Source organism: Equus caballus, chromosome 23, assembly GCF_041296265.1.
Source record: "Equus caballus isolate H_3958 breed thoroughbred chromosome 23, TB-T2T, whole genome shotgun sequence".
Taxonomy (NCBI): Eukaryota; Metazoa; Chordata; class Mammalia; order Perissodactyla; family Equidae; genus Equus; species Equus caballus.
The window spans coordinates 16457498-16529586 of NC_091706.1; the positions used below are offsets into that span (position 1 = coordinate 16457498).

General features: G+C 44.3%; 2 long non-coding RNA genes across 2 annotated transcripts; one reads left to right on the forward strand and one right to left on the reverse strand.

Moving 5' to 3' along the window:
* Nucleotides 1-10911: 10911 nt before the first annotated feature.
* LOC138920346 (uncharacterized) lies at nucleotides 10912-17885 on the reverse strand. The gene is made up of 3 exons (XR_011431379.1): nucleotides 17647-17885; nucleotides 16311-16922; nucleotides 10912-14356 (listed from the first exon to the last, which is right to left on the reverse strand). It is a non-coding gene; the product is annotated as an uncharacterized lncRNA (long non-coding RNA).
* On the forward strand, nucleotides 16414-39759 carry LOC138920345 (uncharacterized). Its single transcript, XR_011431378.1, has 4 exons — nucleotides 16414-16551; nucleotides 22265-22397; nucleotides 25273-25426; nucleotides 38638-39759. It is a non-coding gene; the product is annotated as an uncharacterized lncRNA (long non-coding RNA).
* The last annotated feature ends 32330 nt before the right edge of the window (nucleotides 39760-72089 follow it).

The following is a 72089-nucleotide window of genomic DNA, read 5'->3' on the forward strand; positions in this document are numbered from 1 at the left end:
TCATTCTCCATATTTTTATTGTGGCCATTTGTGACCTCTTCATGTTCTTTATCCATTTCTTTAATTTTAGTTGCTTATTTTATTGATTAAAAACATGTCTTTCAATATATCAACTTTTTTTCTATTTTCTATTTTGTAAACTCCTTTTAGCTTGTCATTTACCTTTCACTTTCTTACTTTTTCTAGTTTTCTTTTTTGCCATGCAGAAATTCTAAATTTTTATGAAGTCAGTCTATTGAGATTCTCCTAGATGGCTTTTAACTTTTATTCCATGCTTCTGAGGCCTTCTTCTCTACACAATAATGTGAGTATTTTGTTATTCTATTTATTTTTGTTGTTTAAAATAAAGGAAATCCAATTGGAGATTCAACTGGAGTGTCGTTCTGTTAGAAGTCGATGTGGAGCCCATCGTCGTCTTTGCCACGTGGGACTTCTGTTCCGGGTGACAGGACGGCTCTGCACTCTGTGCGCCTTCCAGGCCCCTCAGTAAAGGTTTGTAAGTCTTTTCATATAAATCCTGTACATTTTCTGTAGATTTTACTTCCAGTTATTTTGTGTCCGTTGCTATGTGAAAGAACAAGTTTTCCCAGATATTTTCTAACAAATGAATGCTGATAGTAGAGAGAATTGTTTGTAGGGTAAACGATGTGAAAAGTATGCTGGCTTCTTGGCAGCTGATGTGAACTTTCCTTTATATGGAGAGCTTGGTTTTACTGCAAAAAGACTGTAATAAGCCTGAGGGTAGAAGTGATCATGTGGCTCGTTCTTAGGTTTCATGAAAATAAAAAGAAGCTTCTCTGATATTAATAAAAAAATGCAATAAAGGAGAGAGGAAGGCTGCATGAGCGGAAAAGAAGAGAGAGCACAGGAGGAGCAGGGGAGCTCCTGGACACGGGCGCTGGAGATTCCGTGCCCCCACGGACCCCAGATCAGGTTTTGGTTCAGCTGGAAGAAGCCAGAGTTGGGCCTCTTAGTCCTGGAGCTCAGAGCTGGGGTCCTGGCTGCCTGTGGTGGCGCTGTTGGCAAGGGACATTCAGAGAGGAATTGCCTGATGGAAATGACATGTGCCATGTGATGTCAACTCTTTAAATTTGCTACATAGTTAGCAAATTGTTTTTTCTAATGTATAAAATTCGTTTTCTTAGAACAGTTTTATATTCACAGCAAAGGTGAGTGGAAAGTACAGAGAGTTCCCATATACCCCCTGTCCCGCACACGTGCAACCTTCCACGCTACCCACATCCTAGCAAATTCTAATTTCTTTAACCATACTTGATGTGACAGGATTATTTGTTGTGAGGTGGGATTTGTAGCAGGTCTGAATTTTGCATCAAGCTTGGCGTGAAGCAAAAGCAGAATCTACATATGAGCACAACTGGATATCAAGTTTTTATTTCTACTGATGTTAGATTATATACGCATTTGAAGTACATGAATTTAAATGTCTGCTCTGACAGGGAAAAAAATGGAGGAAGAAAGAGATTATGATGCAAATCTTAGACAATTCCATCCCTTATTCCACCCAATGAAGTTATGTCTGAGAGTAAGCACGAGAAAGGGGAGGTGAACTGGCTGTTTCCTCTAATGATATGGCCATTTTTTCATGCTGCCTGTAAGTGTTAAAAGTTAATATTTTGGGGGGCGGGCCTGGTGGTGCAGTGGTTAAGTTCGAATTTCCACTCACTGGCCCAGGGCTCTGGTTTGGATCCCAGGTGTGGACTTACACACCGCTGCTGAAGCCATGCTGTGGTAGGCGTCCCACATATAAAGTAGAGGAAGATGGGCAGGGATGTTAGCTCAGGGCCACGCTTCCTCAGTGAAAAGAGGAGGATTGGTGGCAGCTGTTAGCTCAGGGCTAGTCTTCCTCAAAAAATAAAAGTTAATATTTTTCATATAACATGGATCATTAATGCCAGCCTTCTACTTAATCAGTTGCTCAACTTAAAGACACTGTGCCAGTATTGTAGGATGAATTGTCTTTGCTGGGTGCACTGGCAAGTGGTATGTTATCTGTCTCCATTATGGCGAGAGTTTTCAAGGACAATTTTACAACACAAGACTTTTAGTCTTGTGTTATCTCGGTAAAACATCATTTGCAAATCATATCATCTCCAAATAGTAAGTTTTCTTCTTCCTAATTTCTGTCTCCTTTATAAGATTCATACTTTCTCTTTCTAAACACAGAGACTAGAAATCCCAGAACCGGGGTGAACAATGGATGTGAAAGTGAGCATTCTATTCTTGTTTCTAATTCCGTTAATGTGGACATTTCTCACCATGTTAATCTATTTTTCTAGTCTTGATTCATAAAGGTGCTTTTCTGAAAAAGAAATGGATTCTGAATATTATCAAGTATCTTTTCAATACGGACTGAGACAATCATATACTTTATGTTTTGACTCATTTTATAACCTATATGATTTTTCTCAGTATTTAATTATGCTTGCATTCCTGGAGTAAAGTCAGCTTGGCAATGGTGTATTATTATGCACTTTAAGATTTGAATTACTTATATTTTATTTATGATTTTCATGTCTATATTCATAAGTGAGGTTGGTCTGTGTTTTTTCGCTATCCTTGACAGATCTGAATTATTAACTGAGTGTCTTTTATCTCATCTTTTCTGTCTTGTTTCATTGAGTCTGTGATTTTGACATCTAAAAAGAGATCATTTCATAATGTTTATGAATGTTGAATCACTGTGTGGTACGCCTGAAACTAGCACAATATTGTATGTCAACTACACTTCAATTAAGAAAAATAAACAGAAAGTTTCTCTTAATTCTATTATATATATTTTGAAAGTATACTTTTCATAAATTTGAACATAAACACACCCTAAAATTCAGCAATTCTGCTGTTAAGGAGAAACTCCATTTCAATTGTAAGCCTATTGCCCTTCAGGCTGTTGTAGGCCCATCAGAGCGCACAAGTGTGCTAGGAGCCACGTGCAAGGATGTCCATGGTAGCGTTGTTTATGACAGCACGGTATCGAAAACCACTTAAGTGCTATCACCAGCAAAAAGAATAAATATATATGCAATATTATACATCATCATAAATTACTCTTGAAAACAAAATATCGTGGAAAAAACACATAAAGAAGAATACATAAAGTATAACAATTATAAAAGCTCAAAACAGGCAAAACTAAAGACCAGATTGTTTGGGGATATATTCATGTGTATGGAGAAAGAAATGGCAAGGAAAAGGAAAGGAGCGCTTACTACAAACTTCCGGATACTAGAGACGAGGGGTGGGCGCTGTCACTGGGAGGAGCGCTCTGGGCCACTTTGAAGTTACAGTAACTTTTCTCTCTTAAGTCAGGTGTTTGTTTCATTGCGAGTGGTTTTGAGCCATCCCTTCATCATGTCTCTACCCTTTTGTATAGCTTACTGGAGCAGTTTCCTGGGGCTGCCACAACAAATTGTCACAAAGTGAGTGTCTTCAAACAACAGAAATTTCTTCCCAGAGTTCCGGCAGCTAAGTCAAGGTGTCACAGGGCTCCGTTCCTTCCAAAGGCTCTGGGGGGATCCTCCTCGCCTCTGCCCAGCTGCTGTGGCTCCGGCGGTCTTCAGCTGGTAGCTGCCGACTCCAGTATCTGCCTCCGTGTTCACATGGCATCTCTGGTGTTTCTTCCTCAAGGACGCCAGTCTTTGGATTTAGGGCCCACTCTAATCCAGGATGACCTCATCTTAATTTGACTGATTAAATCGGCAAAGACCGTATTTCTACAAAGGTCACATTCTGAGGTTCCAGGTTGATGTGAGTTTTGGGGGACGTTATTCAACCCAGTAAACTCATGTATTTCATTTTTTTGAAGTAAGTAATTTTTCTTTTAAAAAGGGGAGTAGTTTAGGGCTACAAGATTTGAGAATAACTTTTCTGCTTAATTGCAGTGTTTCTCATTCTTTTAAAGAAATAAATCTAAAGGATTTTAGCTCTTAAAAAAAGGATATTCTTCTTCTGCAGCCTGAGTGTGCTGTTTCCCTTTTCTCTGGTCGTACATTGTTTCCTAGGCTCCATGTTACTTTTTTCGGTTCACTTGACATTGAAGTAGTGGAGAGCTAGTCAGGCCTGGCTCACCCAGCTAGGAGTGTGGGTGGGGCCCCCGCGCCGTCCTGAAAGCTGCCAGGGGCCTCCTCTTAGCTTAACAGAAGAGGAAGAGGACCTGCCTGCCGCCCTTGGCCAGCTGGTTGATGGGATGTCCCCATGGGAACTGTGCAGAAACCTTGTCTCACTGTAAGGACTGTTGAATAATAATAACATAACATAATATAATAATAATAACTGTTACAACTGAACTGGATACGATTGTAGTTCTTGGCCACTTGAAACAATCTATCATTCTACCTGAGTCAGAAACAGTAAATAAAAACTTGCCGTCCCTGCAGGATGCTTCTCCCATGGCCGTCCCTGAGGTCCCTCTCTCTGCCGAACCTCAAGTGTTAGAAGTGAGCGCTTACTGCCTCGTCCTCTTCGGCCCCGGCCGTCTGGGATCGGGAGTCACAGTGCCAGAACAGTGCGGGAAGTGAGCTGACAAGGCGGCTTGGGGAAGTGATGCCAGGGTCCAGTACGGAATTAGATAGTCGGGTATTTTCGCTTATTAAATTTTACAAAATATTAAAAGAAAAGTTATATAAATGTTTGTCTCGATCATTTGAAAATTTCGTGGCCTCAGTTTGCAAAAGTCTTCATGTTTAAAGCCAGAATATGATGACAATTCTAAAACTGCTGAAAAGATGTTTTCTCTATTTCCAAGGATGCAAAAGTGTCCTTTTGCATTTTTCGGTCTTTATTTACTTTCTATATGTATTCAAACATAGACTTTTGTAAGGTATTGGATGTAAAATTTGAAAAATCTATGTTATTGTGTACCAGTAGTTCTTCATTTCCATTGCTATGTATTATTCTATGAATATATAACAATTTATCCATTCTACTTTTAAAATGTTTTTCTTGTGGTAAATTATACATAACATAACATTTCCCATTTTAACCATTTTTAAGTGCACATTTACATTGTTGTGCAACCGTCACCACCATCTACCTTCAGAAACTTTTGGCCATCCCAACTCAAACGCGGCACCCCGTAGGCAAGAACTCACCCTCCCCAGTCCCTGGCACCCACCATTCTACTTTCTGCCTCTCTGAGTTTGACTCCTGTAGGTACCTCATATAAGTGGAATCATATAATATCTGTCCTTTTGTGTCTGGCTTAGCGTAATGTATTCAAGGTTCGTCTATTGCAGCATATATCAGAATTTCCTTCCTTTTTAAGGCTATATGTATACACTATGTTTTTTTATCCATTCGTCTGTCAATGGGCACTTGGGTTACTTCCATCCTGTGAATAATGCTCGTGGGAACATGGGTGTACAGATATCCATCCAAATCTCTGCTTTCCATTCTTTTGAGTATACACTCAGAAGGGAATTGTTGGACTATATGATAATTCTATCCCTAATTTTTTGAGGAATTGCCATACCATTTGCCACAGTGGCTGCATCATTTTGCATTTCTACCCCTCCATCCTATTCTTGGTGGACATCCGGGTTGTTTTCAGTTTTGGGTGTTATGTATAATACCAAAACAATTCTTATACATGTCTGTTGGTGCACTTATATACACATTTCATTGAGTATATGCCAGGAATGGAACTGCTGGGCCAGACTGTATGCATATGCTCTCTTCTAACAGAGAATGCTGGAGTTTTCCAAAGTACCAGTACCAATGGACACTACAGCCATGCATCACTTAATGGTGGGATACGTTCTGAGAAACGCATTGTCGGGCGATTTCATCACTGCACGAACATCACAGAGTGCACCCTCACGAACCTAGCTGGTGCAGCCTACTACACACCTGGCTAGATGGGGTAGCTTGTTGCTCCTTGGCTGTGCACTTGTACAGCATGTTACTGTACCGAACACAGTAGGCAACTGTAACACAATGATGAGTATTTGTGTATCTAAACATAAGACAGGTACAGTAAAAATACAGTATAAAAGATAAAAAATAGTACACCTATATAGGACCCTTTCCATGAATGGAGCTTGCAGGACTGGCAGTTGCTCTGGGTGAGTCAGTGAGTGAGTGGGGAGTGAATGTGGAGGCCTGGGACATCGCTGTGCACTGCTGTAGACTTCACAAACACTGCACACTTAGGCTACACTTGGTTCATGAAAAAATATTTTTCTTTCTTCAGTAATAAATTTACCTTAGCTTACTGTAACTTTCTTACTTTATAAAATTTTTAATTTTTTAACTTTTTGACTCTTTTGTACTAGCACTTAGCTTAAAGCACAATTGTACAGCTGTACAAAAATGTTTTCCTTCTTTATATCCTTATTCCATAAGTGTTTTTCTATTTTTTTAAATTTCTAATTTTTTTACTTTTTATCTTTTTTTGTTAAAAACTAAGACACAAACATACACATTAGCCTAAGCCTACACAGGGTCACGGTCATCACGTCACTGTCTTCTGCCTCCACATCTTGTCCCACTGGAAGGTCTTCAGAGGCAATACCCGCATGGAGCTGTCGTCTCCTATGACTGGCAGCCAGCAGGTTTGTTTGCACCAGCATCACCACAAACACTTGAGTAATGCCTTTTGCTGTGACATTAGGATGGCTATGATGTCACTAGGTGGTAGGAATTTTTCAGCTCCATTATAATCTCATGGGTCCACTGTCGTAAATGCAGTCCCTCGTTGACTGAAACGTCGTTATGCGGTGCGTGACCGAACAGTCAGCATTGTGAGAGTTCCAGTCGTTCCCCATCTTGCCAACCTAGCATCGTCAGTTGTTAACATTTTAGCCATTCTGATGAGTGCGCAGTATGTCTCATTGTGACTGATGATTTTGAGTATATTTCACATGCTTACTGATCATTTGGATAGCCTCTTTTATGAAGTGTCAGGTTTAAGTCTTTTGCTTTTAAAAAAATTGGATTGTCTGTCTTTTATTGATTTGGAAGAAGTTTTTATGTATTCTGGATATAACCTCTTTTGTTGGATATATGCTTCACACACAAGTACCTTTCCCACTGCGTGGCTTGCCTTTTCACTGAGGTCCTATAACTTATAACAAATCATATTTGTTCCTATGTATTATATAGTTTGATCATAATTTAGAGTTTTTTCACTTACATTTTTAATTGGTTACTGTTAATCTGGATAAGAGATGTGAATTTTTATATATTTATTTTGTATTTAGCCCCATTACCAAATTAATTCTGTGTTCTATTAAATCTTAAGTTTTCTAGGAATTCAATAATGTCATCTATAAGGAAAGATAGATACTTATCTTCTTTTTCATATTCTGTTTATTTTGCCTTAGTGCTTTAGTAAAAGTTTCTAAACATTATTGAAAAGTAGTGGTCATACTAGACATTCCTATCTTGGTCCTGATTTTAGTGGAAATGACTTCAGTAATTCACTGTTTTAGTACACTATTTGCTGTTGTCTTTCTCATGCTTAGATAATGTCCCTCTATTCTACATTATATATAGTTATCGTCCCAGAATGATGCAGAAAGTAAAGTGCTAATTCCAAGTTGGAGAAGGGTCCAGTATTGAACTAGAGCCAAATATTTGATGCCTCTGATTCCATGAAGGTAAACTTCCTTTAAGACAGTAGTTTTTAATTTTTTTTAAAAAATTTGATCTTTCTTTTATCACATGTCAGTCTATCTTTTTTAAAACATATATTTGCAAAATAATATTTATCTTTTTATGTGTGATACATTCTGATGTTTTCTGTTTAATTTTTCATTTAAAATGTATTGGTCAAGACCTGCTTGATTGATTTTGTGATCCATTAATGGTTTGCAGGCCAGAGTTGGAAACCTTCCTTTCTAAGTTGATAGGTGTCTCTTTTCTAGCCCTTCGGCTGGGACAAGGTTCTATTGGTAAGAATTCATGAAACGTAGGGAATAGCGGCGGGCACATCTGCTAGTAGGTCAAAATACTACCTTGATGCAGCGTTTAAAAATTAGAATAGTTAAGAAGCTTTTGAAAATGAGTTCTATGAAATCATTAGGCTTAATCACTCTCGATGGCACAGTGATGGCTTTATTAAGAGAGTTGAGACATTTTTATGGAACTGATGACTATTTACAAATCATGATTTTTCTTTAGGCAATGGGAAAGATATTTTTGAAGTAATAAAAAATGGTAAATAATAGCTTTATTAGTCGACTCTTGACATGATAATACTGCATAATAGACACCCCAGAATCTCAATGGCACATAACAACGAAAATTAATTTCCTCACTCCCAGATCAGCAAAGTGGTTGGAACTGTTCTGCTTTAGGCTAAGAGTTGGATTCAAGTCTGTCTGTTCCGTGTGTTCATTGTCATAGACAGCAGCTGTCAAGGGCCTGCCTTCCTCATGGAAGATGGCGGAAGTGCAAGAGGGGAAGGCAAACTCCTGAGAGGTCACTGAAGGCTCTGCTCTGAGCTCCCACACTGCGGCTTCTGTCCACATCCCATTGGCCAGAGCACGTCACGTGGCTGAGCCCAGTATCAGTGGGAGGGGGAGATAAACTGTGGAGGATGATGCCACGGATGAGGGAGGAAGAAAGAACTCTGAGCCAATAACACACACTACTACAGTAGCCAACAGTTCCAGAAACCTATCTCTATTTTATTCACTTATTTCTGTAGTCATAATATTCACTGCTCAGAATACAAAATAAATTGACCCTTTCTTCCATTATGAGAAAATTTAAGTCTTTGATAAAAATATTTGCTTTTTTAGAAAGGGGTTATGTTGGCATTATACAAGCAATTGTTTTCCAGTATATTTAGTTGAAAATTTTGTAAAAAGCATTAAATATTTATGCAAGGTACTTAGAGAAATGTGTCCTTTGGATAACTTCGTATATAGGATATCTGCAGCCTCAGTTCAGGCCACATTTCTTGTAGTAAATATCCAACCATGATGAAATCAAAAAATTTAATTGCTCTCACTTTGGAAAAAAAGACCTCCTTTCTAATTCCCTTTATGATGAAGTTCTTACTTTTGACTATACCATTTATCTCCCTATGGGGCCAACACAGTTCTTTAATTAATAGAAGCTCTAAAATTGTTGAAATTAATTCACCCTCAGGCTTTGATTCCTGTTCAGAATGCAGTTGTAGAAAGAGTTTCCAGTGTAATGAACAATGTGTAAGTCAATAAATGAAGCTGAGTGGCAGAGGAAGTCAGTATGCGGTTGATTCTGTTCCTTCTTCAATGCTCTCTATCAGGGGATGGCAAGCGATGGCATGTGGGCCAAGTGTGGCCCACTCTCCAATTTTGTAAATAAAGTTTTATTGAAACACAGCCATGGGCGTTCACTTATATATTGTCTATGACTGTTTCTGTGCTATGATAGCAGGGTTGAGTACTTGCAACAAAAAGACCATATGGCCTACAAAGGCTAAGATATTTACTCTCTGGTCCTTTACAGAAAAATGTGCTAACTCTTACTCTATATAGTAATTATAGTTAAAAGAACAGTTTTAAAAAAATGCAAATATGATAAAATGTAAATACTTTTGATTTCTTAAAAAATGAGATGCATGTTTTTCACCCTTGCCTCCACTGTGGGGGTCTGATGTTTGTAAGGAATATCTGGCAACCCTAGTTTAGGATATTTGAATAGAAGTCAGCTGTGGCTAGGTCATGCTGTAGTAACAAACACCCCCCAGCTCTCAATGCCTGAACACAATGGGTTGTTTCTCACTCCTGCTGAATGCCCATCACGGCATTCCAGGATCCCTCTAGGATCCTTCCAGGATCCAGGCTGTTGGAGCAGCCACTATCTGGAGAGCTTCCAGTCATTGTAGCAGAGGCAAAAGAAGTGTGGCTAACTGGGCCCTGGGTGTTAGGGCTTCCATCCAGAAGTGACAGCATCACTTTTCTCAGGCCAAAGCAAGTCATATGGCTATATCTAATCTTAAGAGATTGGGGAAGTGCGATTCTATCATGTACTCAGGAGGAGAGAGAAATACCTGGCAGGCAATGACTACTATGGTATGGAACAAACAACAGTCATCTCAGAAAGTGGTTTCATTACAGTAGGAGGGCGGCTACCAGAGTTACGGGCGGGAAAGGCCTAATGTCTCTGATGCAGAGGTTTGCAGTGAAATTGTTGCTGGTCGTTAACCTCTAATGTAACCACGTATAGTTGTACAAAGCCCACAGGGACATGTTTTAACATGTTTCAGTAGGGTCTCAAATCTGACATGAAACTTTGCTGACATTGGAATGAGTTATTTTTTAGGAACCAAAAGCGATGAGGAGGCCACCTGAGACCGAAATCCATTGTTAAGGAGGGAAATAATGTCGGACCCTGCAGGCAGAACGGAAGACGAGAAATCTGGAAAATGGATAGCCTGACCCCCTCCCTATTCTCCCCTCCTCCCCATATAACCATATAACTGCTTCAAGATTTTGTGCTTGCTTAAGATGGTCTTTGGGACATGAGTCCACCATCTTCTGGTTTTGCGAGCTAATGGAATAAACCCCTTTCTCAACTACCACTCATCTTGCAATTGATTGGCATCAGGTTGTGGGGAACAGAAGGAACCCTTGCTGGGTTACTAAATGAGGGGTCCATAAATCCCTTTCTACTTCCTTTCTCTGCTCTTCTGTTCCAGGACTTCATCTATGCTTTGGTTGGTATAAATTTAGCCTGGAGAACGTCGGATTACTAATTTCCTTTGTTTCCAGTATTATTGCAAATTTGCCTCTTTTTGCTATTGGAAGTGCTGCTTCTGTGACATTTAGATCCAGAGGCATTAGCTGGCCTCCAACTTAACTTGAAAGTTCTGCTACTCTTTTTAAACTCTACATTGTGCCAAACTAAAAACATTTTAAAGTATATGAAAAAGCAAACCAACAAAATCCACCACTTAGTAGCTAATTTTCAAACTGGTACTGGAAATACAGCTCTTTATTTTTTTAATGCCAAACTATTGTTCAGGGACAGAAATAGAGCATCAAAATTGCCAGAAATTTAACACAAGTCAATTTGGTGTTTCAATTACTTGAAATTCCTGTGTTAAGGAAGGTACTTCGTTTTATTTCTCTTCCCTAAACTTCTAAATGGTTCCAGAGAGAGAACAGTCCTTTGGGACGTAATGGACACATGCAAGATAATTGCAGAGGAAGAGACCAGCCCGGTGTGTTGGTCTAGAGGAGAAGACCAAAAGGAGCTGAGGTTATCTTGACCATTTTCTAGCAAGAGTCCATGGAAGGAGCCTGTGGGAACTGAAATGCCTATATTTTTTGTGCCCCATTATAGTTTATTGGGATTTATTGAGTCTGAGTTCTAGGAAATTTATGAGTTCTAGGAAATTCCATGTGGCATTTATTTTCAGATTCTCTTTTTCTTGATGATGGAACTGACATTTGAGGCCCAAGGGGCTAAACTGTACCAGGTCCAGATGAGTCAGAACCTATTAGATAAAACCAAGATTCTAACATGAGGAATCAGGAGTCAACAACACTATGAGCAGGGGCCAGGGGCTTTCGATGACTTCATTCACTGTGAACAAACAGCCTGGTACACAGCAGGCACTCCATAAATGTTTTCTGAATAAGCAAGTCTCAAAGTCCAGCGGCAAGATCGAAGTTGGAATTGATGAACCAGGAGACCAATAACAGGTGGAGATGAGATTCTGAGGAGAAAGTAGGTGAAGGACGAAGAGGTGAAGTTCAGAGTGTTTACCGTAGGTGAACGGGGGTGTCTGCAGCCAGCCTGTGTGCTGTGTGTCCTTGGCTCAAAGATAAGTCAGGTTGATTTCAAAGGCCAGAGACCAGGCAGATAAAACAGATTTTTAAAAATTGAAGTGCAGGGCCGGCCCTGTGGCCGAGTGGTTAAGTTCACACGCTCCACTTCGGCGGCCCAGGGTTTTGCCGGTTCGGATCCTGGGTGCAGACATGGCACTGCTCATCAGGCCACGTTGAGGCCGTGTCCCACATGCCACAACTAGAGGGACCCACAACTAAAATAGACAACTATATACTGGGGAGGTTTGGGGAGAAAAAGGCAGAAAAGAAAAAAAGATTGGCAACAGTTGTTAGCTCAGGTGCCAATCTTAAAAAAAAAAAAAAGTTGAAGTGAAATGGATTTTTATTTTGAGAACTTATGTTAGGAGTAGGAAGCACTGACCCAAAGTGAAAAAGGGATTTTTAGTATCATGCGTTCATTTTTTTTAAACAAAAAAATGCTCGTGTAATTCATAAATGGAGAGAGCTGGACCCTTGCAGAAGCTCAATGAGGCAGCTTCTCCAGAACGAGAACAAAGAAGATGGAGTTGGGGTCTGCCCCGGCCCCGTTTCTGATGGGCAAGCTGCAGTTTTTCTCTCTTGAGCAATTGGAAAGCCCATGAAAGCTTTCGTCTCTTTGCATAGGTCTACTCGTGTGCATTTGTTCATTTCAACAGCCGTTTCTTTAATGCCTGTGTTTACGATGCCAGAGAATTCAACACACTTCATTTTAGCTGCAGCTAAAAACCTACAATTTCAAAATACTTTCCTATACCCACATTGAGCCCTCCAGTTAGGTATGATTCTATTTTGGCCGTCAGCAGGGATGAGAAAGGTTACACGACTTCAGGTTTCAGAGCAAGTGGTGGAGCTGTGGCTTGAAACCTGAACTTCTCTCAGTGTTATTTCCTCCGTGCTAAGTGCCATGACCCTCTCAGTGAAGGAGAAGGAGGCCTTAGCGTGGCTCCCGAAGCCCACCAGCGCGGCCTGGGGAGGTGGCCTGCGCGGCTCCGAGTCCCTGAGTGCCGAGTGAGCGCCTGCGCAGTGGCCTCTCTCTCTCCGGCCACTCTGTGGTCAGTGAGGTGGCTGCGAAGAATGGCAGCAAGGTTCTTCTACAGGGAGCCACTTACGGGAAAGCGGGACATTCTAGCCACAGCTATGAAAATGGCTTCATAATGAATGCTTGTGACTGAATTGATATGTTTAGGCTTTTTGTTTTTATTGCTCTTGAGAAGAGCTGAAGAAAAACGATGGGAGATCAGATCCTAAGTGTACAGAAGAGGCTGAGAAAGCTCTGGAACGATCCTGGCCAGCGTGCCTTCGGCTGGCCATTTAATGCAATACATCGGGACAGTAGCCACTGGCTCAATCTTTCCTGGCAGGGAATACATTTTTTAAAATTTTCATGAGTGATTAATTTGACCTACTTTCCATGATTCTTAGTTGGTGAGTGGTGTGGAAATGCAGAGGGTTTCTTACTCATCCTGAGATGTGTTCGTGCCCAGGGACTACTTCTGCGAGGATGTGACTGTATTTGGGCTCACTTTTCTAGTGGCCTCTTTCCTGTGTCTGTTTTAGACTTTATGGCGAGGGACAAAATAATCTAGCCTGATACCTTCCTGGGTGTTTGATGTCCTGCTGATGTGGAGGTGCGCCCTTACCCGGGCGAGGCCTGAAGGGCTCGCATGTCTGCCCTTGGAGCTGTGGCAGAGAGCCTATTTCTTCAGGGGACATGAGCAGGTCAAGGGTGCCTTGGGGCTCTGGAAGCCAGGTGGGCAGAGCCACATGAGTGGGCACTCAGTGATAATGGCTCTGTGGCTGTTTCCCAGAGAATTTTGACCTGTTGTGAAAACCAATCATTGGAACTTCGAGAATGACTGTTGCCATGGATACCTATTGGTTTACCCTGTCTGGCCTGTTTGCAGGAGCTGCCCTTCTCCTGCCCTCCCACATGGTGGTTCTGCTGGCCCTGCCCACCTGGACACATCTGATTATCCTAGGGTCAGCGCCTAAGCTGGGCCAATGAATCTCTTTCTGGGTGTTTCCTGACTTTGAAGCAGAGAGAACATCTGCTTGCTCTCTCTCTTAAGTGGCTGAAGCTGTCAGATGGGAAGCTCAGAAGCTGTTGGCAGCTCCATTGTCCCCTCCGTGGAAAAAGCAGGCCATCAGCAAGAAAGATACACAGGCAGAGAGAGAATGAGAGCCTGCACAGCTTTGCAGGGCGTGATTCTAGTCCCCTGGAGGCCCGGACACATTCTCCTGTCTTAGACATCTATGAGATAACCCACCATCTTTCTCCTAAGTCCCTGTTTTGGCTTAGGCCAGGTTGGGTCGGTTTTCTGACTGTTGTCAGCCATGGGCTCTGAGGGTGTGGTGTCTTCTTAGGAGAAATTAAGAGGAGAACCATAGAAGAAGCTGAGCTCCAGAGGGGAGGACTGAAGCTCCAACCACTGCTTCACTCGCATGGCGCGGCTGTGCATCCACGAGCACAGATGGCGTTTGCTGGGTAACTTAGCACAAGGGCCTCAGGTCAGCTTAGGATGTACGGAAACTTCCTGGCTCCCTGTAGTTGAGGATGACCTCAAGTGTGTCACCTGGAAAAAAGGATGTGGAAACAGAGTCAAGGTGTGAAAGACATGGGTGGAAACTGCTGGTTGTCTCCTACTGTGCACCATCCCTGCTTCTAGAACCCCTGACCTTCATCCGGGAACCTGGTTGCCCAGCATAAAGACTTCATTTTCCACCATCCCTTGTTGGTCGTATGACTAAGTTCTGGCTGATGGGATGTGACCAGAACTGTTGTATGGAAGATTCTAGAACCTTCTCTAAAAGGCAGGCAGCTTGCACTTTCTATCTCCCTGTTCCTTGTCCCTTCTCCATCTAGCTTTCTAGAATGTGGCTGTGACAGCCAGTGCTCTAGCAGCCCTGGGGGACTGTGAGGGTGAGGCCAGGCCATGGAGATGGCAGAGCGGTGAGCTGGGGCGCTGAGAACTCGGTGAGCAGCCCTGAGGGGTCTACCCCTGGAGTTTTAGTTGAGAGATAGATACATTGTCATTTCATCTTAGCTACTGTTCATTTGGGATTCTGTTACTTGGAACCAACCATATGTAATCCTAACTGATGGCTGGGCAACGAGCACAGCGGTCTCCTCCTGCTTTGAGAAGTGACAGGCCATCCACGGGAGTTGTACATAGTAGAGGAACAATGTAATAGTGATATTTCCCCCAAAATAGGTCTCTGTTTTTTAAAGAGTATTAATTGGGGACAACAGGCTGACCAGGGTCATGGATAGAACAAAGCGTTCTCTATTCTCCCTCATTTCCTGCTTTTAGCGGGCAATTGGATGAACGCTTTAGAGTTTGAATAGCTTTAGAAAACAGCTCCCGGTGATTTTATTGACTCAGAGCCCTTAACATACACAGCCATTCTCGATGCTGCTGGGCTTCAGCTTTTAATGAGCACGACCCAATTTTAAGAGGAACGGCCTTTTAGAAAAGAAGCTTTCCAAACTGCCCGGCTTCCTTTTAAAGGAATCAGGCAGAGTGCTCACTCCATTAGGGCAACATACCACCACAATCAAATATGGTGAAAACACTTTTAAGCTATAAAATGATACATAAATGGAAGGTATTTTTATTATTATTGTTATAACAGGGCATTCCTGTTCTCATAGGTACTGTGGAATTGCTGACAAAATCAATTCAGTTGGAAAATAGGGGGTTCGACTTTTAAATGAAGGGTGATTTTCTCCCAAAGCAAGTTTGATTCAGTTCTTTAGAAAGTCCAGTGTGTGCAACAAACATAAAGTTTGCCAAACTTTCCCTTCGTCTTCATTACTTCGTTTAGTCCCATAGTGATCTTTAACTGCAGAAGAAGGGAGATTCAGAAAGCTGAAGAAATTTGCTCAAGCCCAAGTCCCGTGGTTGGGACGGCTATGATTCCACCTGGCCTGGAAATCTAGGAACGAGGGTGGGTGGGAAGAGGAAAGGAGGAGACCCTGCAGATTCCCCTGGAGTGCGGGCCACGAGCAGCCTGCCCTCAGACGGTGTGTTAGTCCATCTCAAGAACCATTGGGGCCTGAAGCCACGCCCCCACCTCGTCTGCCGCCACAGCCTCCCCTCCCCGCGCCAGTCCTGTGAGACCCCTGGCCCTCCGGGCACGTCTGCAGAGCTTGCAGGAACAGCCTCTCCAGGCAGCTGAAGTGCAGCCGCCTCTTAGCAGATGGTGGCTAATAACAGCCTTTGTTCTCCAGGTTCTTCTATTTTCCGCCTCGGAATACAATTTATAAAGAAAACACACACACACACACCCCAACATCCCCCCCCCCCCCCAGCCCTTATCAGATCTCTTATAATTATAGAATAAGGTGCCTGCGAACTCCCAGGGAGCTGGTTTCCATGGCAATGACAAGCCATTATATTCTAAAGGCCAAGCTAGAACTCCGCCCCCTCATCCTCGCCGGGCTGTGCGTCTTGTTATTGCAGTGTTCCAAAATAAACTTGCTGCCTAATCGTAAATCCGTATAATTAGGGATGAGCTCAGCCTTACCCGCTACCTTTGTGCAGCCCACTCATCATGCCAGCAGTTTCTGGAACAGAGATGCTGACGGACTGTTTGATGTCAGAACAGACCTTCCTCCACCAGGAACTGGGTGCAGCATAAATCCATGTATGGCTGGGGACCCTCCAACCGGAAAGGCCTCTGAGATCTGTAACTGCCCCAGGTGCTTCCGCAGAGAAGACGGGCCACGAAGGCGATGCCCAGGCCCCAGGATGGGCGGCTCTCGAAGGTGATGCCCGGGCCCCCAGATGGGCAGCTCTCCAGCTCTCCATTAAGTGAGGGCAGAGAAGGCTCTTGGGAGGTGGCATAGAGCTCTAACTCTCATACTTTGTGGCCATCAGCTGTGAGCACGGCAGAACACGTGACAGGAAAGTTTTCCCCTTTCTCCCTCCCACGTCTTGCCCTGCTCCTCAGCTCCATAGATCGGAGGTTGCTTTTAGCACAACTTGTGTCTTGGGCTTGTGTGTTTTGTTTTCCTCCGTGAGGGATCCCTGCCTAGATTTCAGCAGGTGGGGACCCCAGCAGGCACTGTTCTCCGTGCTGGGGGAACAGTGACAAACGAGACAAGTTCGCAGGAAACTCCCCGGGGCGCAGACGATACTGTAGAGAAACGGTACAGGATCGTTTCAGACGAGGGAAATAAAAAAAACATGGCTGATATGTTAGCAAGTGTCTGGAGTTTTGGGGGCTCACTTGAAATACTTCAGCAGAAACTCGGGAGACTAGAGGACCCCCGGCAGTTTACCTGTTCAGGGGGCCTCCTCTACTGCATTTAGCCTGAATGCCCTCCGTGTCCGACCTGAGCTGCCACAGGACTTTGGCCCACCGCCTCCGGGGGTTTGTCTGCTGGCTGTCTCCCCGTGGCCTCTCCAGATCCCCTCTCTGCCCTTCTCCACGCAGGCGTCTGCTGCTCGCCTATGGAGTCAGCAGCGGGTTCTCCGATGCCTGCTTGGTCTTAGCCAGTACCAGGTGGTAGCACAAGGTTGGAACCTGGTGGCAGCTGATCAGCCTGGGCCTTCCCTGCGGGCTCTCTGTTGGGCGCAGCTGCGGCCCTTTCGCAGGCCCAGTGCTGCAGGCGGCCCCTCCAGAGCGCCCCGCTGTGGCCGCCCGAGGAGACCTCGCCCGCCCCGCCGTCCCCTCTGCAGATGCGCGCTTATCCCGCCCTGCTCGCGAGCTCGCTTTTTCCTTCCTGGCCCCTGACTGATTCTATCCCCCTCTTCCTTCCTCCCTTCCATAATTGCTCACCCGCTGCCTAAAGAAAATGCTTTCCGTTCCCCGCCGCCCCTTTTAATCGTGGTCATTCAGGCCCCAGCTTAACTCTCACCTCTTCCAGAAGCCTCCTCCGACCCGCCTTCATTTTTCCAAACTCCTGGTTTTCTAGAATCAACCCCCCTAGCTTAGCGGTCACTTCCGGTTCCCTTATGTTTCCTGTCTGCTCTGACCTCCGCGGGTGGACCGTCGCCGTCTGCAAGGACGGGACAGCGGCCGGGCGGCTCCAGGCCTCCTCGCGGGCGGCCGGCGTCTGCGCTGCCCCGCGCGCCTCGGGTCGCGGCTGTCGGCTTCGAACGTCCGGGCCGGGAAGTGCTCCGGGTTCAGCTGTGTGACCCGCTGTCCCGATGGGGGGATCCTGGCTAAACCGCACTGCATGGGGGTCACGCTTTCTTTCTATTTCCTAAGACGTGGCGGGTCATCCCAAAGACCTCACCTGGTTTCCTTCCCCAAATAGTAGCTGAAACTAAAGCGTGAAGCTGTTTAGAAAATACGTGGCAAACGCTGTCCGCACAGAAAGGAGCGATTAATAGGGTGCAGAACGGGGGCCGGGAAGCCCGGGATGAAAGCGTGCCTGGGAGCCGGGTGGTGGGCGCGGCCTCGGAGGCCCCGGGCAGGGCGCGACGACCCCGCCAGCCTCTAGAGCCCCGGGAGACTAAGTGCACCAGACCTTGTTGCTTCCTTTGACAAAGGAAAAATTGAGGCTGATTTTTTAAAGTGCTGCTAGAAGAATAATCTACTGAAAAAGCAAGACTCAGAGAGTTGCCCAGGATTAAAGTCAGGGGAGAGAAAACCAAAGGCAAACCCCCTAATACATCGGGAGCACCGAGGGGTGCAGCTTCCCAGCCGCTAGTACACTGGATTCCTTTTGAATCGACCCAGTTGTCTGCTGTCTTTGGGGCAGACCCTTGCAGCTTTGCTCTCGGCTTCCTAGACAACACCCCGCTGGTCAGGAGCTTTGCAGCGTCCTCTGCTGTGCTGATCCCTGCCTGGCTCGGTACCTAAAGCAACGTTGGGTTGATTTCTCCGGCCTCTGGCAGCGGGGTAATTTGAGGCTTCACTGGAGGGAGACAGGCCTCCGCAGGTTGAGCTGTAAAGCCAGCTCCGGCGGGATGTTGCTCTGGGTAACATACTGCAAAGTGCTTGGATGGTTTGTCCAGCAAGATTAAAAATGGCCTTTTGGTGATATTTCTATTTATTAAAGGAAGGCAGTGTGTTGGGTAGTCCTTGCTGGGAGAAGATCTTGTTCAGATAACATTGCTGGATTTAATTCTGCATTGCCTTACTTGGCGTGTGGGGAGAAGACAAGACCGATCTGGGACCTTCCTAACAGTGTAGCACGTGCGAGGGGAGGAAGAACTCACCTGCTTCAGCCCAGAACACCACAGGTCCTGCCCTCCAGGTGCCCACGGAGGTCCCGGGTAGTGTCCCTCAGGAGCAGAGCACTGGCTGGCAAAGGGACAGCACGTTGGGAGTGACAGTCATAGCAAAATGGTGCTTGTGTCCCAAGGACGGGGTCTGTCTGATGGAGGGGCTGCAGCAGCAGCAGAAGATAAAAATGGCAGATGCCATCTGACAGCTGCAAATGATTCAAGAACTGATAGGATGTGATCCCTGGGGTTTCCCAGAAGTCCTTAGAGTGGGAGGACTTTATGAGTGGCTGAGACCTATGTCAGCAGATGGAGCAGGGGCCAGAGAATCGTGGCTGAGATGCCGAGTTAGACAAGGCAGAGTGGGGAGGCACCCTGACCAGTGCGGCAGCTGGAGATGTGACAGCGATGGGTTTAGATTTGGCTTCTTGACTTTGAAGTAACTTGGACATCCAAGTAGAATGTTCTCTTGTGTTCTGCAGCAGAGAGGGGATGATTGAATATTTGGAGTTTTAAAATTACGTATTTCCTTCAGAAGGGAGGCCTTTTAAGAGTAAATCAGTCATTTGCACATTAGTATAAACAGAAGGGCAGCAAACAGGTTTTGGTAGGAAGGGAAAAATAAGGAGCCACATATTTCCCGTATGGTGGGAAAGTGGTTATCACTGAGGAGAGGAATTCAGCCGCAGAGGGAGGCTGAAGTGCCAAAGTCTCTCTTCCTGATAAAGCCCCAGGCCTGCTCTGATGCAGGCAATTAGCTCGCCGTTGATTTTCCCCTTAATTTTATTCCCAAGTTTATGGGGAAACAAATCTATTTCCCTTAGACTGTTATATCAGATTATTGTTATTATATTTTTGGTTTCAAAATATTACTCTTTTTTTACATTGTATTTTTATGTCCTTTATTGAGGGATAACGTACATATCATAAACTTTGCTCATTTTTGAGTGTACAATTCAATGATTTTGAGTAAGTTTACTGAGTTCTACAACCATCACCACAATCCAGTTTTAGCACATTTTCATTACGCCAGTGAAATACCTCATGCCCATTTAATGTTAATCCCCGTTCCAGGCAGTATTTTTATTGTGGAGAAGGGAGGTTCAAGACACCTTCCGAGTTCTTCATGGAAGTGAGTAGCAGAGAAGATCGTCCCTGAGCTCTGGAGTCAGGAAACCCCGAGTCCTAATCCCGGCTCCGTCTCTTAGAGCTAGTGAGCTTATCGTACTCCTCTGACTGTCAGCTGTTCATCCGGAAAGTGTGACTAGTAACCTCTACCTTACAGGGTTGTTTGGATGGTTAGAGATGACCCATGTGGAGGGCCTGACACAGAGGAGCTGTTCAGTGAAACGATGGACTGATTTTATCACAAATACACAGATGCTCGCAAATGATAGGAGCTGGGGCACAGGGGCTGAATTCTGAGCTTCATTGTTTTACTATTTTGTAATTTAATCAGTGGGATGGAGTAGGAAGGAGAAAACACAATTTATTTGTAATAGAGATTGGCTGCTTTTAAAAATCAAATGCATTTAAAAATTCTGAATCTCTTTTGATTTATGTTGCTCAAATGTTTTCCCTCTTAAAATCACGTAAGAAATTGTTTTCGCAAACGGCTTGACTCCTCCCCAGCTCAACCCTGTGTTCTATAGTTTTATCTTGCTTTTTTTCTGAAATGGGTTTGAAAAAATAAAACCCTGGCTTCAGCTTTTTAGAGCCCTGTAGTGATTTTCTCTTCTGGCATGAAATTTAAGAGCCATAAAATGTGGTTGCCATTTCCTGTGGATGTTCCGCTTTCATATATACGGCCATATGAGTCAAGATCACAATAAGCTGCTCCATTGCCCTGCGCTAGTGATACAGTGCCATCCATCTACGTGAGGGGCGTTTAGCTGCTGGCTGGACGCCCCTTGCTAGGTAGCTGGAAAACTAAACATGGCCACCAGGGGGCGCCTTTCTCCCAGAGTCTTGCCCAGGGTCCTACTTTGGGAAGAGTGAGAGAGGGGCAGGGGTGAGGCTGCTTCATCCCTGCTCATCACCTCCCCGAGGAAGGCCCGGGGTGAGAAGCACCACTGTGCCCCAGCTCCGCCCGATTTAGCCAGTCCCTGCCCTGGGCCAGCTTCCCCGGTGGGCAGGGTGTGAGCCGGCGCTTCCTGCCAACTTTGAATTTGGGGCCCCTCCATGGCTGCTTCCCGGAAAGGATTTTTCTATTTGCTTCGCTGGAATCGCTAGAAGGTGCTTGGTAAAGATTCAGCTTCTTGGATTTCATTCTCTAGACTAGCGATTCAGAATCTCTGAGAACGGGGTTCAGAAGTGTTTGTTCTCTCGATGATTTTAATGCACACCAAAGTTAGAGCCCTGAAAAGGTAAACGCTTCTTGGAAAACCCCCCTATTTTATGAGCCTTTTCCCCTGAAAACCAAAACCTAAACCAAACAGAAGTCTCCGGAGACTACGCCGCCCTCTGCCTGAGTCTGCACGTTCATCCTGATCCACTCTGTGGGGAGGGCAGTACTCCAGCTGGCAGCTTTGGGGCACCCTCAAGGACTACTTTGAATTTCAGAAGTGGGACTTAAGAAAACCAGTGTTGAAATACTTACAGATATTAATTAGGAGACGCAGTTACTTTCTTTAAAAAGAAACAGACTTTATGTTAGTTTCCTACCACTGCTGTAGCAAAGTGGGAAACTAGGTGGTTAAAACAAGAGAAATGTATTCGCTCAGAGATCTGGGGCCTGGAAGTCTGACATAAAGGTGTCAGCAGGGCCGTGCTTGGCCCCAGGCCTTCCCCGGGCCCTGGGGGGAATCTGTTCCACACCTTTCTCTTAGCTTCTGGCGTGGTCAGCAATCATTGGCCTTCCTCGGTTTGCAGGTGCATAATTTCAGTCTCTGCCTGCCCGTCACAGGCCTTCTTCTCCTGTATGTATATCTTCTCCTCTTGTCGTAAGAACACCACTCATATTGGATTAGGGCCCACCCTAATGACCTTATCTTAATTTGATTACATCTGCAAAGACCCAATTTCCAAATAAGGTCACATTCACAGGACTCGGGGTTAGGATTCCAATATATCTTTTTGGGGACATAATTCAACTCATAACAGACATATATTGTTTCCTAAAACTGATCTATATTCCTTTTAAGTTTCCAACCCACTGAGTTGCAAAGCAAAATTAAATTTCGTCTAATCTAGTAAACTCGTCTAATCCAGTGATTTAAACGGTCTGTTCATTCTCTGTAGGCATCTCTCGGACAAATGCTTGGTCTTTCTTATTTCCTCTTTCTTTTCTTTCTATCTCCATAGGTGGTGTCTGGAGGCGTAGAGGATTGGGTTTGCATGACTTCATGCTCACAGAGGAACGGGCAGACCCTGGCTCCTTGCTGGCTTCTGCTGCAGGATGACAGCTCTTTCTGCTCCAGCAGTAGTTTCCACTGAGGTGAGACTGTCTTATCCGACTTTTCGGGATCACACGCTGGCACTCTCCTCTGGAATCCCATAATCTTGGCCGTTAATCCCTGAATTTGAAAGTCTTTCTTGTCATAAAGACTGGCTTTCAGGCTATTGTTTTATTAAAGGAAATGAGAAAATCAGCTTTGAGACTCAAAGTTGATCAAAGGCCTTTTTGGTTCCAATAGCAGCCAACTTCTTTGTCCTGGAGGCAACGACCGTTATGGGTTAGTGTCTGTCTACAAGGGGGCAAGACACAAGAGCAAACAGAAACTGTGTGGTATAACTGGTTAGCTCTCACCATGTGACAAGCCATCCCAAAGCTCGGTGGCTTAAAATGAGAGTTGGCAAACTCTGGCCCATCGGCCAAAGCTGGCTCACAGGGTGTTTTTGTAGGACTCACAATCTAAGAACGGTTTTATATTTTTGAAGTGTTTAAAAAACAAAAAAGAATATGCAACAGAGACCATATGGAGCCTATAAAGCCTAAAATATATACTATCTGGCCCTTTATGGACTAAGTTTGCTGACCCTGGCTTAGAACAACAAGCATTTATTATTGTCCAAAAGTCTCTGGTTTCTTCAGCTCCTGCACGGACTTCACGCTTGCGACGTCAGCTCTGGGGCAGGCGGGCAGCTCTGCCGAGCTCGGCTGGTTCTTCTCACGTGTTTGGAGGTAGGCTGGCTGGAGGCTCATCTAGGACGGCCTTGACTGGAGCAAATCGGCTCTTGTCCGTGAGAGCTCTTACCCTCTAACAGGCTAGCCTGGCCTTGTGTGCAGGGCAGTGGTAATGTCCTGAAAGAGAGTGGAAATGAGCAAGGTCTCTTGAGGTCTAGATTGGGAATTGATACACCGTCACTTCTGCCACATTCCATTGGCCAAAGGCCCTGGCCCAGATTCTGGGGTGGAGATATAGACTCCACCTCTTGATAGGAGGAGCTGCAGAGTCACATGATAAAGGCTGTGCATAGGGGAGTGGTGAATAATTGAGGCCATTTTTGTAATCATTCCACCACATGTGGGTTGTTATTTTCGAAATATTCCTCCAGTAGCAAAAAGTTCTATTTATCTACCTTTGCCAAATATTCCCTGTGATTTCAGACTCACTTATGTAGAAGCAGGTTTGATTTGATTTAGAGCACACTAGGATCTGGAAGCACATGAGAAGGACTATATTTCGAGCATGTTAGGAGTTTGCGTACCTTCCTCACAGAACTTTTAGGCTCCAAAACCCGAGGATTACGATTTTAATTTCACACTAGGGCTGTGTTCTTTTGCCTTCAATAATGTTTTCTCTCCCTATTCCCAGAGGCTGCCCCCGAAGGAGGGGAGAGGTTGGTCTTATGTTGTTAGTTTTATAATTAACAATAGTGGCTATGTTTTCCTGTGCCTTCAACCCGCAACTTCCGAAAGCTGAGCTGGTTTGGGGAATCCTCGAGAGGCACCCCAGCTCCCTCCCTATCACCATCATGAAGTTGCTGCAAGGCACCTCTTCTCAGGAGGTTTTTAAAAAGACTTCTAAATTGGTGCCCAGGAGAAACATCTAGAAGTTCATCCCAGCCAACTGCAAGACAAGTTTACCACCAAACTTCCCTTAACCCAATTTTTCAGCTCTGTGACTCATCCTTCCCTTTGTTGGGAGCCCCACGACTTCTGCTTGATGCTGTTTTAAGAGGGAAACTGAAGCAAACCACAAAGATCCAAATCATTGACTTTGGAGTCAGAAGGCACGTCCAGCCCTGCTCTGAGGCACGCGCACTCTGCCGCCGTTCAGAAGTGGTCGTCGGCCTCTTGGCTGTCTCCTATATCAAGGAGCACACTACTTACTCAGACAGCTTTTTTTTAAATTATTATTTTTTATTGAGTTCATAATAGTTTACATCGATGTGAGATTTCACTACTAAGACAGCCTTGAGGAGACGAGGTTAACGTCGACTCTGCAGAAAAGCTTCAAGATGCTCCAAGAAATATCTAGGTCATGGCAGCCACTGTGTCTTTGAAGCATGGCTTAGGGGCCAGCATCTGGCTGGCAAAACCAGAAAACTGAGCAAACCCGGGAAGCGGCGGGAGGGAACGGTGGCCCCCACTCAGTCAGAAAATTGCTGTGCTCTTGAGCATTCTTTCCAGACTCCAGTTGTAAAACTCAAGCCCTCGCTGAAGCTCTAAAAATGAGGCCTGGGATATAAATTCCTTGGTGGTTTCCCTAAAGGCTGACGCTATGGAGGGAATGGGGGCTGTGCTGAGGACAGAGACCTGCGTTGGTTTGGCAGGTCTGGGGGGCAGAGGCTGAGGCCTGGCGAGGGAGCTTGGCTCACTGGGAAGAGGCCTGTGCACACGGAGCGGGCTGCCTAAGATTCTGTGAGGCCTGGTGGGTTTGAAAAATGATTTTCTAGGTGAGAGAAACTGCTGATTATCTACCCAGTTACTATCCACTCTTTCCTTCTTCCTTATGAAAACAATCCCATGTTGTTTGGAGCAGCTCTGTGCCTAGCTGGGTCACTCACTTTCCCAGATTCTCTTGCAGCTAATGGGGGCTATGTGATAGAGCTGGGGCCAAGGAGATGTGAGAGGATGTCAGCTGGGTATTTGGGAGGAAGCCATTGCTTCCTGTTACAGGTTCTGCCCCTTCCTCCTTCCCGCCTTCTTCTTCTTTCTGCCTGTCCTGTGGGTGGGAGGCGAGGAGGAGCAGCATCTCTATGGCAACCACAAGGCACCAAGCGTGGTTGGAAGCCAGCACCCTGAGGATGCACCTCTGGGCAGCAGCACCAGCTTGGGCCTGAGTTCCTGGACTTCTACTGTGTGAAAAATAAACCCCTGTGTGTTTAAGCAAACATTAGTTGAGATTTTTTTCTGTCACTTTCAGCCCAGTTCTTACTGATGTGGAATTTCCATGGTACAATGTGGCTCCTTGAATGGTCTTCTCTCTTAGCGTGATAACTGAGAGTCAAGAGTTGGCATCAGGCTGGGCGGCCTCAGAGACAGTCTTCTCACAGTATTGTTCTTCGGAAACTGCAGAGGTAAGACAAATGACTATCACACCCGTGAAACCCCTGATCTGATCCGGGAGACTTCGCCTGGGCAGGGGAGCTGTGAGCTGGCATTCACACCTGGACCTGCAGGATGAGGGTGGGAACCAAGGTGCTCTGTGTTGCTCTGTGTCAAGGTGACCCCTGCTCACCTTGACTCTCATCGTTGGCAGCCATGTGTGTCCCGTGTGGGCGAGGGGGTAAAAGAAGCGGTGCCCTTGGGGGGCTGCTGGGCCTCCTGATGAGCTGAAGAGGCTTCTCCTGCTGTGTCTCTAGTTCTGTGTCCTTCCCTGAAGCTGAGTAGACATGTTGGCTAAGGCTTGTCTGTGTCCTGTGAGTCTCATTGCCAACGCGGACCCGGAACTCCGGCTGGGCCAGACCAAGATCCAAATGATTTTGTTAAGACTAATTAGCAACATCTTGCCCCCTCACTTTACACTAATTATTTTCTTAACCTTTTATATGGTCTTTGGTGTTGCCTTCGCCCTGTGGTGGAGTGGGGTTAAGTGCGTGGACTCGAGAGTCAGAACGCTGAATAACTTTGGGCAAGATATTTATTTCTTTGTGGCCCATTTACTTCATTTGTAAATCGGGGATAATAATCGTACCTACTTCCTGGGGTTGTTGTGAAGGTTACAGGAGATGCAAGTGAAGTGTTTGGCACAGTGCTGACGCATGTTAAGGGCTCAATAAACGGTTACAGAAAGGAGAATGTTTGCACGGGCTCAGGCTCTGTCCCTGGGTTCGTACCACCTGCGTAGCTGACAGCGCTGGGGTTCGAAGCCAGGCCTCTGACGTGGGGGGTGTTCTGCGCCCGGCGCTGTGCTTGGCACGAGGGATACAAACCGCAAAGGAGACGCAACTTCATCTTCTGTTTTCAAGCAGCTCAGAGTCTAGAGACAACGGGTGTTCAGGAAACAAGAATATTGAGCTTCCCAGTCCTTTAAGACCCCAAACTGTTTGATTATGACTTTCCCTATGAACAGAGAAGATGCCCTGAATGTGAAGAGATGGCTGCCTGTAATGAGACCATAGTCAGCTAGAAGCAAATCGATGAGATCAGCCTGTTCTCCCATCTCTGCTGATCCGTGCGCTCCGGTGAGGTCCTTCTCCTCGTATGTTTATGAAACTTATCGTCACAGTCCCGTCTGTGTGTTTTGTTGATGCTATTTAAATTCTGTTACTATTTAATACCAAAAACATCTAAAAAGAACATTTTGAGGGACTTGAAAAATCCAGTTGATCTCTTGGTAATTTGATTTGTGGGAAACAGGAGAAGATAGGATTCTGAATAGAGTGCTTCTAAGTGAATCATCGTTGCTTCTTGTACAGGCAGTAGATGGGCTCAGATTGGTTAGAGACGGCTCAGCTGCGTGTGGCAGAAAATCCAAAATAATAATGGCTTAAACAAGATGGATGCTATTGGTTTCTCATGAAAAAAAAAAATATGGAGGAGACAGTTCATGGCTGACAGATGTCTTCATGAAATCCCCAGGGAGCCATGCTCCCTCACTCCTGTTCTGGCACCCTTAGAACGTGGCTTCCTCCTGGTGGACAGAGAAGTCATCCAGACTCCCCGTTACCATTCGAGCTTGCATTTCAGGTACAGGGAGGCAGGGATGGGAAGGGAGCGCACTTGTCTCTTAAGGCGTGTCCTGCAGTTGCACACTGCACTTCTGCTCACACACTCAGTCACATGGCCATGTCTAGCTGCGAGGAAGGCTGGTGTCTTTGTTCAGGCTGCTGTAACAAAATGCACAGAGTCAGGGGCTTATAAACAACAGAAGGTGGAAGTCCGAGATCAGGGTGCTGGCACGGTCGAGTTCTGGAGAGCACCATCTTCCGGATGACTTCTGGCTGTGTCCTCACATGGAGAAGAGCGCAGAAAGGAGGCCATCTCCCTCATGACTCTTACAAGGTCATTAATCTCATTCATGAGGGTTCCACCCTCATCTATTCCTAGCTACTTCCTAAAGATGGTACCTCAGTATACCATCACCTTAAGGGGTAGGGTTTCAACATATGAATTTGAGAGGACGCAAACATTCAATTCATACCAGCTAGGAAATTTATTCTTTTCTTTTTGTTTCTTTTTTTTTTAAAGGTTCCACCTGAGCTAACATCTGTTGCCAATCTTCCTTTTTTTTTCTTCTCCCTGAAGCCCCCCAGTACACAGTTGTATATTCTAGTTGTAGGTCCTTCTGGTTCTGCTGTGTGGGACACAGCCTCAGCGTGACCTGATGAGTGGTGCTAGGTCTGTGCCCAGGATCCGAACTGGCGAACCCACAGGCTGCGGAAGTGGAGGGCATAAACGTAACCACTCGGCCACAGGGCTGGCCCCTGGGAAATTTATTCTTTATTTCAGGTGACTAGGTTCCATTACTAAAGGAAAGAAGGTTCCATTACTAGGGAAAGAGGTGAGAATGGGCCCTGGGGCTTTGAGACACACATTTTTGGAGACCTGATGACACCCTTCTCTGCCGGCAAAGGTTCGTTCGTTTGGGGGTAATAGCAGGTAATAGACATCTCTAGTGCAGACAAGACTGCAAACAGGATGCACGGAACTAGAACAAAAGAGAATTGTGACGTACGGTCTAAGACAGAGCAGAAGAACGCTTGGAAATCGCCTGCGGCTGGAGGTCAGCTCCCTCATTGGACATATGAAGCTCTCAGGGCCAGTGGGGTGAGTTGACTTGTGTGTTAGGGGTTGCTAAGTCCACACTCTGGCCTGAAAATTGCTAGAAGGACTCAGAAAAACTGTTATACTCACAGTTTATTACAGTGAAAGGATACAGATTAAAATCAGCAAAAGAAAAAGGCTCATAAGGCAGAGTCCAGGAAGAACCAGGTGTGAGCTTTAAGTTGTTGCATGCCTGTGTGTCAACGGACAGGACTTAATTGGCCCAGCTTCAGGGCCTGACAACATGTACCAAGTCCTGTTCACCAGGCAGGCTCACTGAGCCCTGGCGTCCAGGGCTTTCATGGGGAGTCCGTCACGTAGGCACGCAGCCTGCATGATGGACCCTAGTTACTCAGTCTCCAGCCCGCCCCCAGGGGTCACACTGATAGACTGCGGCCCACCAACGATCACATTGTCAGCATAAACTGTCTGGTGAGGCCGAGGCCACAGGTGTACAGAGCTACTCTTATCAAGCAGGACGTTCCATCAGCTCAGAGGTTATCTCCCAGGAGCTGGGCAAGGGCCAGTTCTGAGGACCTTTAGCAGGTGCCAGGTTTGGGCAGCCCAGGCTGCTGAATCAACCCCTTACAGCACACATGCCCAAAGTCACACACCTGTGGCAGAGCCAGCCCAGAATGTTCATCTCCTGGAAAGTTATCGAGGACACCCGGAATGAGTTCACCTGCCCACGCAGAGGCAGGTCTGGAGTGCTCATCTCTTGACCCCCATCCAGGCCACCAGCAGGATTCAAAGCATGATCTGGGACAGACTCCTGCACTCAAGCTGGCTCTGACACTTAGTGGCTGCATGACCGGAAAACGTTATGTAAGCGCTCAGTGCCTCAGGTTGCTCCTCTGTGGAGACGAAGACGATGGGACTACCATGGGACACATGCTACCATGTGAGGGGTAAATACGGAACTGACACTGGCTCTTAGCACAGAGCCTGGGGGATGATGTGTGCTCAGAGGAACAGGTAGTTTGCTGCCTTCATCCCCACCACGTTGCTCTTCCGGAGTGTCTTCCATGTCCGCAGGAAGCCCCAGAGCTGGCTCAGAACCTGCCTGTTGATAAACACATGCTGGGCTGCGGCGGAATCTCTTGCCGGAAGGTCAGCCACCAGCAGCGAGCTGCGCAGGGTTTTCTGCGCCTCTGCCTCCCTGAAGCCCGCAGTCTCAGCCGTACTTGACGTTGGCATGTTGCGAAGACCCCCTCAACACTCACTCTCAGCCTGTTTTCAGCCAGGTAATGCTGCCTGAATAAATTGTTTTTAATCTGTTTCTAAAATGCGTGCCCTCTGATCTTTCCTCATTTCCACAATCACCTCAGATAAACCTCTCCTCCGAGGTGGTTCTGTTCAGTGCTTCGGTGTTTTCTGTGTTTCTCTAGAGAAAGGATTTCCAATTCCTTTTTGTTGTTCCTTTGGTCAAACTCAGCCCCTAAAGATGGAAGCAAAGGATTCTGGGATCCCTTCCCTTATTTGTCACCTCCAGGCTGTGCACTTTTAGAAAGATCACTTCACTTCTCTGGGCTTCAGTTTCCTCATCTCTAAATTGAGGGGAAAGGGAGAGACAGACACTACGATTCCTTGCACTTCCATGCTCAGATGCTGAATGTGAACGTGCTGAGTCTGTGTCTCGGGCCATTTTCTCATCACAAGCGCTATACTCCGTGTGTGTGTGTGTGTGTGTGTGTGTGTGTTCCCGGAAGACGGGGAAGCAGCAGGGATTCAGCCAACGTTGTTTCCCCCCGGGTTTTTGGGCGCTGAGCAGTCCTGAGTCGCAGCCTGCTGGAGGGGAGGCAGGAGACCCTCGCCCCGCAGACCCCGCCCAGGCCCCGGCCCCGGCCCCGGCCCCGCGCTGTCAGTGCCCTGCCCTCGGAAGGGTTGCAGGAGAGAAACTCCAGGATTTTGGAGGCTTTGGAGTTGTTTTGGGACGAAGACCCTCACGTTGGTGGGCCCCCTGCCTTCCTGAGGATGCGGGACTGACTTCAACCCACGGCCAGGGCGCTGGACTGACAGCGGCGGGGCTGGGCGGGTTTGAGGAGGGAAGGACCCCGGGAAAGGCGGAGCTCCTGCTCACCTCCTCCTTTTCCTCCCTCCCTGCCGCCCAAGGCTGTTCTTTTGGGAATCCTGCCCCCTTGCTCCCTGCTTCCTTAATCCTCGAGCAAGCGCCACCCCATCAGGTCCCCAGCCCGCCCGCGTGCCTCAGTGTCCCCACTGCCTGGCGCAGCGGGCGCCTTGCTCAGGCTTCTTTTAGAAGGGATTTAAAAAAGGAAACAGCCGCTCCCCGTGAAGCCTGGAGAGCAGCATTTCTATCATCGGTTGTCATGACATGGGCTGTCCCCGGAGCAGCCCCGCAATGGCGCTGACAGTGTGATGGGTTTAATTTTGGCGCAGATTTCTGCAAAGAGGCAGCTGCCAGGAACGCGCCCCCGGTGGCTGAGGAGGACGAAGGGGACGGGGCCTGACGATGCAGCCCGTCTGCAGCACCAGCCGCTGACGGCACTTTTCGGCCATGGACTCACTCAGCATTCACCCGGCTCACCACCCGCCTTGTGGAAGGGCCCATCTTTGGCCTCTGTCTGAGAACCGGAGGCAGACATCAAATCAGTTGCCCTGAGACGAGGAAGTTGGTGGAGGTGGCAGAGGAACCTGCAACCCTTACTTTGCTTCTGTGTGCGAATGGCTCTGAAGCAGAGAGAGATGGCAAGGTTGCATAGTTTCCCCTCCACTTTTAACGCTACTTGGTGTCCTAAGTGGTCACGATGCATGCAACAGAGAATTTAACAAGAAAAACGAAACAAGGCAAGGTTCCCCCCTCCCGCTCTGGCTCTGTGATTCTGTCCCCCTGCAGCCTCTTCCCCTCATGGGCTGGGAGATTTAACTTAGCAAGAGAGGGGACCCACCAACCTTCGCTGCTGTTCTCTCTCCCACATCGTGGCCTCCTATTTTCTTCCCTTCTGAGCCTTGTGGATTGGGAAGCCCAGGAACTAGCATCGTGTATTCACTCCACTGACAGTCATGGGTCCTGTGTGCTAGAAAGTGCTATGTGCTGGAGCCGGCACGTATTATGCATGCTTCCTGCCTTTCAGGATCTGAATAGCTGGTGGGGAGGACTGACATGCAAAGAAGTAATCTTTGGAAATGCAAATTAAAGACCAGCTCCTAATGCCATTTTACATACCCCAGATTGGTAACATTTAGAAAGTCTGAACATATTAAATGTAGTTGAGGATGTAAAACAACCAGAGCGCTTATGTACTGCTAGAGAGAGGGTAAATTGATACCAGTACTTGGAAAAGAATTTTAAGTTATTTAATAAAGGGGAAGATGCACATATGCCATGACTGGGCAGTCTTTGACTGAGTCTGTACCCAGGAGAAATTCTTGCCTGCACTCACAGTAGCAATGTTTGAAACAGTGAGACACTGGAAAGAATACAAATGTCCATTAAAAGTAGAGTGAATGAAAGCAGTTTGGAATACTAGACGGCAGTGAAAATGAATGTACTACTACCACACACATGAACATGCATGAATGTTACTAACAAACTGGAGAACAAGGACAGCAAGTCACAGAAGCATATGTTGAATATAAAGGTAAAAAACGGACAGAATGAAACTGTATATGTAGTAAACATATTTTTTAAAATGACAGGGAAATGATACCCATAAAGCGCAGGATCGTGCTTACCTCTGGAGTGGGTGGGGTTTGGGAGGGGCATGGTCACGAATGGTCTCTTGACTGAGCCTTTGCACAGACCTGTGTCTGGAATGTTCATGGTATCCAGCTGGTGTTTCCCCTCGTTAAAAAAAAGTCTTACCGAGATATAATTGAAATAAAATAAGCTACACGTATTTCAGAAGTACAGTTTGATAATTTTTGACATATTTTTCAGATTTTTTTTGGCTATTCTCGGTCCTTTGCATTTCTGTACAAATCCTAGATGTAATTGCTTGAGGTCTGAGCAGATGTCAAAGGTACTTTTATGGTGACCTTCCAATTACACTGATTGCTTAGTCAGTGAGAGGAGATGGAGCACAGGGCGGTGGTGGAAACAGGATTTCTAGTGCTAGGAAGGGATTAGGACCCGGGGAAGCCCAAATCCACTGCTGACGTGGGCCAGCACAGCCAGTGATGTTCACCCACAACACAGTGGGAAGTTCTCCATGCGTCCCTTGACCTAGGCGCTGACGGGTACCCTTGTCCCGAATATCGTCCTAAACATTTTCTCCGCTGGCCTCTTTGAGAACGTGGTGGTGACAATATACTGAGAGTGAGATAGAGCCAGAAAGGCGATCCCAATCTGTACTCCCAGATCCTTTAGTAGCTTCTTCAAGGTTGCGTCTCATGTGAGAACTTTATGAAAAATGAAGTGGAAAGCGATCTGTCCACTAGTGTGAGAGACCCCTAGGATTCTGCTTCTCTCCGCCTAGGTCAGAATCCTCAGAGAACCAGAGGAAGCTTGTGGTTCCTCTCTTTCTCCAGGATGCACACCTGCACTCACACATTTGCATGGTGTGCCAGAGAGCTCAGGGAGGCAGACCTGGGGACATGTGCCGTCTGGTCTTCAAATGCTCCTCTTCCTTTGAGTCTCCTGACTTCCCGTTGGAGCCATTCGCTATCATGCATCATCTTGGTGGGTGGGCAATTCCTGGTGACAGCCACCCCTGTTACCTGCCACCATGAACATCAACAGAGGCCAGATTCTTTCTTGATCTGTCTTGTTCCAGAGCCTGGGGACAAGCCCATGACCTAAGCTTGGCCTGGCGACACTGGCTCCTGGGACATTGAATCTGGGGCCAATGAAACCAAGATGAAGGGAAGTGTAGAGATGAGGATCTGAGCTGTGGCAGAGGCCGGGCAGGCTTGTCTGTTCATGCATGGTGACATTTTGATGTCCCTTACACAGTGTTTGCTCTGTCGAGGGTGCTCAGTAAATGTTAAATGGATCAGTGCATGGATAATAACACTGTTGGCAGATCCCATTTCTCCTAAAGAAACAGTGTCTAGAATCACAGCCTTGAAAAGCTGGATGGAGCTTGGATTTTCTTTCTCATCGAATTCAAACCCTTCATTTTGCCGATAAGAAATAGAGACCCAGGAGGTCCAAGGGGCGTGGCCAAAATTGCTCCCTGTCCCCCAGTACAGGCAGAGCTGAGTTCTAAATATTCAGACTCCCAGTCCATTGTTTTTCAGCTATTCTATCAATCAACTGTTTAAAAGTATATTTCTATATTTTCCTATTTAATAGACCCCACAGACAAACATATTTATAGCAGAACCATTGAAAATGGTGACAGTGGAGGGGCAGCCTGGATAGGAGTCAAGCTTCAGAGTGACTCAAGGTATTGATTAATAGGACACTGGCTGGTTAATAGTCTAAGTGGGTTATATTTAGCATGATTTTCAGGATCCCAATGCTTCCTCTATTTTTCAGACCAGAGTTTGCTATAAGTTGACTTTCCCAAGTCACTTAGGTTGCCTCTTGGAAACTGGCCAACACCTCAGCTCTTTGGATGGGACTCCTGGGTTTGTGGGCCCCAGAAGGTTTTCTAGAATCTAGAGCACAAGTATGGCAGTTTTCTGAAGATGTGTGCACCGAGAGCAGATTTGCCTCAGTGAGTGTAACCTGTATGAAAAAGGCTTTGCAGTTAGTTGTTAAATAAACAGCCTAGTGGCCACTGTCCATGTTTGTTACCAGGCAGATAGGAGAGAAGCTTCTGAAATGTCCAACACTGTGTTTACCTGAGGGTGTTGTCTTTAGTCTTAAATAAAAAAAATTGTGTTTTGTTAAATCTTCACGAAGTTTGTAGCAGTTTTCTGTTTTGTTTTTTTGAGTTTGGTATTGATTAGGGAAAGTAAGAAAAAAAATCTCCGTTATTAGAGAACAGGCCCTGGCGTCTGCAGCCGGGCATCCTTAGTGTCTCTGAATTTGGGTCCTTCCAAAAGCAGACCCTGAGACAGGGTGTTGGGTTCAAGTGGCTTACTGGGGAGGTGGAATGAGGGAGGAGGGAGAGTGAGACAAGAAAGAAAGAAGAGCCATGAAAGGTGTGATCCAGAGCAGATTACTCCTGTAGGCAACTGAGGTTCCATTCTGTTGGGGATCCTTCGAGAGACGGGGTAGATTATGCCTCAGGTCATCCCACTGTAGGGCAGGAAGACGCGGATTTATACCCTCACTCTCGTCCTTCACTGCTGGGAGGTTGCTCCTGAGGGGTCAACTTCCTGCGTTTCTATCTGCAAGTGACCTCTGAGGTTGAACAAGCCATGTGGGTACGGAACCAACGGCATGTGCTACACCAAGGAAACACTATTTCAGCTACTTGCAGAAAATAGGATCCTTTGTATAGCATTTTACAGTTCTCTCCTTCTTTAAACATCACCATGACAACCACCAAAAAATAGAACACCTAAACTTAGGAATAGGTTAAAATTTCAGGGGATGTGGTCTATAGGAGAGATTTTCATTTCCATTTGATAAGAAAGCTTTACAGGAAAAATTCAATACTCTGAGTTGATTCTACCTCCTTATTGTTCACATATGTGCTGTTAGCATTGATCTCTCTCTCTCCACATCTTGGATAATTATAGTACAATATCAAAACCAGGAAATTGATATTGGTGATATTGATATAATCCAATGGCCTTCTCTGGATTTCACGTTTTACATGCACTCATTCATGTATATTTATTTCAGTGTCACTTTATTGCCTGTGCAGATTTGTGTGACCACCACATTGGAGATAGAGGACAGTTCCATTGCAAGGATCCCTCGTGCCACCCTTTATAGCTGCAGCCCCCGCCTTCTCCCCCCTCCCCCATCAACCCTGGCAACTGTTAATCTGTTGTCCATTTCTATAATTTTGTCACCTCAAGAATGTTGTATAAATGCAATCATACAGGTGTAACATTTTGAGATTATTGTTTTCACTCAGTGTAACTCCCTTGAGGCCCATCCAAGTCTTGGAGTGTGTCAATAGTTTGTTCCTTTGTAGTGCAGAGTAGTGTTCCATGGTTTGGATGTATGACAGCTTCTTCAACCATTCACCCATTGAGGGCCATTTCAGTTGGTCCCTGTTTTGGGACGTTGTGGATGAAGCTCCTATGAACATCTCTGCACAGGTGTTTGTGTGAACATGTTTCCATCTCTCTGGCATACATGCCTGAGTGTAACTGTTAGGCTGTATGGTAAGTGCACGTTCAGTTTTATGAGAAAGTGCCTCACTCTCTTCTGGAGTAGCTGTGCCCTTGGATGTTCCCACCAGTAACGGACGAGTGGTCCAGTTTCTCAGCGCCTCTCCAGCATTTGGAGTTAGTATTGCTCTCTCTTGTCTTGGGTCAGAGAGGTTGTCTTCGCTTTGGTTTGAGAACAGCGTTGTGTTTGTGAACTTTTCAGCAGTCGCTTGCAGTCTTGGGCCATCCCGGTGATGTCTCTTATAATTCTTGCTCTTCTGTTTTCTGACTGCCTCTCTTTTTACCTTGAAATAACAACATATATGATAAGTTGTAACAGAGCAAAGCATTTCAAATGACTAACTTCCCTCAGGTTACAAAAACAAAGGGCCAATCCCCGGACTGCAGAGATAAATAGGTGATTCATGTGTAGCCTGAATCAACTCGGCAAGATAGAACAGAGGAGAAAGGGAAGGATGGAGAAACCAGAGGAAAATGACATCGTAAGATGAAATGAGTATTGGAACAATTTGTGAAGTAGGCTGAATATCTAAATATCTATCTAAATATCTAAATTCAGGATATACCATAAGGAAAAGAACTGTATTTGTCATGATACCAGGCAGTGAGCCCCTTTAAGGGGAACTGAGTGATTGCACAGAGTTAAAGGACTTGTTAGAGTAACATATTTGGGTTGAAAAGGACATAAACTTCCATCAGTTTAGATGTCGTCTTAGAAATGGTACCATAGTTTCAGAAATGGTGTAACTGGTGCCCAGAGCAATGACTGCTTGTCCAAAGTCACACAGGGGGCCGACTGCAGACAGAGGCCAGGGCCACACCTGCACAGCCTGGGCTGCGTGGGCTTCCTGCACGACTACGTGGTGACGCAGGTTTTCAAAGATTTTTGCCTCGATCTGTGTCAGGTATTTTCGTGTTATACCAGGCCATGCCCTGTAGGTTGGAAGATTCTAAGTTATTCCATTTTGCTTTACACACCTACTAGACCTTAGAGAATGGACACTGGACATAGGTGAAGTGTTTCTGTACAGAACGAGAGTGACTTGTTTACAAAAATCCTCCTGTCTTCAGAGGTGTTCCAACGCTTGGAAGATAAAAGAAGAGCTGGCCGATTGAAAAAACAGATTAGCCAGAATGGTTTTTAAAATAGCAAGACTTAAAGTGATTCAATGTTAATTGAATGTTGAGTAAGGAAGAGGTAGGGAGTTAATTGAATGAGTGAGCTTGGGGTTTCAGATAATTTTTTCATGATGTGAAGGAAATTATCACCGAACTGACCACAGAGCACGGGAGAGGGAGGCAGCGCAGTCTCTGGAAGCAGTCAGTGAAAGCCATTTAGCTTAGTGGAGAAACACAAGCCTGTCAGACTGTTGGTTTTTCCTTAAACTTGTAAAATTCTATTTAAAAAATCCAACTTTTTAAATTATTATAAAAAGTTATATGTTATCTGAAAAAAATTTAGAAACTATGGGGAAGCAAAAAGAACAAAATAGGGGGCTGGCCCAGTGGTGTAGTGGTTAAGTTCGCATGCTCGGCCCAGGGTTTGCAAGTCTGGATCTTGGGCGCGGACCTATACACTTATACATGTCAGGACCTATACACCTAACACACAGATGTTAGCTCAGGGCCAATCTTCCTCACCAAAAAAAGAGAACAAAATAAATATCATTCATGATCTCATTATAGATACAACTGACATTTTAGCTTATATCTTGTTAGTCTTTTTCTATGACTATATATCATTCATATATTTATACATGCATATTAAATGTTTATAAATATAGGATCATATTGTTTAATAACCTATCTTAGAACTTAAGAGTCCACAAATACTTTTCCATGTAATTTTAAATCACTGCTTAGTATTTTATTGGATAGATGTTCTTTAGTTCATTTATCCAGCATTATTTCCCTCTTATAAACAACCCTATGATGGATGTTATAGCTAGCTTCATTTTTGTGCTTTCCACAATTATTTCCTTAGGTTAAGTTTGGAATTCCAATGTCAAATGAAATGTAAATTTTAGGACTTTTGCTTCCTAGTGCCACATTATCAACTTGGAAAAAATTCTTTCAATTTTCATTCTAACCCGCAAGTTGTAGAATTCCCTGCGTTCTTTCCAAAAGTAGTTTCCATTATTTCTTTTTAAATTGTCAATTTGATAAATGAAAAATTATAAACATTTAAATTTTTCATTTCTTTGATTACTAAGGACATTGCACTTAAAAAACCCAAACAAATATTTGGGTTTGTGTTTGTCAATTGCCTGATCGTGTCCTTTGACCATTATTCTTTCTATGGAGTGCTAATCTTTTCCTCATGGATGTTTTTTATTTTATTAAAATACTGAGTTGTTTCACATGGATCATTTTGTCTCCCCACCATGTCCATTTGTCCCACTACTACTCTGTCCTGTTGTGACATTCCTTACATACTTAAAACTCAGCAAAGGGTGGAGTTCCACCTTTAAAACTAAACAGGCATTTTGGATAACACATTCTTTTTTTTTTTTTTTTTAAAGATTTTATTTTTTCCTTTTTCTCCCCAAAGCCCCCCGGTACATAGTTGTATCTTCTTCGTTGTGGGTCCTTCTAGTTGTGGCATGTGGGACGCCGCCTCAGCGTGGTCTGATGAGCAGTGCCATGTCCGCGCCCAGGATTCGAACCAACGAAACACTGGGCCGCCTGCAGCGGAGCGTGCGAACTTAACCACTCGGCCACGGGGCCAGCCCCTGGATAACACATTCTTAGTGACGAAACCTGGACCACGTTTATCAGACTCTATAGGGGAAGTTCTCACTAAAGGCCAGCCGGGTATTAACTGTTACAGAAATGAAATAACAGGGAAAATTTTAACAAACTGTTGAAGCTATTTTCTTAAAGAGCCTTCCTCCGCTGCCAGAGATCTTGAGGAGCCTCCTGGTCAGTCACCTGGGAGCAATTCTTCATATGACTGGTGCTGGCTGGCACATCCAAATTTCTTTTTTTTTTTGGCCTCTCAAACACTTAAAATTATGACCATGTTTTGTTTTCTCTGAGGCCTTGAGAATAGGGTATACACTTCCGTCGTTGGTCAGAGAGTCCACAGTTGGTGAGCAAAGCTCTTCCGGGGGATGCTGATGAGGAGGGAGTGGCTCGCCCACCTCCTGGGACCGTGAGGTTTGGCCTCCATACCCAGTGCTCCCAGCTGGGCAGATGCAGAGCCCCATCCGCTGCTGAGCACAGGCAGCTCTCCTTCCTTGTTGCCCATCTCCCCGTACCACCAGCTGCAGAAAAGGTTGTTTCCTACGCTAAACTTTGTCTTCTCCTTTTCTTTCTTTTGCAGAGTTTCAAACGTGAGAACACATTCCAGTTGTTGGATCAGAGGACTCTTCCTACAGCACAAGAATCCGTGCAGCTACACCAGATTTGCAAATACGCAAAACAGGGCATGTGTTGTTATTCCTGTTTTTGAGGTTCTAAGCTTACGTCTCATAAAATGAGACTGGTTGCTGGCAGAGAGGGATGTTTTGCAGGCAGGTGACCCAGGCAAGAGGAAATGGGTGGGTGGAGAGAGGCATGAGGAATTCCACACACTTGGGAATTTATTCCACTCACATTTGGTATTTGTGTTTTAAATTTTGGGAGCTATTCACAGGCACTTAGCAAAAACAACTGATTAAATTAACCTGATGAGTAATGAGGTTGCCTGGCCTCTGTGCTATCAGGCACTCAGCTCACTGGCTGCTCAGGATTTAATTGGGAACCTGGTGGCTGGTGGAAACAATGTGGGTAGGGTCCCACTTTAACAAGTTTCATAGAACATCAACCTTGCTATATTATATCCAGATGTTATTAAAATTGAGAAGGAGTGCACTAAATTGTTTGTTTTCCTTATTCACACAAAACAGATGCTCAAGACTCACTTGTCTTAGACACAGTAAATTGGGATTGGACGTGTTGAGAGAAGTGAATGCTTGTTCTAGAAGAATAAATGTTGTAGCAATTATCCTGCTCTGGCCGTATTTAAAAACAATAAAGGATATTCTTAATACAATTTGATGTTCTTCAAACGCCTAGTTTGAGTTCAAGAGTTATAAATCCAGATTCTCGAGCAGTGGGATGAGAAAGTGCTGTGGGCTGAATTATCTCCCCCAAATTCATGTGTTGAAGTCCTAGCCCTCATGTGATTGTGTTTGGAAATAGGGCTTTTAAGAGCAAAGTAAGGTTAAATGAGGTCTTAAAGTTGGGTCTTAATCCTATAGGATTGGTGGCCTTTTAAGAAGAGGGAAGAGATCTCTCTCTCTCTCTCTGTGTCCCCACGTGCACACACAGAGGAAAGGCCGTGTGAGAACGTGGCTGTCTGCAACCCAAGGAGAGAGCTCTCACGAGACATTGACCCTGCTGGCCCCTTGATCTTGGACCTCTAGCCGCCAGAACTGTGAGAAAATAAATTTCTGTTGTTTGAGCCATCTAGTCTATTGTATTTTGTTATGGCAGCCCAAGCAGACTGAGATAGAAAGAAAGGAGATGGAGCGTGAAGTGTGGCTCTGAAAGAGACCTGCAGGAGCTGGAGGCTGAAAGCAGTGAGCATTTCTTTGCCAATGATCATTCACAGTCATAGCTTGGTGAACCCAGCATGGTCCAGTGGAGAGAGGACCCTCCTGGAAACATGAGAAAGGGTTTACCTCTCAGCATTGCCACCAGTCTGCTGCGTGACCTCGATTCCTCACCAGCAAAAAACAGATAATTGAGTGAGCCCTTCTTTAGGTCCATTCTAGCATTTTGAAAAGTCCAATCAGTGTTGTATGTTAATTATTGGATTAATCCAGTGGACCTCAGATACTTTGGAGTTCTCGCGTGAGTGGATTCTGGGATCCTTTCCTGAGTGAGTGATGCCAGCCAACAGGAAGATGTTGTTTCCTCTCTAAACCTCAAACTCAAAGTTAATTTTGAGGTGGGGAGATGGCAAGGTTAGTAAGGATCCTCCGACCTCCACATCTCTGAATTAGGAGTCTTCTAAATCAATATAAATGATCAAATGGTGAGACTTCTGGGCATCGACATGTGTGACTTGTGGCAGCTGAGTAATCCAAACACAAATCTATATGCATTTCCACTGTTCCTTTGTAATTTACTCAGTGGGGCTCTCTGATAATTAAAACTGTTACTGTCCTTTCTCCAAAATGGCAAGCTGAACGCTTTGCAAAAGACAGCTAATGTCAATAAAATTTTTTGACAAACCGCAAGTATTCTGACACATCACACATGCACGCACTCACTCAGCACTGTTGGGTCAGGGCCCTACAGTTTTTTTAATCACCTTGTGGGCAAATGTGGTCACTTTCAACACCATCCGTGAGTTACCAGGTTGTCGGTGGTGAGGATTTCGGGCTGGTTCCAGGTGCACGGGGTTCCATCACCACACGGGTGTTATATCACAGCTGCAGGGGCCACATCCTCCACTGGGAGGGGGTTCCTCAAACACAGATTTGTACACAAGATGCCCTGACACCCTGCTCAAAGAAGGCCAGTAATACATCTCTCCCAGTCACACGTAGCCTTGTGTGAAAGCTCCTGGAAGTCATATTATAAGCAGCTAGTGCCTGTCAGTAGAACCTGTAATTTACTTCTGGGCGTAGTCTGAGATTTTCTTGTTCCCCAAAATACCATTGAACAGGGTCAGGAAAAGACAGTTCCACAAGGAGCTTGAGGCAATGTCATATGAAGGAGCAGGGAGCCAACGGAGAGGGTATGGAGTTTCAGAAAAGCTGGCAGTGCTCAGGCTGTGGCCCTTGGAAGAATTATCTCCATATAATTCATATAATTATGTGAATAAACACATAACTCCGTGGGCTCTAACTACAGTAAAGAGGGTCTGGGGAATGGGCAGTCCGGTTAAATTAGCTACTGTGGATATAAGCTTTGCAATGCATAAATGACTTTCACATACATGATCTCATCGATTCTTAGCTCAATTCTGCATTGGGTTCCATCTTTATTTACCGGTTGGGTTCCGTCTACAATTTGCCAATGAAAACATTATGAATCAGAGAGGTTAAATGCCGAGTCTGCATCACAGACTCGTATGTGGCAGGTTGGAGGCCTGAATCCATGGCTTCTGACCCCTAACATTTGCTCTTACAAGGAAAAGAATAAAATGGAGTTCAGCGAGTTTGGGTGGAGATGGAGGGAGACGTTACATGTTATTCACCCTGTTTCTCTCCACTCCATTCTGATCACCCTTATAGGTCACTAGAGAAGGATTTTTGCCAGATTCTAGGCTGTAAGATATCCCCAGCTCACAAACACCTGTTTATTCTCTCACTTCCACAAAACACAGCCTCTCTCCCCACACCCTGCTTCCTTTGGCTGTATTGCGTGATTTGGCTGTGAAGGTGGGAACGTTGAAATCCCGGTGACCCAATGACTGAAAGAACCCTTGAGAAAGGAAGAGCACCTTCTTCTTGAGGAAAAACTTGACCTTTTAAAAACCGAGACCTTTTAGATCAATACAGCTTTCCTGCCAATTCTTTTTAATTTTCCCATTTCCCATTTTTCTAAATCATCTGGTGAGGGCGGTCTGAATTGTGAGGGCAAGTTCCCATGCAGCCTCTTTGTCAGTCAGCATGATGGCAGTGCGTCTCTGAACAGGAATATTTCAAATGGAAGCTCATTTGAGATAAAGGAGAAGTGCCTCTCCCACGGTTTCTCTTTCCAATTCAATCATGATCTCAACTCAGGCTGCACATCTGGACTAAGCCCTAGTCAGGGCTTCCATCATCACAGCTCCGCCTCAGCTCTCCAGAGCATGTGCCCACTCCCTGCCACCGCCTCCCCCCGTCCATCCATGCCTCAGAGGAGGTGGGGCCTGAAGTAGACACCATTAACAAGGTGGAAAAGTTTGGTGATTCATCAAATATTCATGGCTCAGTAAAGTGCAATGTCTTTTTGCTATTATTTCAATTATATTATTATTTAGTTTTATTTAAAAAATTATATAATGTTAATAGTCAATTATATAGTTAACTGAATGGGCCATTTGCCTTTCTTCCATTCAATCCTTGTTCAACAAATATTTCTTAAGCACCTACGCCAAACTAGGCATCAGGTTAGGCATGGAGAATGGTGTGCAAAGACAAAATAAAAAATCAGACAGAGATGCTGCTCTCAAGGACTTACTATTAAACCACTAATCCCACTGAGGGATAGTTACATACTGACAACTAGAGATTCTGAAAAAGGGCAGGCTGTTCCGTGGCAGTGTTAAACAAAGCAACTCCACTCCTGAGCTGAGTCGGGAAGAGTCCTCTGAGGCTGAGAAGCCAGGGCTGTGTTCCGAATGAAGAAGAGGAACTCACCAGGAGTCAAATAGCAAAGGGTAGGGGCAAAGAAGAGCTTTCCAGCCAGAGGAAAGAGTTCATGCAAAGACCTCGTGGGGAATAGCGTGCTATCTCAGAAACGAAGAGCAGGGCAGCTGAAACTCAGCGGAAGGCTAGTACAAGCTGTGACTGGAGAGAAAGGCTGAGGATAACCCCAAAGGGCCTTTTAGGCCATGTTAAATATTTAGAGCATGGTCAGAGGACATGTGGAGAGCCACCGAAGGCTTTTAAGCAAGAATGTATCTGTGTGTGTGTGTGTGTGTATGTAAATGATTAGATTTGCATTTTGAAAAGGGAACTGGATGTAGTGAGGACCTCACTTAGATATGGAGACAAGAGCCTGTCCCAGTCACTCTGATGAGAGACAGTGGTATCTGGAACTAGGAGTTAAGGTGGTGACTAGTGGTTGGGCATTTAGGCAATGGTGGCTTGGAAATGGACATAAAGGAGGGAACAGTGTCAAGGACAACTTCTGGTCTATATGCTCAGAAGGATGGAGGTGTCATTTACTGTGACAAGGACACTGCAAGAGGGGCCAGGTGAGGGGTGGTTTCATGAGTTCAGTCTCTGTCTTCATTTTAGTGATCAACTGCAAAGAACAGAAAGCCCTACTGGTGTGGCTGAAACAGTTAGGGATGTGTGTGATTCACAAGACAAGAAGTTCAAGGTTATGCAGTCTAGGCCTTGTAAGGCAGCCCAATAATATAGGGATGGCATAGGCTCTTTTCAGCTTTCTGGTCTAGCTACCTTGATGTGTAGCCCTTCACCCTTTTGCTTATGTCCTTATGGTTCAATATGGCTGCTGTGACCCTGCCCTTGTACCTGTATTCCAAGTAGAAAATTTGATGAAGGGCCAAGAGATGAAGAGCTTTATCTTAGCAGAGATTTTCCCTTTTATCTGGGAAGGGTACTCTCCCCAGGAACTTTACTTACATCATATTGGCCTGAACTAAGTTTTGTGGTCATCCATAGCTAAACGGAGGCTTGGAAATCCAGCATTTTAGCTTTCTAGCCTCTACAGGTAGAGGAAAGCCAAGGAGAGGGGGCATGTGACTAGCTTTTAAGACTAGCATATGTCTACCACAGTCATGTGGAGCTTGCGGGGCTTTGTGTCATCCAGGTAGAGGTTTGAGGAGAGAGTTAGATATATTGGCCCAGAGCTATTCTTCCTCCTCCTCTTCCTCCTCCTCAGGGAAAAGAAGTGACTTGGTAACAATTTTAAAATGCAGCAGTTGAGACATATATCCCAAGCGTTCTATAGCTCCTCAAAGCAAAAGAAGGCAGAAAAGCTCTGGCCAAGAAATTTGATCAGCCAAAAGGATGATTTCTTCATGATACCTACTGGATTACTGGAGGTAGGTGACTAGGGGGACTGAAAATAAGGACACAATGACTCTGCGTGGCTCATGCTTGAAAATACAGGAAATAGACTTCCTGGCCCCCCCTTAACCCAGCCGGCCTCTTTGAGGGTCCACGAACCTGGAGCATCAGCTCTTAATAAGGTGGCCACTCTGGACCACATCAGAAACTTTAATGCACCAATTACAGTGGTGGAGATAACCTTCTTGCTTCAAGGGCTGAATCCCATTCTTCCTCGTCCATTCTTTCCTTGAGAGGAGATGATGAGAGCAAGGGTGGTGCCATTTCATAGGGGATTGTCACTGAGGAGGTGATAACTGAGCAGAGGCCTGAAGGAAGTGAGGGAGGGTGCCAAGAGGACCTGTGGGGAGAGCAATTCAGGCAGAGGTGACAGCAGGCCTAAGGTCCCAAGTTGTGTTAAGCAGTTTGACCCTGTACAGGGAGGGTTTATATGGGAGCATCCCAGGAGAGAAATGGAATATTTCACTTTAAAAGTTTGAAGGAAACTATGAAAACATACACAGGAAAAGCATAATATGGGACTTTCTCTGTCCACTGTCATATTTGAGCCTTGTCCCTGCAAACCATCCCTCTTCATCAAGCTGGCTTCTAGAACTGCATCGGTATCAATCAGGAAAAATTGGGTGTAGATAACAAAGACCTTGACTAATATTTATCTCACATGAAATGAAGTCCGGAGGTAGGAGGTTCAAGGGTTGACTTAACAACTCAACAAGCTTGCCTTCCTGGTTCTAAGATGACTAGGGCGATTCCAAGCATCACCCACTGGTGTCCCAAATGAGAAGGGAGATGAGGGCCGAAAAAGAAGCCTTCACCTTCCCAGTGTGCTGCTTATCCAGGAGAAGAAGAGCTCCTCAGCGCATTTCTGCTCGTGTCTCGGCGACCGGCACTCAGTCAAGGGCCCTCCCCTAAAGGTTAGCAAATTGGAACGAGATGGTCATGCTTGACGCACTGAGCTGGGCTCATCCTCAGGGGCGGAAAGAGGGGCTTAGCTACCCTGAGCTTGTTGTGGCCAAACCAAATTGAATTCTATTGACTCCGAAAGGAGGAGCAATTGCTGTGGGATAGGTGACCTGCCATGTCTGCCACCCCAGCACATCCGTGAATCTTCTCAGGTTTGGTCACAGAAGAGATGACTATTTTCCTTTCTTTATTCTGTCTGGATGCAGACTCTCACTGATGCATTTCCTGCCACATCTACAGGAAAGACTCACCCTGTCCTAATTTAGGTTTCTTCCAGAAGCTGACCTGAAGCAAAGATTCAAGTGCAATGAGTTTCTTTGGGATGTACAGGAATCATTGGCATGCACTTGGAAAGTGATACAGGGGTGGGAAGGCAGTCAATCAAGGGGAATTAGTAAGCTAGCTACCAAGGTGAGCAACTGGAGTTTAATCCTCTTGGGAAACTGGAAAGCACATGCTTCCGAATTATACCACTGGAGAGTTGAAGGAGCTGAGGTATCTATTCTCCAACTCCCGTGGGTCCTTGGTTGAAGGCTGCTCCCGCGATGCACTAATTCCCCAGCACTCCAGGCCTGAGCATGTGGACAGAGCCTTCTGCGGCTCTGGAACAAGCTCTCAAGCCCAGAGATGCAGATAATCATTGGTGGACTTCCAAAGAACAAAGAGATGGCAGGGTCTAAGGGACATGGGAGGGGCACCGACAGCGTTTGCTCTAAAAGGCTGAACCCCTTTCTTGATGTGCACTGAGATGCTTTGGTGGAATACTTCTAACTTGGTCGGTATCTCTATCAGTGTTCACCAGAAACTATATGCTGCTCCTAAAAATTAGCATGGACTAGACTAAAATTGTATAATTTTATTGACACAGCACCCTGTGCAGTACTGTGTGTGAATAACTATTCTCTCACACACATTTTGACAGTATCATGTTGAGGATAAGAATGACTGTATCCATTTCAAAAAATTTGGGCCAGTGGCTATCATCATGATTAGTTTACACGTTGGTAAGAAATTTTTGAATGAAGCAAATGGGCCAAGTGGTAAAGACCTTGGGGAGCACAGCTTGTGTAACACAGGGTGCACCTCCATCGAGGTGGATGTGGAGATTGGGTAGATCCCTATTAATTTGATTAGAGTAGTGAGCCCAGTGAAGAAATTCAGTACTCCAAATTCTAGAACCATAATCATATTTTTGGCCTAGAGATTTCCTTCTGTCTCTTTTGAATCCAAACGAAAAGAAGCATAACAATTTTTAAAGTCTCTATATGGAGCATAAGCTGTTTTTATAAATGTGGAATAATTCATTGAGGATATAAGTAATGCTGAAGAGGCATCCTGAGAAAACCTTGATTTTGATGCAATCTAGTCAAATGGATTATTTTGTTTCTTCCTGCCCCCCTACACCCCTAGCTCATTTTTGCCAAAATGAGTTTCCATATGTTTCATCTAAATGCGTCACATTCAGAGAAATCATTCAAACCATTGTGGGCATGGCTACTTTTCCTTCATTTGTGGTTTGAAGGTGGGTGGTTATAAGGAGTGGAAATAATGGTGGCTCTTCTCCAAACCCCAAATCCTTTGGCTCGCTCTGATTCTCTGAGCTGTCTGCATCTCCAACTTTATTCTGTACCAGAGGGAAATAGCCATAGTAAATTGCAAAGATTATTCAATTTCAGTCCACTTTAAGTGCCCTTAAAGGGAGACTGCACTCACGACTTCTCAGGGGATAGGCAATGCATCTTGCCACGGATAAAGTGCTACTTGAGAGGTTTTAAATCACATTTGTAGCTTGGAGACTAATATTGGAGGCAGTCCTCTTCCTAAAAAGTAATGCCATCTGTGTCACTGACTGCACAGAGCACCAGAGTAGGGGGAAGACCGGAACTAACTTGTTTAAAGAATGATAGACCCATTCAAAGGGTGTCATTTAAGGGATAAAAACCCCTTACTCAGGTTAACCAAGACTGTGGTTACATTTTACACTTTTAGCCTGAGGATGCAATTGCTTTCTGGATCTCCCTATGCCACCTTATATTGGCTAACCTGAAATATACACACATCTGAATCCAGATGAGGCAATGCATCTGATCTGTGCTTGAAAAAAAGATCTTCTCTGTTAACTGAGTTTAATTTTCTATTTGATTTTCACCCTTCTAATCCAAGGTTATCTTTATGAGCGAACATTTGTGGAGCACTCACATCTGAAAGGCCTAGATATGGAAGGTTTATTCTTGACTTTTTCTCCTCATTTGGTTGACATTTTCAAATGAATGGGTATGTTGTCAAGTGTTTCGTGGATTTCCTTGTTACTTGGGTTCAATAATCTCTATGGTTTCTTGGAAAAGGTTCAATTCAATTCTACACACCCTCTGGAGCACTGACTTTGTGCCTGATGCTGGGATAATAAGCTAGCCAGCCTGTCTGGAACCCTGCATGACTGCCAGGCTCTCATATAGACCACCCACAGCTTATTCTCACTGATATTTGGCCGTGTCCCAGAAAAGGAAGAGAAGGAACAGGAAAGGAAGGAAGGAAGGAAGGAAGGAAGGAAAGAAAACAAGCAAGGAAGGAAAGAAGAAAGGAAGGAATCGGAGCTCTAAAAATTTCAGACCATTCCAAGCAGAAATCCTGTCTGTGATAGGATCGTAGTTGAGGTGGAGGCAAACGTCTTGTCTTTCCCTTTTGAGTCTGTGAATATCTCTCTTTTGGATACATTCCACGTTGTGGGCAGTGTGATACACCCAACTCCCTCCACTTCAGCTCTTGAAATGTTTCTAAAATTGGTGAATCTGAAGTCCTTCTATGCAGACAAGGTGGTTCCTATCCAACCCTGACTGTTGCCTTTCTACTTCAACGACCACATTGACTTGGGTGGAAATCTGTGTCTTGCTCACCCTTCCTTCTCACTCGTTTTCCTTGCTGGCTGGGCAGGAATCTGCAGCAATCATCCAGCTAGCCCCTGGCAGGTTGACTTGTTTCATGGGCACAGGTGTATGGAAGCTGATTATGATTTGCATCGACAACAGAGTTGGGAAGTACATTGCGGTCAATGTGTCTCCCTAGATTGTCATTATTCTGTTTTAATGTATGCATTATTTCTAAAGTGTCTTTGAGATGACTTACAGTAAAAGAAAGAAAAGTAATTAGACTCATATAACAAGGATAAAAAAATGAAAACTTATGTAATACATGAAATGATAAAACTAGGATAATAATAGCTATTTTTACTATAACACTAATTTTAGTAGTGGGTTCCTAGGCAATCAGAATTAAAAAATGTAGCGAGGGACTAAACTTTAATTACCTGATGATAAAGGGATACATACGAATTCACCAGGAGGTGAGTTTTCTCCTTAGATCACTAACTCTTAACTGAAATTGATTACATGTATCTTTATACACAGGTAAGGACTAACTAACGAACATTTTTTTTTTTCTTTTTCTGAGGAAGATTAGCCCTGAGCTAACATCTGTGCCTATGTTCCTCTATTTTATATGTGGGACACCTGCCACAGCACAGCTTGACAAGTGGTGCATAAGTCCATGCCTGGGATCGGAACTGGCTAACCCCAGGCCTCCGAAGTGGAGCACACGAACTTAACTGCTGCACCACCAGGCAAACCCCAAACTAATGAACAATTTTAATGGTGATTTTTCTTTTTGCCGAGGAAGATTTGCCATGAGCTAACATCTGTGTCAATCTTCCTCTGTTTTGTATGTGGGTTGCGGCCACAACATGGCCACTGACGAGTGGTGTAAGTCCATGCCAGGGAACTGAACCCAGGTTGCCAAAGTGGAGCATGCTGAACTTAACCACTAGGCCATGGGGCTGGCCCCTGGTAAAATTTTTTAAGTTGTAGAAATATGTCTTAATGTGTCGGTTTCTCATAGAGTGAAAAAAGTTGATTGGTTTGTATAGGAGAATGAAGACACTTGTTAGCTTTTCAGCTTTACTTCACCTGAACTGCACTGTGTCCACGCCAGAAACATGGACTTGAGCTCTTCTGCAGGAAGCATGACCATTGGCCCACTTTGTCTTGTGCCAAGGTAGTTTGCATCCCAGGATCTTACAGAGTTCACCACATGCTTTCTCTGCAAGGGCATCTTGCCATGGCGACATGGATACTTGGTTATATGGTACAGGCTTTATAAGGATTTTCTTTTTCCTTCTTAAAATTATTTTTCAGCTTCATTAAAATAAATTGACATATAACATTGTGTAAGCTTAAGATGTACAGCAGGATAATTTGACACACTTATATATTGTGAAATGATGACCACAATAAGGTTAGTTAACACCTCCATCACCTCACATCGTTACCTTTTTTTTGGTGGTGAGAACAGCTAAGATCTATCTTCTTAGGATCTTTCAAGTATGTAATACAGTATTGTTAACTGTAGTCACCATGCTGAACTTATTTATCTTATAACTGGAAGTTTACCCTTGGACTGAAGTCACCCCATTTCTCCTACGCCCTCTGGCCTCTGGCGACCATCACTCTCTATCTGTTTCTATGAGTCTGGCATTTTAGAGTCCACATATAAGTAAAATCATGCACTATTTGTCTTTTCTCTCTCTGACTTATTTCACTCAGCATAATGCCCTCAAGTCCGTCCATGTTGCCCCAAATGGCAATATTTCTTCATTTTTATGGGTGAATAATATTCCTTTGAATATATATGCCACATTTTGCTTCTCCATTCATCTATTGATGGATTCTTAAACAGTTTCCATGTCTTGGCTATTGTGAATAATGCTGCAATGAACATGGGAGTGCAGCTATGTCTTTGAGGTAGTGATTTCAATTAGAGATTCATGAAATTGCCCCTCTTGGCTCACCCACAGAGGTCCTTGGAATAAGAACTGGTGTCCCCTTTAGTGCCTACATGTGTCCCTAAAAGTCTCTGATTATTTTCAGGGAAAGCTCTAGGCCTGCTTGACGTCTTTTGCATCCTGCTAAGAGCGTGGTGCTCTGTACCCAGGAGATCACTCCTGATGCGTGATAATGCTGAGCGCCGGTGCTCCAATCACTTGGGAGATGAGAGCCAAGCTTTTGGACAGACCCTCAGAATTAGGTATCATTTCATTTCAGCAGTCAGTGCCATAACTAATTTTGGTCCTCTTTAGCATTTGACAAAAATGTCCTTTATCATGAATTAATTTAATTTCTAAAATTCTGCCTGGTTCAATGATATCACAAATGAGTAATACTTCATGTCCCAACTTCAAAGGCTGACAAATAGTTTGATGAAAGCAGCAAATCGGGTCTGGCTCAGAGCCATTTATGCAGCAGACATAGGACACAGATGTCAAATGCCAAATATCATTTAAGAACAGAGGAGCACTAAAAGCAACAGAACTTTTTACCTGGCTGGGGGATCCCGACCCGTCAGCAGAGAACACAAGAAGGAAATGAGAGCAGGGACAAAAACACATGCAGAACATTTAATAGCCCTCAGAACATATGGAAATTAATGATATTCAGAGCTTGTAGAATACCAAGATTTTTCAGCTTAAAATAATCTTCTTGCTGATGCGCAGTACTGGAGGGCTCCCAAAATGCCACAGAGAAAATTAGATGCAAGCAAAAAAAGCGAGGCTCTGAGATTCAGGGAACAGGGTAGAAATAAAGCAGAATTATTTGTGACGAACTGAAGGGCCAGTGATACGGAGAGAGCACCAGATTGAGACTCATGTCCACACCCCAGTTTTCTCCTTAACTAACCTAGTTGACCTTGGACAAGATTCTTGTCCTTAATTTCTCTATTTGTAAGGTGAAGTTTTATTTTATTATCTTTAAAGGTACTTTACATCTTTAAAACTGTATGATCTATGCATCCGACAGTAGCCAGAATGACTTCTATCAGAAGAATCCGTACTGAAGTGGGTAGCGTTTCACCCCAGACCATCCACTGTTGGGACATCTAAAAGGCATTCATAGCAGAAGGAAGGGCTGCTCAGCTTCCTAGCTCAGCTACCACAGCTCTGTCTCACTGCCTCAAGAGCAGAGAATGATGTGGGGAAAGACGGGTGAAGAAAACAGACAGCTAGTCCATTGGAAGCCTACACTTAACCACATTAACCATTCATTCTCACCTATTTCTGCTTGAAATGGGGGTTAAATTGAGTAAAAGGGTTTAGTGCAACCCCAAGTCCCAGGAGTGAGATTTCTGAAATGATAGAGTTCTCCAGCTTAAAAAAATAAATAAATAAAAGATGTCCCTGAGGTCCGGATGAATGCACTCAACAGTGACTTATCTGATTCTCTTACACTCATTTACTATAATTGAATCAGAGCTTCCAAATCCTTGAACTCTGTCTTCCATTTAACCCCAAGACCTTATTGGCAAGCAGCATGGCTTCTAGAGAGAGGAAAGAACTAGAAAGCTTTTAGACTCTGGACTCCTGAGTGACAGACCTTCCTTGGAGAGCTCTGAGGCCTGCAAAACTCACAGGAGTGTTGGGAGGTCCCCAGTAGATTTTTGAATTATTAACACATGTTTAACAATTAAAGAAAGACATATTGATAGGCTATCAAGGCAATTAATTATTTAGTTCTACAAAGTAAAGAGTGGAAAAAAAGATGGAGTACAGCAGGTATGAATCAGAGGCTGCAAAAGCAGTGATGCGTGAAATGCCCGTCATGAAACTTTACTTACCTGAAATCAAATCACGTCTGACTTCACACCCACAATCCACTGGGCTGGTGCAAAGTTGAGCCTCAGGCATTGTTAGCATTCTTTTCCCCCTCTTAGAGCCATGTAAAGGTCCTTGTTGAGATAGGGTAGGTCTGATGTGGAAGCGATGGTCCAGATGTCTCTCTCATGCTTGGAGTCCGAGCCCACATGTGAGGGTCTGGCTCCCAGGGGGTCAGCTAATTCTGAGGTACGCTTGGGGTTGGGAAAAATTTTGCCTATGCCTGGACTTCTTAGGTGCGTCCTTCCCTCAACTGCCTCTCAAGGCACGAGAGGAAGCCAGCTGTGGATGGAAACTCAGCTGCCTGCCAACCATTTTAGCAAACTCAGGGCCATCTCATTTCTTCTCTGCTGCCCTTCTTTTCCTGCAGAAGCGTTTTCTCCCCAATTCCCTTTGGACCGCCTACCACCATCCCTTTTGAACCGCCCACATCAATCTCCTCAAAGACTCAGGCTTTCCTAAAAGAAGGAAGAAGAGGCTGCCTTCCAGAAGCTTCTTTTTGTCTGCCCAGCAATACAAAGGTATCTCAATTCCAAGAACACAAAAGTCCAGCTACCTGCTTGGAACTGGAGGTGGGAGATGGGGTGTGAGTGAGCAGACACTGCAAGGACAAACCCAAATTAGCATATCAACGAATCATCCCAACCTCTGTCCCCCAGGTACACCTTTGGGTTCCTCTAGCCCAGATGTCCAGGCTCTTTCCTAAGTAACTCTCCCCCACAAAGCCAGTGGGATGGGAGCTGTTTCCCCAGGCTTCTCAAGGTCTGAGTGTGAGAGCCCAGGCACGAGGCAGCACTTTCGCCTTTCGCAAAGAAGAGGCAACTCTATGTAATGGTAAAGGCAGATGCTCTGATAGCGTGTCAGCACAACTGCTCGTGTACATTATGACGGAAGGAGAAGAAGGCGGACTGTAGTTCTGGCTCTTCTTGGTAAGGAGGACTCTTCATAAAAGAGTTTGTAACTAGAGCTCAAGAGGAATGGGTGCAGAATGGTGTAGTACCATGGGGTCTTCTTGGAAGTGACCAAGGGCTCCCTGGCTTTTGCATAACTGAAAGGCATGAGGAGGGTGTCACCTGCGTCTGTGGTTATGACAATCGAAGTAAAAGGGAAACTGTTTAACCAAATCCCTGAACTAGGAAGGACTTCTCTTTTCACCCTCTAAGGAAGTTCCCTCTAACTTTGAGATTTGTTCTTTGGAGCCCTTAGCAAACTAACAATGAAATAATTCTTGTACTTATTTATTTAAGGGTTGCCTTCCTGGCTAGCTCCAGGAGTGCAAAGACCAGTATTCGACTTGTTCATCCCTATGTCCCCAGCACCTATGACAGCCTAGCACATAGAAGTTGCTCAATAAATAGTTTGGTTGAATGAATGAATCATCCAGGTAAAGTGCATTTTTATTCCAAAGATGGTCCTAGCCATGCATCCCAGAGAGCACCCTCTCTCTTCCTTTGAGCACCCAGAGCACTAATTATTTGTGCCACCAAGTTGTCGCTGAGCATAAAATGCGTTCTATCACCCATTTTCCCAGCACAAGTTCTCTGTAAGCCTCCGCTGGTGGTTTGTCAGGTCCTGGAGGGTACTGATGATACCTCACACTCTTGATTCCTTCTAGCAGTAACGCTGAGCTTTGATCTTAGTGGGAACCCAATACATAGTATCTATAGGTAAATGTTTTGTTTAGAAATGAATGTTTGGGACTCATCCTTTTCTTGTAAATAGTGCTGTTCATGCAGTGAAAATCCTTCCGCTGGAAATCAGTTGTAGATACTTCTGCTGCAAAACCATGTATGCATTTCTGGAAAAAAGAGCATATTTCAAAACTGCATTGAACAGATCAGGGTGTACGGAGAAATTAGGATTAGGTCCAGGCCACTAAAAACCCATGCAAATTCTGTAACCACAGCCCTTATGAAAACAAGAACTGCCACCCTGAGAGAGGACTTAGAGGGCGTGGTGGCGGCAGGAGAAGGCCTCAGGGCATACAGCATGCATGACACCAAGAGGGCACAGATGCTGGCCTGTGGGCACCGAAGCGAGGCGGATGGAAGCAAGCCCTGAGTGCACCTGTCTTCAGCAGAGAGCCTCTGCAAGGCTGCTGGCGGGGTGGGGAGCCCTTGCTGCAGGCTCACATTTTAAATTTTCTTAAAATTGAGTTAAAAGGGCTCGGGCCCATGTAGAAGCCAAACTTAGAGCTCCTTGCTTTGCTGCGGGAGGTTCTTTCTGTTCCATTCCGCCTGCCTAGGAACACTCACCTGTCAACCACCAGAACTTGCTTGGTACACAGACAGCACTTGCTCATTTAACAACCAGGTGTGAGCCACTCGTTCCACGTGTAGTAGCAGGATAGACTGGGCTTGTCTCTGGTCTCACTCTGCTTGTCTTCCAACGTTCTAGAATGTAGTTCCACCCAGAATGATTAGTTTAAATGTTTTATTTTCACACCTTTTACTAAAAATTATAATGAAGACAATAGCAACAACAGCCTTTTGTTTCATACCTACAGCCACTGTGATAAGCCTTTTACGGCCCAGAACGTGGTCTGTCTTGGTGAACGTTCCCTGTGAGCTTAGGAAGACGTGTGTCTGCCGCTGTCGCTGGAGTCTTCTGTCAGTGTCCATTATTCCAGTTGATTGAGGATGTCGTTGAGTTCAGCTGTGTCTTTACTGACTTTCTGCCTGCTGGATCTGTCCAGTCTGAGAGAGGAGTGTTGACATCTCCAACTGTAGTAGTGGCTTCCTCTATTTCTCCTCAGAGTTCTATCACTTTTTGCCTCATGTATTTTGATGCTCCGTTGTTAGGTGCATACACGTACTGGATTGTGATATTTTCTTGGAGAACTGTCCTGTTTATAATTACGTAATACTCTTCTTCATCCCTGACAACTTTCCTTGCTTTGAAGCCTGCTTTGTCTGAAATTCATACAGCTACTTCTGCTTTCTTTCAATGAGTGTTAGCATGGTTTATCTTTCTCCATCACTTTCCTTTCTTTTTTTAAAGATTGGTACTTGAGCCAACATTTGTTGCCAATCTTTTTTTTTTTCCCTCCTTCTTCTTCTCCCCAAAGCCCCCCAGTACATAGTTGTGTATTCTAGTTGTAGGTCCTTCTGGCTCTGCTATGTGAGATGCCACCGCAGCATGGCTTAATGAGCAGTGCTAGGTCTGTGCCCAGGATCCAAACTGGCAAGACCCTGGGCTGTGGAAGTGGAGCGTGTGAACTTAACCACTCGGCCATGGGGCCGGCCCCTCCATCCCTTTCCTTTTAATCTGTATAATTAATCTTATATATAATTATAATTAATTATAACTAATAATTATAATTAATCTTAAATCTGTATAATTTAATCTGTATAATAACCTTTATATTTCAAGTGGGTTTCTTATACACAAAAAATAATCAGGTCTTGTTTTTTGATCTACTCTGACAGTCTCAGTCTTTTTAATTGGTGTGTTTAGACCATTGACATTCAAAGAAATTGTTGATATAGTTGGATTAGTATCTACCATATTTGTTACTGTTTTTTATTTGTTGCCTTTGCTCTTTGTTCCTTTTCTTTTATTTTGCTGAGGAACATTTGCCCTAGCCAACATCCACGCCAATGTTCCTCTTTTTGTCTGTCAGCCGCTGCCACAGCATGGCCACTGACAGATGTGCAGTGTAGGTCCACACCCGGGAATTGAACCCAGGCCACTGAAGCAGAGAGCACCAAATTTAACCACTGGACCACCAGGGTTGGCCCTCTTTGTTCCTGTTTTTGTCTTCTGTGTTTTGTGGTTTTAACTGAACATTTTATATGATTCCATTTTCTCTCCTTTCTTAGCATATCAGTTATACTTTTTTTTCAGCTTTTTTAGTTGTTTCCCTAGAATAGATTTCCTAGCTGCAATATACATTTACAACTAGCTTAAGTCCTCTTTCAAGTAACGCTATACCACTAGCGTTATGATATATACATAAGCATACGTAATTGAGTACGTTGTTGCTACTACTATTTTGAACAAACTGTTATCTCTTAGGTCAATTAAGAATAAGAAAAATAAAAAAGTTTGTATTTTACCTTCCCTTCATCCTCCTTCGATGCTCTTCCTTTCTTTATGCAGACTTGAGTTTATGAGCTACATTAGTTCCCTTTGCTCTAAAGAACTTCTTTTAACACTTCCTATAAGGCTGGTCTACTGGCTATAAATTCCCTAAATTTTGTTTGCCTGAGAAGCTCTTTATTTCCCCTTCACTTTGAAGGAGAATTTCACAGGGTACAGAATTCTAGGTTGGTAGTTTTTTCTCTCAACACTTTAAATATTTCATTCCACTCTCTTCTTGATTGCATGGTTTCTGAGGAGAAGTCAGATGTGATTTTTATTCTTGTTCCTCTATATGTAAGGAATTTTTTCCTCTGGCTTCTTTCAGGATTTTTCTTTATCTTTGATTTTTCTGTAGTTTGAATATGCTATACCTGGAATAGGGTTTTTTTTCACATTTATCCTGCTTGATGTTTTCTAAGCTTCCTGGGTTCATGCTTTGGTGTCTGACATTAATTTGGGGAAATTCTTAGTCATCATTGTTTCAGATACTACTCCTGTTCCTTATTCTCTTTCTTCTTCTTCTTCTTCTAGGATTCCCATTATGTGTGTGTGGTACATTTCGTACTTATCTCACAGTCCTTGGCTATTCTGCTCTGTTTTTTTCAGTCTCTGTTCTCTTTGTTTTTCAGTATTGGAGGTTTCCATTGATCTGTCCTCTAGCTTAGAGATTCTTCCCTCTGCAGTGTCCGGTCTACTAATGAGCCCATCAAAAGGATTCTTTGCCTTTCTTACAGTGTTTTTGATCTCTAGCATTTCTTTTTGGTTCTTTCTTAGGATTTCCATCTCTCTGCTTACGCTGCCCATCTGTTCTTACATGTCATCTACTTTATCCATTACCTCCCTTGGCAAATTAATCATAGTTGTTTTAAATTAGGTCTGGTTATTCTAACATCCCTGCCATGTCTGGTTCCAACGCTTGTTCTGTTCTCTTCAGCTATGTTTTTTGCCTTTTGATATGCCTTGTAATTTTTTCTTGGTAGCCAGACATGAGGCACTGGGTAAAAGGAACTGCTGTAAATAGGCTTTTAGTGGTGTGGCAGTGAGGTGTGGGGAGGGCAAGTGTTCCATAGCCCCATGATCCAGTCTCAGTCTTTACTGAGTCCGTGCCTCTGGGCTGTGAACTTCACAGGCCTTTCCCGATTTTTTCTCCCCCTTAGATGGAACAGGATGACTAGAGTGGGCTACAGTTAGTTATTTCCCCTCCCCGTGTCAGTCAGGCTCCTATAATACCCCTGCAGGTTAGGCCCTGGTGAACTAGTTTCCCTGAGGGCAGGCCTTGTTAAGAAGAGCCTCTAGCTGTATTTCAAAATGGTTCCTTTTCCTCTCCCCCTGCCAGAAGCACAAGGGAATTTTTCTCTGATATTTACTGTGAGAACTGATAGAGCTCAAGAAGGTAACACTTACAAAAGTTACAGGGTCCTCCTGGAGTTTTCTTCTCTCCAACTTGTCCACACAGAGCCTCCAGCAATCCATCAATTACAGTTCTGGTTTTCTACTCTGGCACTGGTTCCTTTGGACATTTTAGTTTGTGAGTTTCTGTTCCAATAAGTTGTGATTTTCTGTGTTCACCTGTCAATCACTCCAGTTTGGGGAGCAGTGGGTTGCCCTATAACCTCATTTTTTTTTTTTTTTTTGCTAAGGAAGATTTGCCCTGAGCTAACATCTGTTGCCAATCTTCCTCTTTTTTGCTAAGGAAGAGTCACCTGAGCTAACATTTGTTGCCAGTCTTCTTCTATTTTGTATGTGAGCCACCATCAAAGCATGGCCACTGATAGATGAATGGTGTAGGTCTGTGCCCAGGAACAAAATCTGAGCCGCCAAAGTAGAGTTCGCTAAACTTAATCACTAAGCCTCTGGGCTGGCCCCCTCACTTCTTTTATGGATCTAGGAAGAGTTGTTGATTTTTCATTTTTTTATTCACTAGGATGGAGTGGCAAATTCCATATTCCTTACATACGGAACCAGAAACCAGAACTGCTTGATGAGGATTTTACAGATTTTGTCTATTTTATATTCAAAGCGCCCATGCGTTGAAGATACTCTTGTGCTCTTGTAATGATGAGTAAATTCTCCCTTGGAGCCCACCGTGGCCTCACCAGGCTCAGTGGTGGTGCCTGGATGTTAAGCCCGTCTACTGTCCCTCGTGCCACGCTGGGCCGTGAGGCAGATGTAGCCGCCCCTGACACAGGAAGGGTTAATAATCGCTGGAAAAAGCTTGCCAACAAACTATGACCCGGAAGTGAGAAGGCCGGTTAGCTAATGACGGATAAGACCCCCTGGGGGGCAACCTAAGCTAGGCGGCGGCCGCCCGGGGGCACAGATGGAGAAACGATATCGATATCGGGAGCAGGAGGGACCGTTGCCTAAGAGACATTGCCTGCTCCGAGATAAAAATATAGGAGCACAGCAATAACATGATGACATCAAAACAGAGGCCAAGGGAGGGCTCCTTGAGAAATCACTAAGAATTCTTGGCATTCGCTAATTACTTCATCCAGAACACCTGTGTATGTTTAACAGCTGTAAGCTATGTATATATTGATACGCTGGTTATAATAAACTCAGAGTGGCCATCAGCCCTCTCCGCATCTGTCCTGATGTGTACATTGGATTGCGACACCGACAGCAGGTCTGGGAAAGCACGCTGTAAGCTCTGACTTTCTTCCTTTCCTGGCCTCAGAGAGGTTCACTGACTCAAAGGGAAGAGTGGCTGGTCATTTCTTTCGGCTCATCATCCATAGGTAGCCGATTTAGCCCAATATCTTGCCTAACAGGCAATGGGAAGGTCTTTTTAGGTCGGCACGGTGACATGTCCTCTCCTTGAAGCTTCCTGACCTCTTGTTTTGTAGTCGGTCAATTCTGTTGAGAATTTTCAAGAAAGATTTCTTCCTTTATTTATTCTGGAGCTACGTCCTGTATCCGTCTCTTCTCTCAAGCACTTCTCAACTCACCAGGGGCTGACAAAAATTAAACTTCTTGAAGACAAAAGTTAATTACATCTCTCCTCTAATGCCAAAAATGTAATTTAAGATTTTAGACAATGACTTGCATTTTTCTTTTCCGTCTGCCTGAAACATCTATGGGAACATAGATTGTTTTTAATTACATTATCACATGACACCAACAACTTCTAATACTTTAACGTGAAAACACTCTAGATTAACATGTTTAAGATTGTCAGCTATTCTGGTATTTACTGAAAGGTGTATTGATAGCGTCAATGTGGTAGGTCAATAGCATCAGCCAGAAGTATGCAACAATTTGTAAAAATCTAATGGTATTATTATGTATAAATTGATCAGATTGGAGCAGGGTTCTCCAGAAATAGAGCTCTCAAAATTACTACAAGTCAGTCTTATGCCAATAAACTAAATCAGTGTGCAGCAGACAAGGAGAAGATGGAATTCAAGTATCAGTCAATTGCTTACAAAAATCCTAAGCCTGTGAAAGGAGATACTTTTAGTTTCCTACACTATAAAAAATGGAAATTGTGGACACAGCAGAGATGAGCAACGTGACCTTAGTAAAACAACGAGGTGAGAGACCAGGAGCAGAGACGTGGCGTGAAGTTTCCTGAATGAGTCAGCGAGCACACGAACAAGCTAGAGATGCACATGGAACTGCCTGCAGGGCACACTGGGCATGTGTGTCTCTCTAGTCCATCTTCCGCGTTCCCACAAAGATGCCAGTGAAAGAGATTTTGTTGGTTTAAACTTGAAGCTGTAGTCTTCCTCTGTGTCTTATTGTAAAATAATTCTTGTGGACAAAGAAAAACCCATAAGTAAGCTTCAAAAGCTCACTATTTATTTCACCCATTCTTTTCCAGATGGAATTTAACTGGTACTGCTCTTTTCCACGGCTTTGTTGGTATTTAAGACAGAAAGCAGAGCACGTTGCTTTCTGGGCTATCAGTGGAAGCGGGATGCATTTTGCATCACAGGCAGGAAGATAAAATATATTTTATGGCGGCAACATGGTGCCCTTTTGGTCTGGCTACTGGGACAAATCAGGGCACATATATGTGGCTTTATCTCTGACAGATACCTTAAATTAGTTCTATGGATTGATAAATTGTTATTTAACTTACAACATGAACCAACTACTATCAATTTTTATGGCTAAGTGAGATGCTCTGAGGTGACATATGTCTCAAGTCCGAAAAACTCGAAGTCATTAACTGTCAACCTGAAAATTGTGAAGATGTTCTCAGCCCCAAGAGAGCCTGAATGCAGTGTAAGATGAGCCTTTACTTTCTCTCCTGGATATTCGGCGTGGCAAAGGAAAATGACACACGTAATTCAGGTAGCACCGTAAAAATCCCCACCTTATTATATACTCTTTTTATTTTTTACAAAGGGCGTACTTCCAGGCCATTTTCTCAGGGGCTGAAAAGTTGGTCCGCACACCATTTCTCCTTTACAACTGAGTGAAATAGATTAAGATCTGTTCCACCACCTGAGACACAGGATAGCAGAATGGTTAAGAACATGGATTCTGGGGTTAGCCATCTGGGGTTCAAACTCTGTCACCACCAGTCCCTGGCTCTGTGACTTTGGGCAAGTCATTTTACTTCTCTGTGTCTCGGGTTAAACGAGTTTACACGCACATGTATATAAGTTTATAAATATTATGTCTACTTAGAATAATATCTGACTCATGGTAAATACTATGTGTTTGCTATATATTTCAGAAGCAAAAGTAAAGTTACCCAAGAAATTTTAGGGACTGACTTTGAGTCATAAGTTTTAGAGCAACATCACCGATTATAAATAAAACGCAAACGACTCCTTACTGGGAAGCTAAACCAGCGTGGGAGGTAGATCTTCAATGTCCCGTTTAGTTTGGCAACTTACTCCGATCCCCTGAAGAGATCCACTCATTTCTGATATATTTATCTTCAACAGGAGTTAAGTCTTTTGTACGTGTGGATTCACTGAAGTCAATTATAAATTTAATAGATTTTTCTATAATAAACATTTATCTTCTCTTCCAATTGCTACTCATATTTCTTCCCTCACTTCAGCAAATTAGCAGATGTTAAAATTTCATTGTTTCTCTAACTTTGGAAACCAAGAATCACTAAAAAAACACCACCACAAAACAAAAATAAACAGAATATCTTTTCTCTTAGTGCTTTCCATCCACAAAACTCTGTATTTTTTTCTTTCTCCTTTCACTTCCTTTGGTGTATTAAATGCCCTGCGCATTGCAGACACTGACCGAGAAGCCATGACAAAGGTTCCCCAGGGGTCTCCTAATTTAGCTCTCAAGCTATGAGATTACCTCAGGAAAAGAAATATAGGATTTGATTTCCTCAAGAAGCCACCGTTCCTGGAGCATATGGTGAGGCACAAAACAAACAAGCCAACAGAAAGCACCTGGAGAGACAAAGGAACGTCCAGGACTGCGTGAGAGTTCTTTGTTTCATCTTAAAGCATAGCGCACAATATCCAGTGCTTTCAGTGCAGCAGAAATTCAGGATTGACCAAAGTCCCATAAACATGGGAGAGGAATATATTAAAAACAGTTTTTAGTGTTGCTCTCCAACATAGGTCCAAACCACTTTATGAGGTATTGACAGTCTGGTGGAATTCAATGGAAGATGACCAGAGGGACGGAAGTTTGGAAGCTTGTTGCGTGAGGCGGGGTGCAAGCAAAGTAAAGCTGTTAAGCCGGGTGAAGAGCAGGGGAAACCAAAGCTGTCTTCCTATGTTGGAAGTGATGATTTGTAAAAGAGGAAGTAAATTTGTTTTGTTACCTTAAAGAGCATAATTAGCATACAGGTGGAAGTTATACAGCAAATTGAATTTCAATTCAGCATGAGAAAGAACGGAGTACCAATTAAGAAATATACAGGAGGTACGTTGGGTTGCTTTAAAACAGTTAAAGTTTTTGTCAAATTAGCTATTCTGGCTGACACCATTTAATCATCTATCAGGGACTCTTTAGAAGATCACATTAACGGAAGGTGGGTCTTGCCAATCTCTCAAGTCTCTTGCAATTATAACACTCTGGGAATTAAAAACTCATACTGAAAAAAAAAAATCAAGATTCTACATAAGGTACAGATGAAGTGCAGCCCATGCTGCACAGAGGAAAAAATGTATGTGGCCATGCAAAAGTAGAATAGAAAGAAAGAAATGGAGTGCGTTCTCCCAGTCTTCGAGGAGAATGCATAGCCTCCTCTCTGAGCACTTATCAGGCACCTGTGACACAGCACTGTGCTAGATTCTGGACAAAACGTCCTGCAGTGGGCAGGGGTCACGCTTTTTGGGTGACTCAGCCTCTGAACTCCCTCCCTATGTTTTTGGGAATTCCTTCACTTTACAATCCGGGGGGAGAAGTGGATACCACTTCCTTTTATAGAAACTGTTTTCAAGTTTTTAAGATTTTCTTGCAGCAAACTCAAGGGGATACAATTTGGGATCCAAAAATTAGAGGCATCTGTGGGAGACCTGCAAAAGTGGTGAGGGTTCTCCTCAAGGGGAGTGAAGTTTTCGAGAAGAGCATCTGGAGCAGCAGAAGCTGTGGCGCTCAGGGCAGCATCCAGGATCCAGCCTGGAGATCTCTGTGGGCATGGTGTAGCATTTAATGCCTGGTGGCTGTGGCCCAGGGCATCCTCACCCGCAGTTCTGCTACATGATCTAAGACATTGTTCCTGATTGCATATCCCTAAACTTGTTCTCTCCAGCCTTCCTAAAAATTCTAAGAGATATGCAATATCTTTTAATAATTTTTTCTACCTTTATCAGAGTTGGTACTGTTGCTTTCACATGAGAACCCTGAATGATTCCTAGACTGATACCAGGAATGGCTGCAAGCAACTGGCTTTCAGAGGTATCTGAAACAAAGAAGTCTGGAATTTTTTATATGCGCTGGTGGGTGCTGAAGATTGTGAAAATCCAACTAAGTATTAAGGCCTGGACTCTTGCAGCCAATGGCACGTGGTTGAGAAACAGTTGTGAATCAAGTCATTTCTGGGAAGACTACTGAAAGACCTTGGCAAGTCACAGATCTTCTAAAGGCTGACAGTTGGCATGGGAGTGCCTTCTCAGGTAGTTAGATAAAGGAAGAAATAATAAATATTAAATACAGTTAAACTTATTAACATGGGTGCTCTTAGCAGGTATTCTGGATTTAATGTACTCGCTCAAGCGGTGGGGAGTGGTTTCGATCGGTTGTTTGTTTTAGTGTCTGAAATCTGGATTAAGGGGCAGCCAGGCTAAATGAAGTGGAGATGCCAGGATTCTCTTGCTATTATATAGAGGAAGAAATCCCAACTCTTTGACCATGAGAATGTTAGAGTGGATTTATCATGTTTAATCTGCATATACTATGTCCCATTGATAAACACCCTGGTAAGAGAAACATCAACACTTTTCTAAAGTCCTATAGTGCCTGTCCTCCATAGACTGAGGATTTAGTGCAAGATGTCGAAGTGTGAACGTGTTGCCTACTCTGAATGTGGAAATCAGAAAGCGGTTATGTAGGTACTACAGTAGACAACAGAGCGGGCGCCTGAGCCAGAGTTTCCTGATCCACAGGATCTTCGATGAAGGTCAGTTGATCAAGGGCAGTAGGATAGAAATGGATGGGGAGCGCATTAAAATATTATTTGATGTGTATAACTTGTAACCTTGGTCAACAGAGGCCTGATTCGAGCCAGTAGGTTAGACGCACAGCACTGTTTTGTGCATGGGTCTTAATTTGTAAACTGACTGAGGGATGACACAGAGAAGCCAATGCCCTTGAAATATTTTTATTATTTAAATTCCTGAGAGAAGGGAGCGTGCAGGGCCTAGGGGAAGCATGAGGTTTTTGGTCAGGAGGCAGACGCAGGGGTGAGGGGAAATCCGAGGCCACAGCCTTTCCTGGGGTTCTGGGGGAAAGGCAAGGCAGGGCGGGTGAACAGCTCAGACTGGCCAGTGGGTGTAATGCAGGCAGGCTCTGGGCTGTAGAGGTGGTCCATCCCTAGTTGTCTGGTAACTGGCCCTGGGGTGATTTAGGGCAGGAGAAATAGTGGTTGGGTGTGGGATTAGATAAGGGGAGTGGGAGGGGTATGGACTTGGGATTGGTTGGTTCGCCTATGAAAGATGCGCTCCTGCTGAGCCCTTTGCTCTTTTGAACTATTGCCTAGCCCTGGGAAGGGCAGTCTCCAGTCAGGAAGATTTTTAAGATCTCAAAACATCATAAAATACAGAAAATAAAAAACATGATTAATACAAGAGCCCCATCCAATTTTCAGCCTTGAGTCTGTGGACATAGAGATTGTTGAGTGCCTGTTTGTACTGTGACTCTCCCTCCTAGACCTCGCCAAACGAAGCAGCAGATGTTTATCAGGGCGAGCAGATTGTGGAAAGGAAAATACTCAAACATTTTTGGGGTTATTGGATATTGGATAAAGCCTAAACTAATTCCTGGAGACCCAGAAGGCTATTGTCAGAGTAGGGCTTACCGGGGTGGGAAAGCAAGTTGAGCTTCTGTCCCAGCTCTTCCCTATCGTGGACTCATTGAGACCTGAAACACATCCTGCGGTTATGTCGCCAGCTATGAGAGTACATCTGTAATATACATGTCAGTTGGCAGAATCCTTGTAATGGCCTCTTGTCCTGGAGTAGCGACTGTTATACTAGGAAGAGGCAAATCAAAGTCCTTAGAACGCCCTCTCTCTGCCCAAATAGCAAACCAGGAGGAATACTCCCCCACTGGGGGGAAATCACAGAGTTAAAGGTCATCATCAAAAACCTGAAAGGTGTAGGATGGTGATCCTATTCCATCCCCACCTAATTCAAGGTTTGGCTGACGCGGAAGATGGCTTGCATGACCAGGAAGAATAGCCACTTGCACCTTCTGTTCCAGGCGGGCTCTCCTGATACAATTAATCAATACATCTTGTAATTGTAGGTATGCAAATTATTAACACAGTGAAATCCTTTTTCTCCCAGGATCCAGCAAACTTTCTCTTAAGGACCAGATAGTAAATATTTGAGGTGCGTGGTGCCATATGATCTCTATTGCAACTACTCAGCTCTGACACTGCAGTGCAAAAGCCACTGTAGACAATACTTAAGTGATTGGGCATAGCTGTGTTCCAACGAAACTTTATTTACAAAAACAAGTAGCCAGTCCCTGGGCATAGTTTGCCAATCACTGCTCTATCTCAATAACCAGAAAACACCGAAAATAATTTGCTCTAACCAGGATAGGCCAGGGGTCCATCTCTACCAGTGAGGCTGGGACAAGAGGTGTTCCAGCAATGGAACATGTGCTGAGACCCGAACGAGTCTCCTCCCAGATAATTTCAGCCTTCAGACTCCATGACTCTTATGCAAATACTTGCACTCCTTCCTCATCATATTCCAAAGGTGCAGAAAGAGACATACAACACCCCATTTGCCTATTAAAAAATTTAAGTTTCCACGACAAGCTAGAAAAGTCCAAATACACACTTCTCTCAGAACACTGGGTGGAACTTGCGTTGCATCCATACAATTAAAAGACTCCATTTCAGTGACTTTCGCAAACAAAAAATTAACCTGATATAAGGTGACTTGGTATATTCACCAGTAGAAACAAACTTCCAGCAACTTCTCCTCCTAAAAGCAAACTGATGAAGCTCTGCGCTGCCTCGTACACTGCCACACCCACAGTTCTTTTTCTGTGCTTCTCAATAATGTAGAAACAGATTATAGTCATTCTGGTTGAGAGATCTGAAATCTGGTATTTTCTTGGAGGACATCAGACATGCTATGTTATTAGTAGACCTAGAGACTTACGTTTGCAAGGGGATGGAGCTGAGTTTTTATTTAGTTATACAGTTCTAATTTCAGATATGAGAGCTTGGCTGTGTAAAGGAACGTGCCGGCTCTCAGGGCCTTCCTAATAACTTCTGTGTATTGAAGTCTGACCTCTCCCCCGGAGAGACATGCCACGGGTTCTGAATTACCGTGTGGTGATCCTATTAGTCACCATAAAACTGCTAACGTGCCCCATTTAAACATGCACGTTGGATTTCAGCCCCACACAGCGATAGGAAGCTGGGCTGACGACTGCTCCGTCAATCGTTTTTCTAGGCTGTGCCCTGCAGCTGTTCAGCATTATTGCTTATTTACTGTTTAAAAGAGACAGTTTATAACAATAATTCAAAAGCTGCATGGCCACAAAGAGGAGAAAACTGGCCCTTGAGGTCTGGGGAAACTTTGTGGTCAGATATGCATTTAAGCTTATGCTTGAATCCCTCTCACCCCTCACTCTGAGCGAGCCTCCGGTGGCCGCTTAAGGGGAGGAAGCCCACCGCAGAGCGACTGCATGGGACGACACAGCCCACTCTGCCTTTACACACTTCCCGGAAACTAAAGTGCTTCAATTCCTGAGAGCTTTCCCTGTTCAGAGCTCGATGACTGCAGATGACTACCGCTTAAGTGGCTTAGCTCTCAGTTTTGGTTCCTATATCCTAATTAGGATTGCTGAACGCTGGATCCTTCCATAAGAAGTGTGTCAACTCAGTAAATGTTTCTCTTCAGCCAATTTGTGGCAAAATGCAACAAGCAAATTAAAATAAAGAGAGAGAGTGAGCTGAAGATGACAACGATTTAGGCGTGGTTTCGCTATAAGCTGGCTTAAGATATTTGAACATTTTGCTCACTGTCATGCCTGCTATAAATCAACACGGGTGAATACACTGTGGTGAGATCCATTCTGTTCATTAAAGTGACTGCGCCATAGTCGAGCATTTTGTGAATATAAACTGGACCTCAGACAGGAATTGCTTTGGAAGGCAGGCTGGTTAACCATGGAGAAGGAGACTAGGCTGTGGAACCCCAAGTAAGACATTGTGAAGGTACCTTCTCATTCACCGACTGCGGCAGGGAAGGAGACGTGATGGGAGAAAAATAGAGAGAAAACCTTTTAATATCTGCTGCAGAGTCAAAGAGCTTTCCTTCGTTTCCCTCAATGCCAGGACTAGAAATTAAGGGGCACAAAAATTAAGGGAAATTTCATTGACATTGTCAGGCTGTTGACTTTGGTCAATCGACATGAACTATAAGAATGAAATGGGCATTTGGGGTTTTACGTATAAAAATCAGCTGTTTGTTCTCTGAAAAATTATTTATTAATGGATCAGACAAGGATTTGTGGTATCTATTATCTGTGAAATATGGTTTAAATTCCCTTCTGTTCACATTTGAATGAGATATCTGTTTTTTTCCAATGGATTTAGTTGCCATCAGATGGTTTTCCTTTCTACTTTGTGAAACTTGAACTTAAAAAAAAATTAAAAATGCTCAAGAAATCCTTTGAAAGTTGACTATTTTTCAAATTAAATTTCGTGACTATTTTCAGAAAGAGGAAATTTATTTTGAAAAAACTCTAATGAAATAGACATGTTTAAATATCCAGGGTTTAAAAACACACTCTCACTAGATGACAATCTAACATACAACTAGATAAATGGTCAAGATCTTTTGTGTGGGGCACTGGGAAGTTGTTGGGGAGCGGGTATCACGAGGTGGGGAAGAGTGTGTGCCTGGCTTCCCTAAGTCTTGCCAGCCCTTTTCCTCTCATACCTCCTATTGTCTTGGGAGTAGAACCATCAGCAGATGAGGAAAGGAGCATGACTGAGACCTCTGTACTGAATACCACCTAAAAGTGTCAGTATGGGTGATTGGGACTGATGAGGGTGGAGAGAATAGCAAGACCGAAGAGTGGTGGGGTCGCGTCAAAAGGGAAGACTTGGGACTAGCCGCATTGTGGTGGTTAAGTTCGGTGCACTCTGGTTTGGTGGCCTGGGTTCACAAGTTCTGATCCTGGACACAGATCTACAACACTGGCCAGCTATGCTCTGGCAGTGACCCACATATAAACTGGAGGAAGATTGGCATAGATGTCAGCTTAGCACTAATCTTCCCCAGCAAAAAAAGAAATAAAAAAGGGAAGTCTCTGTTCCCAAATTCAGCCCTTCTGTGCCAGGGCCCTCACATATCAGATGTGCAGCCTTAGTGTTCCAGTTAGGACTGAAATGATCACATGGCATGTTGAGGACTCATGGACTCCATGACCACGTGATCTATGACCACTGGACACAGGGCCAAGACCACTTGAGGGCATTTGTCTGCCTCTGCATGGAGACATCCTTGGTTAGGGCTGCAGAAATGGGCCCAGGAACACTTCTCCATCCTTGAGCATCTTGGGAGGGTTGCAGGGCTGTCCTCATTCACAGACAAGAAAATTAAGGCTCAGAAAAACGATGTACCCCAAACCGACCAAGTGGGATGGAAAGGACTGCCTGGGGAGCCTTCCTCCCAGCCAGTGGACAGGGGCACATGAGCTGGCCCAGGCTGTTATGCCTGGATTAGCCAAGACCCTTCTTCTCCATGACGCTCAGTTTCCCTCTGTGCAAGTGGTTGATGATGCTGGGGGCTCTCCAGGAGCTTGTCATTCCAAGGGGTCCCGGGGAAATGTCTCAGAAAAGGCCTCGGATGAGGATGGGGGAGGCCCAGACCTGGGTTCAAATTGCCTGGCTTTCTATCTCCAGGTCTACCCCAGATCCGCCCGCTCTGCTTCTGAAAATGATTTTGACTGCAAATGGATCCTCTGAGGTGCTAGGAGGTATGCAGTTTCCTCTAGAAGGTGACTGAGGTTTTGGGTCATCCCTGATATTTATGGGGTCCCAGGCAAGAGTACAAATGCAGCCCAGCAACCGCATGCCTGAATGCTGGCTGTGGAAACACCAAGCTACAAACGATTAAGTAAAAGATTTAACATAAAATAAGCCAGGAGAAGAGGTGGCTGTGGTCTGGCTCGCACTGGTGCTGTGTTCCTGGGAAAGACATGGCGCCCTTCACATCTGCAGTTTGGGTGTCAGAGCATCTCCACCCTGATGGCAAATAAGAATTCCCTGGGGGCACTTATAAAAAATACTGTTGCCTGGGCCCCAGTCCAGAATAATTAAATACAAACGTTGTGGGTGGAGTCTGTGCAAGGCATTTAGAAAAGACTTAGGTGATTCTAATGTACAGCCAGGAGTGATAACATTTGATCCATAAAAGAACAGATTTGTTCTCTTAGAACCCTTTTGGCTCTTAATATATCAGAGTCAATGAAAATTTCATTTCACTCTTCCAAAGTGTGATTTGTTTACATACTTTCTCCCTTGGCTAAATCATTCTGTATTTCTGGGCCATTTTTGTACTCTACAGGCCTTACAACTCTTTTGGAAGAAACACTACAGCCTAATGCTCTGTTCTCCTGGCTTCACAGTCTCTGTACATAATTTTCCTGCCAAAATTCACTGCATCTCCTTAACATCCAGCCACTCATGAGTCAATCAATAGAGTTTTTGCTCTCCAATGTTATTTTTCATTCTGCCCTAAAATGCATCCTTCACTCCTGTCTGGCCAGGCTCCTCCTGTTAAACTATTAGGCAATAAGATTAATCCATTTATCCATTCACTTGTTGAACAGATATTTGTATTGGGTCCCATTTATGTTCACAGTTGTCTCTGAGGGTGGTTTCAAGTGCTTGGTACACACATACCTACACTTCACGCCTGTCATTCTAATAGCCTGGGATGTTAGTCCACCAACTGTTGTAAGCAGAAAAACGGCGTTACTCTCAGCCTAGGATGCAGGGGCGGTGCTTTGACAAAAGAGTAAGAGCAGAGCAGTATTATTCTTCTGGAATCTTCTATGTTTTGAGTTAATGGAAGTTGACTTTCTACTTTCCATTCCCCTCTTTATTTCTAAGAACTGGAACAATTTGTCATGTGTCCATGCAGATCAATACATAAGAGTCCAGGTGTTTGAGGAATGGCAGCCTTCCAGTTCCTCTGAAACCACAAAAACTGCTTAATTGAAGGTCGTAGTCATCAAGGTCAAGGGCAAGTCTCTGAACTCCTCTCCCCATCTCAGCATTTCGCTCTGACATCCCAGTTTGGCTGTGGTCTATGGGATGGGTCCTGGACTTTCAACGGCTGTACAGCAAAATCAAGAAGCAACAGGAGCTTGCAGGGACCCTGAGCCTTCCAAAGCCGCTAGAGACCAGGACTCAGCTTTGCTTATGCATAGTGCTCCTGTTGGAGCTAGCATTTTTACAGTTAAGGGCCGCAAATCTCTTCAGTTTAATTGGCAGTTTATTGGCATTGTTTCTTTTGATTTTGGCAAATTCATAAGAAGGAAAGCAAATCTACGTGGTCTGGAGAGGAGAGAGCTGGTTAACCATTCCAATTGAGACTGAGAAACTTGGAAGGTACATAGGAATTAGGAATTGAATACAACTCCTCCTCCCATTAATACAATATTAGCAACTGCGTACAGAGATGATGCGAGACAGGAAGACATAGTTCCCAGCCAGTGCGGAACTTAATGTTGACTGGGTGAAAAGAATCCCAGCTATTAGCAGGTCTCCTCAGGACATGGGCAGGGAGAAAATCAGGTGCACAGAGTACTTAGACATCAAAGAGGTGGGCACTTAGTCTGCTGTGAGTCTTGAAGGATGGAGAGGATAGGCGAAGTGCTGGGGCTGGGGTGAGGAGAAGGGTGCTCACTGATACGAGGTGCTGACTGCTATTTCCTCCAGAACCTCTCAACTGGCAGAGCAGGGCAATATCTGTGTGAATATACACTCATGTATATACACATATCTACAAATATCTCAAACTTAAACATCTGTACCTATTTTAAACAAAACATGAGTTTATACTGATGTCTCTAACTCTAATCGTTTGCCACATGGATCAATCTAGTCTTCTTCCCTTGTTTGTCTATAACCTCCTGCTCCAACAGTGAGAAACCTGACTCCCACCATCTGCCAATCATTACCTAACTGTTCAGCCCCAGTGTACATGTGTGGTACTGTTAGGATTGTTGACCCGTACCCCCATGGTAAGCAACTTTATCTACTAGAGTCCAGTGCTGATGTACAGTTCCTTTTGCCTTTAGTTTTATAGATAACTCTCATTTCCAAAGTGACTTAGGTCAGCACTTTTTCTCCCCATCTCCTTCACTGAGGTTGTTTCATATATTTTTAATACAGTTAGATTATTTTGTCACATTCTGTATTCCACCCTGATATCCTCTGACAACCTAAATGAGTTTTTCCTTTTTACATTTTTATACAATAAGGCTCACTCCTTGTACTGTAAAGTTCTATGGGTTTTAACAAATGCCTAGTGTCATGTGTCTATCATTGCAGTATCATTTGGAATAGTTTCACCGCGCTAAAAAATCCTCTGTATTTTATCTATTCCACCCTCTGTTACCCTTCTCTCCTCCGGGAAACCTGGCAACCAATGATCTGCTTATTGCCTCTATAGTTTTGTTTTTTCCAGGGTCAACTAAAAAGAGAATCATACAATATGTTGGTTTTTCAGACTGTCTTCTTTCACTTAGCAATATGCCTTTAAGATCCATCTATGTCTTCACATGGCTCAATAGCTTATTCTTTTTTATTGCTGAGTAGTAGTCCATTATACGGATGTACAGCTTATTTATTCATTTTCTATTGAAGGACATTTTGGTTGTTTCCAATTTTTGGAAAGTATGAATAATGCTGTTATAAACATTCACACGTGACTTTTGTGTGGATATAAGTTTTCAAATCAGTTCGGTAGAAGGAGCAATCACTACGAGAGTGAATGTTGGGTTTTGTGGTTAGATTATGTTTATCCTTGAGAGAAACTGCCCAGCTGTCTTCCAAAGCAGCTATACCATTTTTCAGTCCCACCAGCAACGAATGAGAGTTTCTGTTGCTCTGCATCCTTGCCAACAATTGGTATTGTAAGTTTTTTGGATTTTAGTCACTGTCATATATGTGTAGTGGTATCTCATTGTTGTTTTAAGTTGCAATTTCTTAATTACAAATGATGTTGAGCATCTTCTCCTATGCTTTATTTACCATCTGTGCATCTTCTTTGGTGAGGTGTCTGTTGAGATCTCTTGCCCAAGGTTAATTACGTTGCTTTTTCTCCTATTGTTGAGTTTTAAGAGTTCTTTGATTATTTTGGATGAGTTCATATCAGATACACATTTGCAAATATTTTCTCACAGACTGTGGTTTGTTTTTTCATTCTCTAAATATTGTTTTTCATGGAGCAAAAGTTTTAAGTTTTAATAATATCTACTAATTTTTTTCTTTCATGGATTGCACTCTTTGTATTCTATATACAAACTCATCACCAAGCCCAATGTCATGCATATTTTTCCATCTTTTCTTCTAGAAGTTTATAGTTTTGCATTTTACATTTAGATCTGTCATCTATGTTGAGTTAATTTTTAGTGAAAGACTTAAAGTCT